Here is a 63,404-nt window from a genome sequence, read left to right as displayed (position 1 = left end):
CTCAGGACTCTGGGATGCATCTTGTCAGGTCCCATGGACTTCTGTACGTTTAGGTTCCTCAGGAGGTCCCGAACCTGGTCTTCACTTGCAGCTGGAGGGATTTTACCCTCCTGGTCTCCTTCATGCCATCCATCAACTCGGGAGGGGTGAGAAGAGAGGTTGCCAGTGAAGACTGAGGCAAAAAAGTTGTTGGGTACTGCAGCTTTCTCCTCATCTGCTGTTACCAGTTTGCCGGTCTCGCTCATGAGCGGGGGTACGCTTTCTTTGACCATCTTTTTCCGGCTGACATACCTGTAGAAGCCCTTCTTGTTATTTTTCACATCCCTTGCCAAGTTCAGCTCCAGCTGTGCCTTGGCCTTCCTGACCCCATCCCTACACAACCGGGCAGCTTCCCTATACTCTTCCCAGGAAGCCAATCCCTGCTTCCACTGCCTGTGCAGTTCCCTCTTCTTCCTTAGTTTGACCAGCATCTCTTTCCTCAGCCATGCCGGTCTCTTCCCTTCTCTGCCCGACTTCTTACACTTGGGGATCAAGAGCTCTTGCTCTCTGTGGAATACATCCTTAAAGACCTGCCAGCTCTGTTCTGTTCCCTTGTCCCTGAGGACCGTTTCCCAGGGAGTCCTTCTGACTATCTCCTTGAAGAGCTGGAAATTTGCACTCCTAAAATTTAGGGTCCTGACTATGCTCTTCATTATTCCCATTTCCCTCAATAGTGTTAGTTCCACCAGCGCGTGGTCACTGCAGCCCAGGCTACCTCCGATCTTGACATCCCCAATGAGCTCACTCGCATTGGTGACCACCAGGTCTAATATCGCATCCCCTCGGGTAGGGGTGCTTATTACCTGGCTTAAGAAGTTGTCCTCAATGCATTCTAGGAACCTGCTGGATTGCCTACAGCTTGCCGTGTTGCTTTTCCAGCAGATGTTGGGGTGGTTGAAGTACCCCAGTAGGATGAGAGCCTGCGAGCGCGAAGCCTCCTGGAGTTGGAGGAAGAACGCTTCGTCTATCAGCTCCTCTTGATCTGGCGGCCTGTAGTAGACACCAACCACTAGGTTCCCTTTGTTGCCTCTCTCTCCGATTCTTACCCATAAGCTTTCGACCTGCTCGTGGCTATTCTTCAGGGACAGCTCCTCACTCTGTAGTGTTTTCTTGATGTAAAGGGCAACGCCCCCGCCCCTCCTTCCTCGCCTGTCCCTTCTGAACAGCCTGTAGCCATCAAGAGCCACATTCCAGTCGTGGGATTCATCCCACCAAGTTTCCGTGATGGCAGTCAGGTCGTAGCTTTCCAGCAGCACGACTGCTTCCAACTCCTGTTTGTTTCCCATGCTGCGTGTGTTTGTATAGAGGCATTTCATCTGAGCTGTCAGCCTCGTTACCTTCAAAGCAGAGCACCCCTTTTTTCCCTTGGGGTGCTTCATGGGTATTTTCTTGTTGGCACCTGATACCTCAGGCGCCTCCAGCTCCCTTCCACAAGACTTCCACATTGCTGCAGTGTCCCTCGCATGCTGCTGGGCAACGGGTTGAGGGCTTCTACTAGCCCCCCATCCCTCTAACCATTGTGTATCCTCCCCTAGCCTGTCGCTGGCAAGCCTGATATGTTCCCCTTCCCCCTTCACCTCTAGTTTAAAGCCCTGTCAATGAGCCCTGCCAGCTCCTGGGCAAAGATCCTCTTCCCCCCTTGAGAGAGCTGGTTCCCATTGATGCCAGCAAGCTTGGTGCTGTGTATGTCATCCCATGGTCAAAGAACCCAAATGAGAAACCCAGATTCCCCATGAGAATACAGAGCCCTAAGATTAAAGGTGCTGCTCTTCTGTGCTGTGGAAATCTGAAGGTCGTAGCCACAAGTTGTGTACTGCTGGTAGCAAGGTCACCATGCTAAGGCAATGGGCAGCTACATGGGTCTCTGGCCCCAGGAGGTTTGATCAGCTGGAAGGGTGATTCCAGGGGAGACAAGGCTGTGTTTGCTTGTTCTCCTCCGATGCAACTTGCAAAAGTTTCCCTTTGCAGGCTGCATCTGATCAACGTCTCTCAAAATCTCAGAATCAGGGATGGAACATGAACTGCAAAACTCTCTGTTTGCCTTGGGGAGCTTAGGTTGGCAGGAGGAACACTGCCCTGCTTGTGGCAAGCTCAGGTTTGGTCTGCAGTTTGATCTGTGGTCATCTTGACGGTAGAAATTTGATTACTGCAAAGTGCATTTTATTAAATTTCTCTAAAGAAGATTGGCAGAAGATGCTGTACTTTTGTCAAAGCAGCTTTCTAACATGCATTGCTGAAATGATGGACAGATGTTCAGCTATGCTTATTATTTGCTTTACCTGAAAACTGTAGAATATTGAGGTGAAATTGTAAAAGCAGTCTGAGAATGTCATCATTTTTATTGCAGAGTTTCAGTGCTTCTAGCAGGAAATGTACAGCGTGTGACAATTCAGCCTGGTAACAGCTTTGTAAGTAGATCAATAGAGCAGATTACTTCAGTTTTTACGGAAGTTGCAAGTACTATAGAGAGATAGTGGGATCATGGTTTATAAACCTTAAACCACACTTTCCTGCACAACAATCTACAAAGAGATTCTTTTCGTAAAGCAGGTATGTGATTTTCAGCTGCAAGGAACTTCCTCTTTCTTCACAAGGACTAAATAAATGTTGTTTCTGAGAACGTGCATCCCGCTGTTGCCTTCTAGTTTGCGCTTGAGTGATCAAGTGTTTTGTTAAGTGAAGGGGTTGTCATGAGCCATTTTGTGAGTCTTCGTGTTTTCAATGTCAAACTTCAGCCAACAGAGATGGAGACCCTGGATCTGCTGAGGAATTGTTTGGTGTGCAAATGGGACCTGCGGAGGAGAGACCCCAGAATGCTACCTTGCCTTCATTCCTTCTGTAAGGACTGTCTGCCGGATCTGATCCAAGGATATAGCTGTATTCCCACTGAGTATGAAGTTCTATACGAAGGTAATACTTCAGAATCTATGGCTTGTACTCTTTGCATCACAGTATTATAAAAAAAGATGTATTGAGAAGTGCTTTTTGTAACCTATTCCTTTACAGCACTGCTTTGAAAGAATAAACTCAAGATTTGTATGAGCAGAGGGTGGGTTGGGAACAAGCCTCCTTCATTATGTTTTTCATCCAACAGCAATGTTTTGAAGAGAAATGACACAGTCAGGCAACAATTAACATTTTCAAGAATGGGTGAAGTTTCAGTTACTAAGTGTGACATTACGAATATTTCATTTGTTTAGCTTAATAAATGAATAAATGCTGCAAGGTAGTTTCTAGGCTACATCTTTATCCAATCTTTTGGGCATGTTGGACCTTTCTGTGGCACCGGTTGTGGTGATAGTTTTTGTCTTCCTTCTCTCCCCCTTCCGCCTCCCCGCACCCCCCCGCCCCCAACACCAACAGAAAAACATCCATTTCTGTGTTACTAACAGAGGTCATAATAATTGTTATCAGAATATATGTATTGTGGTTGTTATTAGAATATGTGTATTGTGTACCAAAACTCTTCCTTTTATCTCATTGTAAATGTGGTATCTCTGTATTTGAACCCATCTGACTGCAGGATATACTGTAACTCACCTAACGAGCGGAGTAAACTAACAAGGACAAGAAGCATTTTGTGACTGTGGCTTTTGAAATCCTGAAGTTATTTGTACAGTTTTTGGTAGTGATGTTAATAGAAAATACGTAACTTTTTTTGAATCAGACAGAATTAGATCTTAGATCACAGAATACAGTCATTTTAACTGAATGAGTCTTAATTTCCATGGGGAAGCATTCCAGGCTCATTACTAATTTATAAGAAGAGCAAAGGCATGTAGATTACTTGTATTTTCACAGGCTTTGAACTTTAGATGAATGAGAGTCATCGTTTATTATCTCTTCCATAGCAGATTTTAGAAACACGTAGGAAGAGAAGATGCTTTCCCTGAAGTGGTGGTAATCTGAATTGATGAGAGAACGCAAACTAAGCAAGTTCAGGTTTGAGAACAAGTGGAAATAGTGTTAGGAGATCACTGTTGAAAGGCTAGCAAAACACAAAAGATGAAGGGAATAACTTAATGGCAAAGGAGAAGGGCTGTTTGTGTGTAGGGTACAGACAGGAGAAGACAGAAAGGTAGGAGAAGGCAAAGAAAGCAAAGCAGTCATTTCAAGTAAATGTCTTCTACAATTTTTAATGCCCAATCATAGTGAGCTTAAAGTCTGAGGAACCTTCTTTATAATAAAATGCCTTTGAAAACAACCACTTTGTTAGTCTTTGCGTATCCTCATCTGACATCATCTAAGCCATTCCTCTCTCCTCCTTGTTTCTGTTTGCCAAGTGGAAAAGTGAAGTTACACCATTTGGTGGTCTTTGATGAAGTGCAGCTAGAGACGTTCTCATGAGTTGTTAAAATAGTAGATAGTTCTTCAAGCTCCCGAGTGGATCAGGAATTATTTGTCTATAGCAAATTGGAACAACTACTAGTTTATTTCTGTATTCTTTAAGTTTCTCTGTTTACTTCCACATTCTTTTGTAGATAGAGAATTATTTCCCATAGATTGCTATGGGAAAGAGCAAGATTAGAGAAAAGAAATAATGAACTGTGATGACCTATTAAATGAAGTGAGACACCAGGTGCAGAGACTTAGTTAATACATGAGCAAGGAGAGCAGCAAAACCAAAACATCTGTGTCTCTTATTTAAGTCAATGACTGAAACTGCAACTACCATAGGTCAGCCAGGCTAAATTTGTGAAATCTTCTGATAACACGATGATAGACATTGCTTGTCTTGTCTGCACCGATTGCGAAGTTAGGGGCAGTACAATACCAGCTCAATTTTCAGTCTTGTCTTTAAGTATGATCATTTATCAGTGCCAATGATAAACTGTAAATACAAGTGCTAAACCATTTTAGCTGAGTAAATATGAAATATTGCCTGTAAGAAGAACGTGTTCCTTACTCACTGTGAATTCTTTAAGTAAAATATAAGAATGGAAAAAGTGAATAGATTTCCAAGTGAAGTCAATCTGACATATGCTACAAAAGCATACTTGAATTTGTGCATTTTGGTAAGCTTTACTATAAATAGTGCTATACTAACATAAAGCTTTTTTCTAGTTTATTGTTATTGTATTAAGATCACTGAGAAGATGGAGGTAGGTGGTCCTGATATTTGGTGGGGGTTGATGTTGAAAACTTACTTTTTGTACCTGTATGTGTTTAAGATGACTCATGAATGAAAGCTCTGAGATAGCCAGAGCTCTTGTGGAAAAGCTGCACACACATTCGAATTTATTCAGAGCTCTGAGAACTGAGAGTTTGGAAGTAATTTGAGTGGAAAAAAGAAAATTATCTGTGTGAGTTTGGGTACTACATAGGCTGCTTATATGAAGGGGACTTTAAGATTCTGAGCCTGTCTTTTCTTTTTCTGCAGTCCAGTGTCACTTTCCTTTTTTTATTCCCTCTCTTCATGTAACAGAATCCACATGCTTCTCTGCAGATCTGCATGTTGTGTGCTTCCAGTCTGTTTAGTGCATGGGAAGGAATAATTTTAATGAGAGGGATTGGGTAAGAAAAAGAGAAAATACTTTCATCTCCTGAGATGGAAATTTCTCAGATGAGGACTTTCCCAGGCTCCTACCTCTGTGAATTGCTACTCGCAGTACAACATGAAAACATACAAAATTGGTTCTTGCATGCTACCTTGGCTTCTTGGGTCTGGCTCTTTCCTCACTAAGTTCTGAATACATTCAAAAACAGATTCATCCAAGTTCCTGTGCTTTCTGAATTGGAGATCAGTGCAAAAATAAATTACCGTTCATCTGCAAATCTTCCACTCCATAAGATCTTCAATGATTTAAATTGTTTTAGTGCTTTAGATATGGCCAACATATGAATTTCAAAAGTAGCTAAATGAGGACCAGCGGAGGTGCATTCTTGTGAGAAAAGTTCATGTTTTTGCAAGAGTGTCTCAGTGAAGATTGTTTAGGGTTTTTTTCCTTAAAAAAAAAAAATCACAGGAAATCGCTGCTCAGTCACAGTTTAGACCCCTGAGAACACGGCAGATCAGAAAAGATGTACTGGAACACCTTGCAGATTTCTGCTAGCTGATATCAAGCCCTGGTATTATTTACATTTTGTGACTGAATTGGATAATTTGTCTAACCTATTAATTACATTTTATGTTTGTAAAATGCTATTAGTAGTGGCCCAGCTCTGTAAATTGCTCTGGGAAGTGATAGATTTAGTTCTAGCATGCTTTTGTATTGAACTTGTATGTTGAGCTATTTTTTTCTAGTTTAAAAATGTGCTTTGCGCTTTTGTGCTTTTCTAGGTTGGATAACAAAAATCATGGAAAATGACTGCATAATTGCTATCCACATCCTGTGCTAAAGTCAAAAACTGTCCACACTTGCATTAGGTTAGCTTCCCACATGCAAGAGCCGGTCTGAGATCCCCACTTAAATGCCGAGAAATGTAACAGGGTTATGTATTGGAGAAATGCAAGCTGTTTGGATAAAACTGAGAAAACAGGCTATTAAAGAGAACAAATGTGACTTCAACTGTTGACAGATGTCCACTTGCTGCATTTTAGTATTTCCAGCTGAAAATGTACAGTTTTCCTCAGCTTGTAAGGTAGGTGCTATATATCACCATGGATCCCTAATTGCAAATGCTTGTTAGTGAGAGACATTCAAAACTTGGCCACGCGTTGGTCACACTTGCATTTAATGTGTTCAGAGATATCTTCAAGGGGGTTTATTTCAAGGAGAAGATTGAGCTCTATGACTTCTTTGGCTTTAGGTTCATTTTCAGTATGGTGTTTTGGCATAAGAAGTATGGTGTACTGCCTTAAGGAGACTCCAGGTGTCAACACGCAGTCTATATGTGAAAAAAAGCACATCTACAAAGTTCTTTAAACCATGTTTAGGCTTACAGTGGAGTACAGTTTGGCCTCTTTGGTGTTACAGCTGTTATATCTCTAGGACCCACATAACCTTGTTTTGATGCAGTCATAGAAGGCAAGTGATGCAATGCATCACATCTATGAATTCTGAAGGAGAATACCTGTTTGCTTTAGTTAGATCCACTTCACACCAAATACATGTTGTATTTCTAAAATGGGAAGTAGAAAGGTAATTCCAAAGAGGGAAACTGTTTGTAATGTGTATGTTTAAACATCTTAAAATGGATTTAAAGTTACTCAGCCCTTCTCACTGTTGTTCAGCTGCCAGATCCAAAAGACAAGTGAAACAATGGGAGGTTTTGTTATATAAATATGAAGCTGAAGAGTGGGAGGTTGTGTTCAAAACTGTTTCCTATAACCTATAATTGGGTCTCCAAGGAAGTGTGAATTATGCTTGCAGCTTGAGCTGTAGCTAATTCTCTCTGAGAATAATTTTTCTGATGGTTGGTGGAGGAAAAAAAGCAAAGGAATAGGTGCAACATGTGGACAGCAGTTATGAATGTGGTGTGTATGACAGCTCCACTGTTTGTTTCTTTATGCTAATCAATTCTCATGATAATAATAGGTTAACTATCTGCATTGATTTATTTCCAAGACAACCAGCTTGAGGGTTCTTCCTATTTAAACCTGGCCAGACTGGAAGACCTTGAAACAAAACTGCGAGCTGTGGTTTTTGATGTTTACCCATACAGGGTGGAGAGGTGACGGGTTGCACTTTCAGAGATGATTGCTGTAAATTATCCACAGCTCTGTCACTTACAAATTAGGTTACTACAATATAGGTGGAGTAAAAACTTGAGAGCACTCAGAAATTTTAGTTCTGTCTTTATCTGTGCTTCTACGAAGGAATGCTCTGTATGAGGGTCACTACTTTGATGTCCGATGCAATGTGGCAACTTTCATTAAGAGAAATGAAAGAGCTGTTGAGATGTGAGAGAGATCTGACCTGTGGGGAACTAGGGCTTGAACAGCATATGGCAGAACCTTGTTGTTTTCCTGAAAGGTGATTCTGGATGTCCCAGATGTGGAGTTGAAGTGTCCAGACTGAGTATCTCTGTCTGACTACTGGATCCGCTACCTTTGAATGCCATTTTCCCCAACCCACTGTCTAGTTACTGTTGCTGATGGGAGTGTGAGAGCGGAAATAAACACCTGGCTTAAGAAAAAGGGCTGCAAACCAATTCAGCAAAGTAAACATCTGCTGCTGATGCTTTTCAGGGCTCGGAGATGTGTGTATATATACATAACACACACACACAGATGTCTGTACGCATGTCGCTTTCTAGTGCTGGTGGCTTTTGTGGTGGTGTTCAGAGGAATTACCCTACTGTGGATGGTAGTTAAAGGAGTAGTGGAGCCCTGGAAGGATGTAGGTGTAGGACTATTCCTCCACATCCCTCATGTGATGAAACTTTGTGGGAGTCTGTTCAGTGCAATGTGGTTGTCGGTGGTTGTTCAGTACTAGCTGATAACTCAGATATGCCAAGAATAGCTTATATGTAGTTTATCCTGCACATAATTCTGAAACAGGGTTTTATTCTGCATATCACAATGAAATGAGGCTCAAATCAAACATTAGGATCCTTGCTAGCCTTTCTAAATTCATAGTCATTTCTAGCACTGAAATGTGTTGTAATAAGTAATGATTTCAAATGATAAACAGCAGGAGGTAATGAGGTATTTATTTCTAAAAAATAATTTATGCAAATGTTCCTACCTCCTTCCTACCAATATAATTTCCATGTAAAAATAGAGTGTGTCAACAGCTCTCTTAGCTTTTTGCTACTTCTAGAGATTTTGGTAACAATAATGGACTTCATTTGGGCGTCATGATTGCACCATAGCTGAACTTGGCCCCTGATCTCTTAATGTGTAAACTGTTGTTTCAATCCTGTAATTCCATGTTGAGTTGCTGTTTAGATCCAGAAATTGCATCATTCTCATATGTACAAACAGTGAGTCTCTAGGGTTTCTGGCTACTCTTCCCTTCACCCACAGTGCTGTAATAATGATATATTTAAATGAGCTGTCTGCAAAGTACAGGTTCTTAAAACAGATTAACAATGTTGTTTAGAGGAAGGGGTGAGGTAGGAAGGCAAGAAAAATGTTTAGGGAATGGTCTGCAGAGTGTACCGTGGGAATGAATGTTGTCGTAAGACCTGCTGCTACCTGGATCTAGAAAAGCTCTGCTCCCTCCTTCTGCATGCTTGCTCCAGGCTACTCTGAGGACTGAGAGAAGACCCAGGCAAGAAGGGAAGTAGAATGCTGCTATTCATTCTCACTATGGGATTTTTATTTCACTACTTCAGGAAAAATACAACCAAGGCAAGTTAACAGAGGCCTGAATGAATCTCAGAGAGGCAAGGGCAAGACAGAAGGCAAGAGGAAGAAAAATATGCACCTTGTAGTGGCTCAGTGCATCTTTCTGCCCTGCTGATTTGACAGCATTTCTGGCTGAAGAAGGGAGAGCGGCCCCAGACAGTCCGTGAAAGGTGTAGCGACGTCCGTCTGCAGTACGGCAAAGCCTGATCCCAGGGAGCGCACTGTGTGTGCAGTTCTGCTTAATAACCACCCACTCCCCAACAAGTGACTTTGTGTATAGCTCTCTAAGTGACTGTTTATCCAGAGGGCAGGTAAGGAGTTTCTAGGAAATTGTACTTCACTGGTGATTTGCACTCTGAGCATGAGCACAGCATAGTGTGCTCGCTTTGTATTGTTGAAGCAGCTGCTGCTTGTGGCTATTTGTAAATATGTATGTAGGGTTTGCTTAATTTCAGAGTAATTGCTTCACAAACCGTTCTGTAGTTATTATGCTAAGCTGTCCTTAGATTTTTTGGGGAATTTATATGGAAAAATGTTCGGCATTTCCAGGGAGCACAGGTTTTTGTTAAATGGAAGAGGAATCAAATAAGAAGCCCGACTAGCTGAACAAGTATGATCTCCAAAGCTACCACATTTAGAGAATCCCTCTTCTCACAAGATGCAAATACATCTCCTGTGCTTTTAATAAAGTCTTAAATACTGACTTTGGTATTGGGACAGAGGAGAAAGTGCTTACTGATTAGTCCTCCTATGAGTAGGAGACTACTTCCAATATAGAATTGCTGTGGTGTCCCCATTATTTTTCCTGTTAACTGTAAAGCTCTTTGTTCTGATTTTTTTACTAAGCTGATGGCTATACGTGTCTTATGTTCATCTCAAAGGAGTTTTAGATTTTAAATCATTATAATTCACAGTTACTTGGGTATTTAAGACACACCTTGACATTTACACAACCAAAGCCGTACTTGCTGGTCTGTGGTAGTGAGTCTAACACAAAGCTCCGATCCGTGTTTCTGCGACTCATTCCATGTGTATCTCTGGAGTGATGCTGATTTCAGTAGCATAACTTGGATCTAAAACCTGGGGAAAAAAATTGTCCTATGGCACCCAGGGCATTGCTTTCAGATATCCCTTAACATTAATCAGCAGTCATGTCATCTACCTCCAAAATCCTGACTGTTCCATATTTCTTAATACTACTGCATTTATATATGTAAGGAGACTTTTGTGCAGAACTGGAATCCATGTATGATGTAGGTTTTCTTAGGGTGAAAATTATTGAAGTTTTCTTTAATTACATTTAAAAACCTTAAAAAGATGGTCTTGCCCATTGTCAAATTAATGCATTCTTTATACAATATATTTTATACTTCACTGGTTTGTAACAAATTAGCAGAATTTGAAGTTCACAGGAACACACCTGAGGCCACGAGCAGTCCATTAAATATCGTTCAGTTGGTGTAGTTTGATTTAACATTCTGCACTATATGAATAGTGTTGGAAGGTAATAAAATAGTAACCTCAGTATTAACTTTTTTCACCTTATGGGGTGTGTAGGCAGAAGTTGTCCTTGCTATGACAAAGTCCTGAACGCTGCTTTTGTTTCCCACTAAAGAGCTGTTTCCGGATATGTTTGTGTTAAGACTGTGTGCTCACCCGTATGGCATGTGGATGAAGGAATAACTGTGACAGCCGTGCATGTCTTACTTCTGAAAGTAACCTGTTGATAATTTCCCCTTTGGTCAATTTGTGGCATATTACGTAGTCTCAGTGTGGAGGTTTTCTCTCTGTATTAGCCAGACCAAGAACTGGCACTACTTGGGCAATGCTGTTATGGGAGTAAGAAACTGGTTCAAAGTCTCAAAGGGCTGGAGGCAATTCCCTGTAAGTCAGTAGATGGTTTCCTATTGACTGCACCAAGAATTAGAGCATGTCCTGTGAGGCTTATTTGAGAAACTGCTTGCAAAGTAGGTATTTTGCTTCCTAGCTTATCAATCAAAATGTATCTGTGTCTCTATTTCTGCTGCTGTTATAACTGTGTCACTTTATAAGGTGCTCACAGGGAAACTTAAAAATCTCTTTCACTTTGTAGGAATTAGCTGTACAATTCACTGATGCTTGTAGCATGCACCACTTACAAGGAGTGGGAGGGCCTGTCTGTATAAAACATCTTGTCTCAGGTATTGCAGTGCTCCTGCTGTTTTACATTTCTCTAGAGTACCGAGCTGTTAACGGATATCTAAAAGACACACATAAGCATCATTTGGGAAAGCAGGGAGAGGTTTCAGTGTGACTAGCATAAAAGCTCTCTGTTGTCCTAGGGTGTAACTTGTGAAGGTGATTAGCTACAAATACTGTAGGTAAGTAAGATGCCTTTTCAGCTGCACTCCTTTTGTTAAGGATGCAAAGTAGAGGAAGAGTTTAAAAGACTTCTATATCTTTCTGCCATTGTGGGCATCTTTGTCAAATGAGTTTTTAGCCTCTTTGTGAACTCCTGTCACCAGAACACATTTAAACAAGACTCAAGTTACATGCTCAGCAGACAAGCAAAGCATTGGCAATTGCTTGTGTTGCCCTGTTCCCCGGGGTGACTTGTCGCTGAGTAGCACAGGCACCTGTGGATACCGCCTGTTCCTTCTTGCATCCACATGAACACTCAGTGTTGTATGAAATGTGCAGTTAAACAACTGTGAGGTAGACCCTGCCACTTGCGCCCCCAAATTACAGTTCTGTTGTAAATGCAACCTTGGAAAATAGTAAAAAATACACTTGTGCTTTTATAACAAGATTTGGGCTAAAAAAGACCTAAACCTGCTGTTAAAATAACAGTAGCCCAGTTCTGAAAAAGGTAGACATTCAGAGTTAGAATTGTGCACCTGGCCAGGGACGGCAGGAGCCAGGTCCTAAGGGCAGGTAATACTAAGCATCAGGAAAACATGAAAGTCTCTGATAACTGTCGAATGCAAAGAAGAATAGACAACTGAAGATTTAATTGATCTACAGGCCACTCTCCTTACTCAAAAATAATTTCAGTTAAGGAAAAGAGCACATTGAACACTGTCAGTCCAGTAGAAAGTTGTCATTGATCTTGCTTTTAAAAGCTTGCTTAAAGTGAGGTTTGCATCGTTTAGTCATGGAAAATACTGCTGTTAGTTATCATAAACAGATCACTTGGCAAGGTGGGCACAGCGCTGAAATTCTGTTCTCAACAGAATGGAAAAACTTCGATAAAAAAAAGGCTTGACAAGATAAGGTAAAAATAGACTGAGACACCACCATTGTCTCAAAAGGACTGGATTCACATCTGCAGTAGTTTACAGAAATGTGGTCAGAAACATGCACACTCTTTAAAAAAAAATAAAAGCACTAGACCATCTAGAAAAATGTAACTCCTAGCCCAAGAAGTCTAGGAATGAAGCAGAGGTGCAATAATGCAGGTAAACAGTATGGACACCTTCTTGAACCGTTAGTTCTCAGCCCAGGCAAACAGTAAGATTCATCCCAGCTGCGTTCAGTAGCTAATGAAGGTGGAGCCAGGTTTTGCTGCTCGCTTTGGTTTGCTTTGCTTTAGGGGTGATCGTGTTTGGCCACCTGTGGATTTGTTCTAATAGATGGCTTGTAATTCTTTTATTTAGGACGCTTTATTTTATCCTTTACCTTTATTCTGACTTGTTGCTTCTGCTAGCAACATGTTACTCCTCTTTCACATCACTTGGATAGCATGCTGCACTGTAAAACTGGTGTTAGGCAATGTGTGTTTTATGCTTTGATATACCTTTGGTAATGTAAAGCTGGTCTAGAAGAACTGTAGCAAGTATCAGAAAGCGCAAGCAGGTCTCTAACAAGGGAATACAGTTTAAAGTGCAGCTGTAAGCCCTAATGGATTCATGGGAATTTGGACATGCAGATTTCATTGATAAATACTGAAATAAGTCAACTGATCTATAGTGTATTTCTAGGGGTTTTGTTGCTTTGTTTTTCTTTCCTATGTATTGGACGAGATCTAGCCATAAGTAACTTATGGCTTGAAGAATGCCTTAGTTTCCTGGAACAAAGTGTGTCCATGTGATGTAAAAAAGCCAGCAGTACTGAAGGGTGGCTTATATAATTTCCTGGTTCACAAGGTTGGTGTGCATTGTTTTATTTGTGGTGCTTTTGTTTTTTTTAAAATTCAGGTATCCTTTCCTGCCGTGTGTGCAAACAGACCTGCTTTGCAAGAAATGTAGTTGAAAATTTCCTTCTCAAGGACTTCCCCACTGGTAGTTCAGCTATGGCAAAGGTAAGTGAAAACCACTAAGCTGGGTGCCTTGTGAGTTGTTGAAGCACTGCCAAATGAACTCTGTTTGAAAACAGAGCAGAGTTTGCACTGAACAACAGACTCTCTTAGAGTTTGCTTATGCAGCAGTGATTACTTCACTCCTAGAGATGGACTGCCTTCATAGTACTTCTTTATTTGAAGAATGAGTTTGACTTTATATACTTAAAAGAGAGTTGATGATTAAAAAATATTGATACTAGTGGTGTAGGACTGGATCTGTGACAATCAATATATTAGGAAGATACTGAATCTCTTGGATGCCTCTTTGTCCTCTTTCTGCTCTCAACACAAAGATAACAGAAACAGACTATTGGCTGAATGGTTACACCAAATTACCCATTAGATCCTGTGGGCAATTATCATTTTCTGAATATCTGTTTTAATGATAAAAAAGGTCACATCATATTTCAGTTTCTCTTTGGGGGATGGATGCAAAGGATGATTGGAAGGCATAGGATTACTACCTTGGCCTTGTATTGACACTGTACGCAGAGGGATTTAATTTCTGTTAAATACGCAGTTAACAGGCATGACTATTCTCACAATTTTTTAGTTACTATGTGTTGTGAGGAGGAACAGAGAAAGGTGTGCATTTCTGCTCCCTCTGTTACAAAACAGTATTCTAGTATTTGCATGAGTAAGACACATTTCACAACAATACAGGTAGTATTACCTGTAGCTGGGAGTTAAAATAGGTGAAATCTTATCAAAACTATTCTGTAATCTGCTGACTTCTGTATCCAAAGTGTGATCCAAAATAAAGGAAGAGTAACAAAGAAGCAGGGATACTGGACTTCAACCTTCTGAACCAGCTGCTGGACCTCACTCTTGTCTTTTTTGCATTTTTAATTCCTAAGTAAACTGGATAGCTGCATTGGATATTCAGTTTCAGGGCCTTTGGGTGGAGGGGAACACTTTTTCCATAATGTAGGACAGAAGTTACATCTTTCCACTTCTCGTAACTCCTGTAGGGACAGCAACAATTTGTAAGTCAGTTGTGTCCCATGCAGAAGGCTTGAGACCGCTTTAAATTGTGCAAGTGACTTGCCCAGTGAGATCATTGCAAAAAAACTGTAGAGGGGGTGTACTTCTTCCCTATGAGTCATTTCTGTGCTTCATTTTCTCCACTGTTAAAAAGCAAAGAATGTGTAAGCTAATCCATGGAGTGTTCTGGGGAAATTAGAAAATTAGTGCAAGCCAAGTGTGTTGACATCTTCAGGTGTAAGGTGCTTGAAGAGTGCAACATAACTTTATCTGAAACAGGAAGAGGTCTATTCACGTGTACTCTTCAAAGAGAAGAAGAAAATTCATGAGATATTGCTGAATGTTTAGAACACACTGATCATACTGGGATTTCTTAATTGCCATGACTCACATCATTTACCTTTCAATGAGAATTTCTGTAGAAAGAAAATCAGATGAGAATATCTAATGTCTTCAAAAGCACTAGATTATTTTTTCAAACCATCTTTAAAAGAAGATTTTTCTTTTCTGTAATCCCTCAGGAGTCCTAAGAGCAGTTCAGTAAAGTAGATCTCTCACTGGAGCCATTGGAGTACCCTAGAGGGACTTGCAAACCTTCCTCATATTTTTTTGCTTACTTCCTTTTTATTAACAGTCAAGTCATGTATCAGTGAAGATTGCTTACTGTCTTTTAACCACTATTTCTCCCCCCCCCCAAACTAAAGCCATAGTTTCACCATCAGTGATATCAAAAGGAGAAGCATCAGCTCATCCAACTGAGACACAGCTGAACTGCCACCATTTTCTCAAACTTACAGAATATTTTCAAATGGGAATCTGTCAAGGCCTGTTACAAAGTGTTTGCAAGCAAGATGTTTCTCAGAGTGTGAGATGATGAAGCTTAAATGATGGAATGCAGTATATGCCACTATATCCTCCTCTTCATGTTTCCCATCAGAATAGCTGGGATGCAATTGTAACTGAACTGAATTGAAGATGAGCTGATGCCCAACAGAAAGGACACCATAGGAAGTAATTTTGCCCTCTGTTATTAGTTGCCTGAGTAGCCCTGAGTAGTAGCAATATTCAGGAATTATTAGTAAGTACAGTAGATATATTGTAGTCTCGTGCGAAATGTTTGAGTTTGGTAAGATGGTGGCAAAGGTTTTATGATTTGATGATGGTAAAATTACATCACTATGTTCATTCTGCCCTTTAGTACCTATCTGTGGCTATGATAAGTCAAAAACATTAGTATTAGGAGTTTTCAAAAAAGGGATTTTATATCTAGTGCAAGTTTTTTTTTAAAAGAAGTATCATTACAGCTATCTTGAATTAACTCTGGAGTTCATTCTGGACACCAAAGATCACATTACCCACTTCATTAAGGTCCTGCTTTATTCATTTCCTCTTTAGTGACACTTCCAGGCAGCATGGCCTATATAACAAAGGGCATTTCCAAAACTGTTGAACCAGTAGAGATGATAGTTAATTAAGATTTCCAGTTCTTCTCGTGTTTCCATGTCTTATGTTTCCAGTTCACCACATGTGATATCAATATACAAATTGAGCTAATTTCTGGTCAGCTCTTTAGAGAACAGGAACTAAGTTTTTCAGTAATAGTAAGTGGATGTCGTATTGTTTTTTAAATTGACTTACCATTGGTGTGTTTCATTTATTTTTATGACAGTTGCACTATATCACAGAGTAGTTCATACAATGCTAAAGCAAACAGAGTAAGCTCCAATTTTAAATAAAGCAATGTAGGTGTAGAGTAGCTCTGCTGAAGTAGCTCTGATTTATGGTCAAATATATGAAAACAGAAGCGTATTCTAGCCTATAGGTTTTTTTAGATTGTTAATAAATAATTAGTAACAGACAGGAATTAATGAATGACAGTGAAATTATATGGTAAAATGTTTCTGCATAATGTTGTGATTAGAAAGGAAATAGTAGCTGGATTAAAAAAACTTTTTGATGGGCTATATTTGACTGTAACATTTCACATATTTACTTGGCAACCTAGACTATCTTTTCTGAGGTAAAAATATCTATATGTATCTATCTAAATATATATACATATATATGTAAAAGTAAGGTGTACATTCATTTGATGTGTTAAAGCCATCAGTAATTAGTACAACACTAATAGAAAGTGATTACAAAGCACACCACTCATTTTCAAAAGTATCTTTTAACCTAACCCCCCTTAAACTGAAATCAGACAAATCTTATTTCATAGTTTCATGGCTTTTTCGGTTCACAAGAAACAAGTTGTTGTTATTTCTTCCAAACTCACATGTAACATGGACCCTAGAATTTTGCTGAATAATTCTTGCATCATGTCACAGTTATGCTTGATTGTGCTAGAGCACAGAAAGACAGCCAATTTGATTTAAGAGCTTCAAATCTTCTGTGCCCCTTTACAGCAACAACCAGACTCTTAAAATCACTTGAATTGCATTAGTCTGAGGAAGCAAAATATTAAGCCTACCAATCTGAATCATAGGCTATTAAAGATAACAGTTTGTATGGCTAATTTATTTTCTTGTATGTAATTGCACTTTTTGTTCTTAGAGCTGCTCCACATGTAAAGAGAAGAGACCTGCTCACAGTCTCTGTACAAGTTGCAATAAGTGGTTGTGCAGCTCATGTACAGAGGAGCACAAACATGGCAAGGAAACTGGAGACCGCTTCCTGTCTGTGTCCCTGAAGGGCTGCACAGGTACTCAAGATGCACTTTAACATTTTAGTTTTTCTCATATCTGTTATTCAGTTGAACAAGGAGCAGTTGCAGGCTCTGTGCCACAGACACCATGCTCTGTGTATGAATATGACTCAGAAGGATATGTACGTGTCAACGAGAGATTATGTGCTTTTTCTATAACTTTGGGGCCATTGCCACAATCAGCATTCCACACTATGAAAAATTTTGGATATTTGTGTTTCACAGTGACTGTCTTTTCCACGTGATTTCTCAGTCTGTGGAGTGATAGGCTTTGGTAGTGGAGTGATGGAGTTTGGTCGGCTATGACAGCAACAGGCCTTGCCCTTTCAGTATTTTGTCCTCTTTGGATAATTTCCTTCAGGAGACTACCATCAAGCAATGCCTGTGCTCATGGACAAGGTGTGGGAGAGAGAGTCACAGACAGCAAAAGGCTGTGATCACTATAGGATGTTCCTTTTCTAAGCCTGGAGTGAAAAACGTTGCTCCCGAGTGTCAGTACTATACTGCCATCAGCAAGCACAAATGAAGCCCCCTGGCAAATATGTCTCATCCCTATACAATGATGATACACAGAAAGGATCATCATCTCCTATTACTGCTCATTATTTTCCTTACCTGAAATCTGCTGAGCGGTACGCTAATCTAAACTTACATAAGTAATTTATAACCTAAAATAGGAGTTTTGCAAATTTATACAATGGTTTAAGTTTACACTTTGCTCACATATGAAGTTATTTGTGCTAGAGAGTTTCTGCTGCACAATTCTTCTTCATAAGGAAGATGAAGGATAGAACAAGGAATAAACATAGCTGTGGCCCACTGAATATGCTTTTTTTCTTTTTTTTTGGCTTTAGGATTTTGCTTGTAAAAGCCTGTACTTTATGCTTGCCACAGATGGAGTTCTTTTAAGTCCATTCTGTGATTCTGTGATTCACATCAGAGTTTGAGGCACTGGAGATATGATATGCCATTGACAAATAGAGTGTAAACAAAAAAAATAAAGTCTGTAAGAACAGTAATAAGAAAAAAGCACAGATGACATTTAAGTGTTTTCTGGATCTTTTCTAGAGAATAATATAAACTGAAGTCCCCAAAGTCCCCCCTTAAATGACCTAACTGGATGGACAATATGTTTTTCTTCTTGAGGTGATAGCAACATAAGGACTGTGGTTTTGAGGCTCCAACTGTTTATAATTTCATTTCACTTTGAGTAAGATTACCAGCTTATATTGTTGACAAATAATGGTGAGAAAATATATCTGTGGCTTAGCTGTGGTTTTATGTGTGCTGTATAAATTAAAAGACACACACACATGAACTAAAATGCTTTCTCATCTTTTTAGTCCTAAATTCTGTGTGCTGAAAAAAAATTGAAAGAGGTTGATGGTGTACATATAGGGTAGTCAATCTAAAAATTGCTTGGGGGTGTAATCTGTGCTTTTAAAATTATTATTATTTATGTATATATTATTTATTCAGGACATAGATATCCCCTCAGGATATGTCAAACAAAGAAAATACTAGGATAACTAGAACTCAGGCTGATTTTTTTGTTTGTTTATTTTGTTTTGTTTTCTGGAAATAAAACATCTTCTGCTTTCAGATTCGGTAGCTACATTCAGTCTGTGTATGGTGCTTCTGAACAACAGCCACCATCTTTGTAGGCCCTTGCAACCATTGAGAGACTCTCTGTCCCATTGATCTTGCACCTTTAAACTGTTCTGTCTTTGCCATTTGCTTTACAAGGGTCAGACTTTCTTTTGTTGTCTGAAAACTGCAAGATTCCCTGGGTCTGAAATGAAGTAAAGTAGAAAAAAGAAATGACACCAAACACATTGAATCCTGCCTATTCCTATTCGTTTTGATAAACAGTTTCTTTCTTGAGTGGCAGAACTAAAGGAGCCTGGCTTCCCTGCGAAACCTTGCTTTCGGCTTCTTCCTTCCTGATGCCCGTGCTCTGTGTAACACACCTGATCACCCCGTGCCACGCAGAACCTGCAGCGCTCTGTCACAGTTCACCATCCGCTTACACTGCTCATCCTCTGGCTTCCTTCCTGGGCCATCGGCTGCCTGCTGAATGGCTGAGCTGGCTGCCAGGCAGCACCTTTAGCCTGGTGACTCCTGAGGTCATGCTGCAGATGTGCCAAGTTCATGGGATTTTTGAGAACTTCACCCTTCATTCAAATTCGTACTTAGAAGTTAAGGGCATGGGGAGGAGCAGGATTAGGCTGGGGCAGAAAAATGCCGTGTTGTGTAAAAGAAAACAATTTTAAAGTAGCCTGATTTTTTTTGCTACTGACTTAGCCGTTGTGAATCTGAAGTAAAGACCCACAAAATGAATGCTGCTGGTAGGAGATTCCCTGTGAGGGCTTCTTGGTATTGAAAGCAGGTCCATTCTTGTTTGGAAAATTTTATTTTATTATTTGCCTCCATAGCATTCTGCAACATCTGGTAACTTTCCCTTTCTTTCAGTCTCCCAAAGTTGAGTAAGAACCTATAAAATCAAAGTTTGAGGCATTGCATAATTATAAGAGTTGAGGGAGGACTCTATTAGCCAAGATGAGATTGCTTTTCCAAAGTTGACATCAACTGGTCAGAAGAACAGAGATTTATAACTTTCTGTTAATTATTCAAGAGATCACAGAATCACAGAATGGTAGGGGTTGGAAGGGACCTCTGTGGGTCATCTAGTCCAACCCCCCTGCTGAAGCAGGGTCACCTACAGTAGGCTGTAGAGGAACTTGTCCAGGCGGGTCTTGAAGATCTCCAGAGAAGGAGACTCCACAGCCTCCCTGGGCAGCCTGTGCCAGGGCTCCGTCACCCTCAGAGGGAAGAAATTCTTCCTCAGGTTCAGACAGAACAGATCCTCTTAAGAACAGGTTTTAATGCCTAATATTAATATCCTCTAGCTGCTGAAGTTTATGTACTGCATCTACGACAACTACAAATTTGAAAAACAGTTCCCCATGTGACTTTTTAAGATCAAAGGATTTCCTTGCTTCTGCTGTGACTTCAGGTGTATTTAATATATTTGCTTTTCTACATTTTACAATACAGTTTTGCTGACTGGTTTGCCAGACCAGGGCATTCAAAGTCATGAGGCAGGTGCCCAAAATCATGACAGATATTTAAAATTTATCAGAATTTAGCAGACAACATGAATTTGGTTTGATGACTTGTTTCTAATGTGCTCCTTTGATGTGCTCAGTTTGAGAATGTATAATGCCACGAAAATAATATAAACAAACCCTGCTCCATATAATCGGATGGTTCCAGGGTCTGGGTCTTCTCAAAATAACATCAAGACTTTCAATAACACTGTGTGAGTTTGGCAACTCTTTTTCTGAACTGTAATAGCAATCCTTGTCAGTGACACCATTGCTTTTTATTCCTCAGCAACTGGAGATGAAGCAAACAAGTTTTCCATGTTTTGTCCAGCGCACACTCAAGAGCCACTCAAGCTGTTTTGTGAGACCTGTGATACCCTTACGTGCCGCAGCTGCCTTCTGACAGAGCATAAGGAACACAGGTACCACACACTGATCGCTTAATCATAACCCTGTCTAAATCTGTAGCTGGTTGAGATTTAAAACTGTTCATTTGCATTTCCAGTCAGATGAAATTGCAGGCTAGTCCAAACTTAAAAGCCGCAGCAAACTCGGTTCAGTTGCCTTATACGCCCAAGCAGTGTAACACGTGGGTTACTGCCCTCACAGAATCACTTGGTGCTCTCAGCAGTGTGTACCTTCCCAATCACAATGTCTGCCCAGATACTATGTATCCGTGCATATAGCACCTCGTGATTGTGCTTAAAGGCACAAGTTGAACTCTACTTAGTGTGGTTCAAATTCTTCTGCTTGTCTTTATCAAAGACGTCATGACTGTACAAGACTAGAGTTACCAACACTTAAGCATGCTGCTTGCCTGTGGAAGTGTGTGAGCCATTTGAGGAATTAACTATAGAGAGTGACAGAGAGACTTTTTGTGAGATGAGCCTGCCTGTGTGAGGGGTGATAAAGTTTAGCTGTTGCAGAGATCATTTGTAGTAGGAAAGAAGCAGAGGACCGTGTCCAGACAGGCATTAAGGCAGCTAGTCACCTAAACTTACCAATTGACAAGTTGATTGCTTATCAACAGAAAAAAACACAATGTGAGAATTTTACCCCTTCTTTCACAGGTTCAGACATCTTGAGGAAGCTCTGCAAAGTCAGAGAGTGATCCTGGAAAATGTCATAACTAAAGTGGAAGAGAAAAAAAATGGGATTCAGGTTTCAGCTAAACAGATTGAAGACAGGTAATTGTTATGCATTTTTTTTCCATGAAAGTGGGTGATCGGTAAAAAGATTACTTTCACTAAAAGTAGGTTAACAGAAGTAATTGGAGATGCTTTTTTTTTTTTTTTTTGGAGGAAGGAAATAATAGGAAGATTAAAAATATCAAATTCATGTCTAAGTGGCACTGACAAGTCATGGCATTGTAATCCATGGTTTGGAATACATGATTTTTAATACATGGTTTATAAGGCATGTGACAACTGACTGCAGAGTTAAGATTTCTTTGTATAATCTGCTGTTTCTGAACTAGAATTTGAACAGATTAGAAATAAAGACTAGTTTCAAAATACCTTATTTCTTCAAGAAACCTCAAAACAAGCTGCAATTCCAATCAAGACTAGTATAAAAATGAAAATATTTAATTATGTGAACTGGATTTTGGCTACTGATTATGTGTTTGTTAGCTGTTGGATCTCTCCTGCATTACTAAAACCATTTCAAAGACATTGAAAGAGTATAGATCTATTTATACTCTAGTATAAAGTGAAAGTTGTTTGGACATGGTTTCTGTGTGTGTTTGTTGACAAACAACGTAAGACTGTTCTTGGCATGATGTTTGAGAGACATAATCATCATTAGCATGCTTGAAGAGAAGTGTGGGAGAACTTACGGAAAATGGTACAACTTTCATTGGAGTTCTCTGTCTGTAGCTAGGTCGGTTCTTGAAACAAACAACTACTAAGTTCTGAATAAATGGCATACCAGTTGTCTCATCCAGGGATGTGTATCTCTTACCCACAGGTTGCTTGAAGTAAAACATTTATACAAAAAGGTAGAAAATCAAATAAAAATGGCCAAGATGGTTTTGATGAATGAAATCAATAAACGAACAAACATCCTTCTTGAACAACTTGAAGTAAGTAAGGCTAGTTTCTTTTATGCCTTGGGAAATTAAACTAAATTAAATTTAATCCCAGTGCCAAAGGAAAGAATATAGACTGTTTGTCCCTTTGCTTATGTTTTCAAATATTTCTTTTTTTTTCTGAAGAGTTTTAAGTGGAATCAATGGTTGACAAAGTTTTAGGATGAAGTGGTAAGTGTTTACTTATCATGAGTTAACCACATTTTCTAATGCAGTTACAAAGAATACGTGTGCACATTGTGAGTACAAACAAAACAAACCAGCTTCTGGTTTTAATGTTTAATTTGTAGAAGATCACTAGCAGCACATTTAATATCCTGTTTTGAAAATGATCCTCTGGTCTACTTCCTGTAGTAGAGCCTGCAGTTCTGACTCTTCAGTTTTTAGATGTCCAGTTGAAGTATGTATGATTTTATTTTGAAATGTGCTAAGCACAAAAAAATGCTGTCAGATCTGATCAGAATTTCCAGTTCTTACTTATTCTTGGGTAATTTTAGCCGGTTTTGGAAAAACAGGGCACTCGGCATGTTCTGGTTATCTTTGAACTTGTGTATTTGACTCAAATATGGCTACTCAGCTAAATAGCTTTACAAAAAAGAGAAATTTATGTTCTCATTTCAGTATTATTAAACATTAAGTGAATTCAGCATTCATATGTGTTGACAACATTTCAGAGTTTGAGTTACCGATAACCACAACTGAACTGTGCATACACTTGAGGTATATGCACGGTGCTCTGTTCAAGTGTATGCAGGGGACATCAGATGAAATCGAGAGGTGCCGGATTCAAATCAAACAAGGCAGATAGCTCTTCACATAAATGGTAAATAAATGTGGAACTCCTTGCTGCAAGATATTGTGCAGGGGTTCCAAATTAATGAGACAAATTAATAGAAAAATACACTGAGGGTGATAATGTAGCCTCTGTCTTTGTGGTCCCTAAATCATGAATTGCTGGAGACTGGAAGGCCATTCTGAGGAAATGTTGCATGCTTCCCCTCTTTCTATATCTTTTTTTTCTTGGGTCTGTTCTGTTGTGTATTGTAAGAGACAAAGTGGTCCAGCTGCAAATTCGATCCAACTTCTAGAGCTTTCTTGGGTTACATTATTCTGTTAAACCAAGGCCAGAATGATGTAGGTTGTTTGAGCTTGGAGAAGTCATTGTTCTTCCTGAATTCAGACATCTGTTGAATAGGATTTGCTTTCTTTTTATGATTGGTGGTTTAAAGAGATTTTAAATAATAGTGTCCCTGTAAATAATGCATAATGCAGTGCCAATGATTGTATGCATTATGTGTGTCTAAAGAATGACACCTATCTTCTACTGATTCACACTATCAACAGAAAATCACCAGTGAAAGGAAGCAGAAATTGGAGCAACAGCTTCAAGGTGTTGTGATGTTAAGCAGACAGGTAGAACATGTGCAGAACTTCGTCAGCTGGGCAGTGTGCAGTAAAAACAGCATCCCATTTCTCTTCAGTAAAGAACTGGTAAGAGCAATACTTTTTTTCTCAGTAAATTGAAATTGTGCAGGAAATGTGAGAACTATTTTAAGGAAATGTTTCTCAGATAAAACACTTTTCATGATCTTATAATCATGAATAAAATCATCGTCCTTTTATTTATTACCAGATTGTATTTCAGATCCAGCGTTTGTTAGAGACCAACTGTAACACAGACCTAGGCCCTCCTCTGAAGATCAGATTTACTTGGGATCCCTCCTACTGGACTAAACAACTGTCCAGTCTGGGTAAGAAAAATATGTTATTGTTTATTAAGCAAGTGTCCAAAGCTAGACAAGACACATATACACAATATAATATTTTCCTTAAAGTGCTCTCCTTTTTTTTTTTGACTTCCGGTATTGTACCTCTTGTCACGTCCTGAAGAAAAGCTAGTGTGGCTGAACTGTCCTGTTTTTCCCTGCAGTTATATCAATTCATCTATTAAAAGACATCGTTTTATATAAATATTACCTTATAAATATTCAAAAAATACACTCGATAAATACAGTCTTTAATGGTCTTATAAAATCACTGTGTAAGAGCACAACTACTAGCTTAGTGGAAACGCTGTGCAGGACTAAACAAATAATTTTTAACTGAAATTACTTAAAATGTAGCATCATTGGCTATAAAACAGCCTTGACTTTGCCCAGTGTACTTGAAATTCAGTTCCGTCCCAGCAAGCAATAGCTCTGTAACGACAATCCTGTTATTCTGCCAGTCATGTAAGGAGTACCCTGGGTGAAATGGAGCATCTGCAGTGGGCCTTGTGCTCTCTCCTCTGCCTTATCCAGGAGCAGCTGGGCTCAGTTGTGCCCGTGCTCCTCAGATCCTTTAGTATCTTAGCGGCCAAGGGACCTGAGCAGTGCTTGAGGCACTTACAATTAACAGACACAAAGATGGCTTTAAGACATTGACTGCATGATGATTACAGTGTTATTTATATATGAATGTGCATACAGTGACGTTGTTTCCCATCAGCTGTAAATTTCCCAAATGCAGTGGGTTTTTACAGTAAATTGAGTTTGGTGGGCTGATCAATGATCTAAAAGATTGGTTTTCTTCCAATTTTAAGATATTTAATACTAGATGGGGTAAAACACTATCAGAAGTATTATAGGGAATAATCTTCTCTTGACTAAAAGCATGGACAAGATCAGTTCATAGGTAACTTCTATTTCTAGCTTCTATGATTCTCACCTGGATAATATCAATCTTCTTTATTTTGTCACTTTCAGCCTCAAAGCAGTCTTTTGTACCTGTGCTTATGGATAAGAAGATATGCTCATACTTTAGTAAAAAGTGAAAGTATAAGCCACATCCATCAGTTAAAATAAGTTAAGGTCAATTTTTCAAAGCATTTACTGGTAACTCAACAATGAGTTCCACTGACATCAGTGGGAATTTAGTGTGATTTTAAATCACTGATAAATATTGAAAAATTTGTCTTCAAGGTATTATGAAGGACTGTTTGGATGGGATATTTGAATATCTTTTATATTTGAAATGAAGACAAGGAAATGGCCATCATTCACAGTTTTTGTTGTGTAAATTTGTCAAGCTCGTAGGAGGGAGTAAATTTGCTGTTTTTTCCAGGATGTTTCACTATGGAAGGTGGACACATTCCTCACTCAGATGTGCTACTCTGTGGAAATGTGCAAGGATTACAGACCTCCTTGTATCATGGGCACCGTTCACCAGCATCACAGCTGGAGCCTGTGAATAGCCAGCCACATCAGTTTCCACCTGCAGTTCCGTGCCCTGCGTCTGCTTGTTGCTCGTACTGTCTCAGTGTACCTCACCCACACAAAGCTCAGCCTTCTCACCAAGACATAAACTGCCATCAGAATTTTCGACAGCCTCCAGAAGTGCATCAGCAGCACTTTGCTCTGCAGTACAGCGTGCCACAACATGACATTGAGAAAGGTCATGACAAAGAGCAAAGGGGTGCCCCCCAGCCTATGAAGCTAACACAGTCTGAGCTGCAACAGCAGTCACAGTCAGAGACAGAGAATGTGTCCAGAAGGATGGGAAAGCACTTACCATCCCAGCAGACTGCACCCCTGGGTTATGCTGTTGTATCTCATGAGGCTCAGCAAGTTCACACGAGCCATCCACAGCCATTCCACACACAGGCTTCTTTGAAGACATCAACTGTGCAAGTGCAACTTGGTCATCTCCAGAAGGTAAAATCTAACCACCTGCAGCAGCCACCACAGCAGCAGCAGCTGCCACCAGCGTCGCCACCATCAAGTCAGACTGAGAACACCCACAAACAAGTCATCCAGCAGAGCTTGGACATAATGCACCACCAGTTTGAACTGGAGGAGATGAAAAAGGACCTGGAGCTTCTTCTGCAGGCCCAAGGACAGTCCAGTTTGCAACTGAATCAAACCAAGCCACCTCAGCATGTTCAACAGACCATAGTTGGTCAAATCAACTACATAGTGAGGCAGCCAGCCCCAGTTCAGCAACAAATCCAAGATGAAACACAAGTAAGTTCTCTAAAAGTTCTTTCCTGTTGTGTTTAGTCAGTGTAAGCTCAGAAATGGGAGACACTTTTGAGATTTCATGTAGTTGATTGAACTTTCTATTGTTGTCTTGTCAATGTTTGTGTTCAGCAGAGGCTTCATGCCTCATGCAGATTGGGCCAAAATTTTCTATATCATGCTGTATAAACAACCTGGATCATGAAGATCTGAATCTCTAAATAGAGAAGGTAAGCAGCAGGTGGGAGAATAAAAGCACCATTATTTCTCCTTTGTGAAGAGTTAACTGGAGGACTGCAGTAGTCTCACTCTCCATTTCAACTCCTTTTTACTGGAAACATTAAGCTCTAAGTCCTTAAAAATGATTCCTGTTTGAATCTGAATGATTAGTGAAAAGAGAGTGAAGCACACTTTTTTCGGTTTGAGAGTTATTTCCCATTTTACTAGTAACTGCTCTTGCTACTGCACCATGTCCTTTGAGATTTTCATCAGCATTCATCCATGCTGTTCTGTTAGTCAGCAGGGCTAATATCTTCCCTTTTCCTCTATTGGTAAGAATCCTGCTTCTGAAAATGGGACAGTGTTTGGTGGTGAGCATCCAATCCACAAGGCAGATAAGGTGCACAATAAAGTGGATTTGAAACTCATTCAGAACAGTGGGGGTTGCAGTGGAAAGGTGGCTGGAACTTCCCATTGTGTAAATTCTGTGGAGTTACCACCATGAATAGCTCTGAGTGGCTTACTTGTTGGGGCAGGCTGCAAGCTTTTGGAATAGCTGTACATTTCAGCAGCTTTATTGATTTTTTTTTTTTTTTCAAATTCATTAATGTTTGAGAGAAATCTTTCTGTATTCATTTACCTCTCTACTTAGGGTTACTTTGAACATCTTTTTTCCTTTAGAGTCTTTACCAGTCTTGTCATGTTGTGTATGCTGTGAATTGATGTGAATTTGTTACCATTATTCTTTCTGAGATTTTGAAAACACAAATTCTTAATTGTGATTTGTAGGTCTGTGAGAGTTCCACTGAACTGGATGCCCAGAAGCTTGTAATTCCTCTTGACAAAAGCAATAGTCCCTCCCTGTCACAGTCACTAGATGAAGAAGCCAGTGTCAGCAGTCACTCCCCTGAGAGTACGTTGCAACAATCAGCTTTCCATCCAGTCAGAAAGGTATAAAGAACTTTTAAAAAAATAATTAAAGGGAAAATGTGATTTGATAATACTGAATATAATATGGCATTGGAATTTGCAATCAGGTTGAAAAAATTAAAATACAGTAAAAATCAACAAAATGGCTTGTAAAGCTTGGAAGACAGTCATAGCCTAAGCTAGTGCACCTCTCTCAGTAAGATGCCTACACACTGTGCTGTAGCCGGGATCAGCATCTCTTCTGTAAGCTGGTAGTGCTTAGATCTGACTGGCATGATTGTTCAGCATGAAGAGGTAAATAAATAGAAGATCTGTTTCTTTGCTGAGTAAGTTCTACCCAGTCCCTATCTCTAGGGATTTAACTATCGGGAATTGCTAACTACCATACTAGCAGCAGTTAATTTGGAAAAAAAAAAAGTCAGAGATTCTGATGAAATCAGGCCTGAGAAACAACCTTCAAAACAGTTGCCCAGGAAATAACAACACTAATTATTACTGAAGATGGGGTGTCTGAAAGGGATATAATTCTGGTATACTCCTTCGCCTTGTTTGATTATAAGCAGAAAAATCATAATTTCCTTCTATCTAGAATATTTCAGCACATAATAGAGCCATGCTTTGATCCTTCTACCAACTGGGAGGCCTTAACTATTGAAGAAGCTCATCTTTATCAGTAGATCCCCGCTGGCTCTGAGTATCACGTGTGCATTTGAGGGACAGAAGCTGACTTTTACCTCTCTGTACTGTTTGTTTAAAACACTTCAAACAGCACTTCATATTCTGGTTGCTCAAATCTGTTTGGTACTTATGTGCATGACTCGCATTGTGTACCATGTAGAAGTCTTTCATGGATAATTTTTCTTGCAATCTGTGTGTAGAATATTGTGGAAGAATTTGTCCTTCCTTGCTATCCCCAAAAAGGAAGCTATTTTACTTTCTTTAGTATGTAGTAACTTTGTTGACCCAACATATTTATGATGCAAAACCCATTCAGAGAGTTTTTGGAGATGCTTCTGGGAATCGTAGAGACAGAGAAAGGTAATGAATACTGAGGGTCTAGAAGCAGCATGCAAATCAGATTTGGAAGCTACAAAGAAATCTGCAAGTGATGTCTTAATCCTGTACATGTGATGGAATTTCTGGATCAGGCTGATGGTATCACAACATTCTGAGGTGATGCTCTTTGGCTCTGAACTTTCACGTGTGGAAGCAGATCCTCCTTAACGTCTGATGACAGAGCACAGGACTGAGGAAAGCTATGCAAATTTTCTAGAATAGGGCTACCTTTACCTTAGGATATGACTGTAAAAATTAAAGGTGTGTATTTAAGGCCTGAGCACCACCATGAGCCTGAGCACATACTTTTCTTGTAATGCAGACACACCCTCAAAGTTACTTATGAAAATGAATGGTGATGCTAACCAACCAGCTTTCAGAGGCTTTTTCTACATGCATGTTGAAGAAGCTGTCCGTTGTCTTCTGGATATGCAAAGGAAGTTACTCCCAACAGCTTAAACATGAAAAGCAGAAAAAGGGAAGAAAAAGAAAACAGATGTGCAAGAGACTAGTGTAGTCTGATGGCGAAAGGAGGACGAAAAAAAGGAAGAAGTGCTCATTCATTGCTGTACAAGTTGAGAAGGCGGCCAGAGGAGGATACTCCTAGAAAAAAAAAATGGATATTTTTCTAATGATGCTGAGAAGTGCATGCTCTTGTGCAGAAAGCTCAGGGTGTGTCTTTTTTTTTTTTTTCACTAGTTTCCTGGTACCTCTGCAAGAAATGAGGACATTCAACAGCTGCAGTACCCCATCTTTGCTTGTATTTGTCTATTGTAATGAGCTGTTTGGGACAAAGCCATAATGTACTGACAACTGTGGCAATGGCTAGTTAGAAGTGATGAAGGGAAACAGCACAGTAAGGAAACCGTTGAAATAAGTCTCACTGCTTTTGCTGACAATCAGATTAAATCTAGGTTTAAATGGGAGATCAGTTCCTATTTAGGAACAAGGGGATGTGTCTATTCTTTCTGATCTCTGTTTCACCTGATTAAATATTTTCATGCTCATCTCCAGACAAAAATCTCTATATAGGTGTTTGTCCATTTATTTTCGTATGGCCTGTATTCAGAACATTTCGTCTCTCTCAAGTTCTTGGAGGATGTGGAAAAAGTGAATGTGGAGAAGTCTAAAATAATGCACTTGAAAAATGTGGTAGAGAAAATGACTGGAGAAACCTTTTGCTACCTGGAGAAGAACTGTATTTTACCTTTTGGAGAATAATTAGTATTGTACTTCTTGGCCTTGTGTTACAGTTCTGAACTCTGAAAGCCTTCATTGTGTGCAGCATTCCTAGTGGAGTAGGTAATTCTCTTACTGCAGAGATTCTTTCACTAAAGGGAAAGCAGTGTGAACCAGGATGTAGCAAAACCCAGAATTAACCATTTAGTGATATGTCTGCCAAGATCTGTCAAAAAATGAAAGCTTCCATTAGCCCAGTGGTTTCCTTTCCTTTGGAGGGGGGCAAGGCTTGATTGCTCATGTAATTAAACATCTCTGCATTAATTTTGAAACATGTTTATGGCATGCATTTGATCCTGTTGACTGATAACTGGATGAATTGTCTGCATACAGGATCATCTTCATGCATGAAGCAATGTAGAGCAGATGCTATTAATAGTTTGGGATCACAACATTACTCGTAAATGGGGAAACCACAAGTACGTTATTCAGATCATCCCAGACAAGTGCTAGTGCAGCCGTTAGACAACGGTGTGAGGCACTCGTATGCCATGTGAGTGCTGTTGAGTTCAAAGACCGCCTGTTCACGTTATTCTGATGAGGACTGTTTTCTGCCCCTCATGTTTAAAGCTGGTTATTGATAAGCAGAAGTAGAGAAGAAAGAATGAAAGACTTCACACACTTGTAAAATGTCCTCATGTGTTACACTTCACCATCTATCAGGACAAAAATTAAATCTAGCTTCCCTGAGCAGACAGAATTTTGGCTTTCCAGTCATATAAAATAGGGTTTTCTAGCTGGTGTCGATCAGAAACATTGGCATCATGATTAATGCTGTCTTAAAGTTTGGAGTAATTCCTGCCTGTAGCCACTTGCTCTTGCGTGCATGTGTATAATATAGTCTCTAAACATGTAACTTCAGTTATGTGTGGGCTTGTTTTAATTTGTTTCACTGTTTTTGGAACATTAATGGTGATATTTTGTCAGCCTTTCTGTCTTCCTGTGTATTCCTCCAACTGTTTTTTCTCTGTGCATTTTTTGTGCGGAATAAATGTTTCTATACTTAGACCATTGACTGATTGATATAAGTCAAGTACTGCACTTAGCATAATTTTGGGCTTGATTAGCACCTTTTAAGAATGCAACACTAGAAATGGAAGCTTTCTGTCTATGTGCAGAATAGATATAATTTTCTCTTCACGCTTCTCTGTCAGTATACTTCACTCATGTAGCCAGGAACTCTGTTTTGGATTGTGGAGTTCCTTTTGTCTCCACGCCTGTCAAATACCCAGCCTCTCCAGTAAGAATGCCAGCAAGACAGAGGACAAATCTCAGAATAACTTTTGTGATACCTGCACTTTTGTTCTGTGGAATTGTGCCAAACTCTAGCAAACAGATTTTATACAAGCTATTGAATTGCTAACTTGCAGTGTGAAGGAATGAGTGCTCAATTAGGTTAACAATTTTGCAGAAAGGGTTACCAGCCTTCTGCAAGGATATGGTCCTCCTGTTGCTTTTAAACAGTCTGATATTGAGTTATTAATTTGTGAACAGGACTAGAGAGGTCATCTATTCTGGAGCAGAGGTGAGAATAACAAGATGGTTTTGGCCTAATTGTATTTTCAGGAGTAATAAAGGGCATACAATCCCTGTTTTGCTTACATGTACTTAATTGTCATTTGTGGCTGTGACGAGCAAGAGGTCTAAAGGCTGTACCTAGCATTTGAAGAAATGTCATAATTACTGTACATCTACAGCACAAATTTGTAGTTTGAGCTTCAGGTACTGCTGTAACAGACATTGGTGTTGTTGCAGGGCCAGCTGAACATCTCTCCTCAGACTCCATAAGTGGACCCCTTTCTCTGCCTAGGAGCAGGGCCTTTATTTCTGGGAGGGAGGATTCCTTGTGTTGTCCAGCTGTTGGGTTGGGTCCTGGCCAGTGGAACACTCTGTAGCATCTGCACTCATCCCAAAAACCTAACTGGCTGGGGCACTCGTGGTTCTGCCTTCTGGGACACTGATCAGTTGTGAGTAGATTAGACAGCGTTTGCCAAACTCAGGTTTGGTTATGTTCCTTAGCAACCTTTAAGGATTTCTCCCCTTGAGTTATTATTTCACCTTCTGCTTAAAATAAATGTCTGAATATGTCATGCACTATATTAGTAAATTATTACTGAACAGCTGTATCTGTTCATTTATAGTTCGAGCCAATAGCAGATGCTTAGGAAAGGGGATAAGAAACAGACAAACACAAGCTGATCCTTTCATGATACACTATCCCATCTCCTGAAAAGCAGCACTTTAGAGACCTTCCAAACTGAAGGTTGTACCCAGACAACTGTGTTATGCACCTCTTCATGGACCCCTCCTCTGTGAACGTGTCTAATCCATTTTTTAGTCCATTTTAATACTATTGGTCTCATCTGCGTTCTGCAGCAACTGAATTTTGCATTGCATAAGTTCCTCTGTTTGCTTGCTTTAAGTCTGCTGCCTGATAATTCAGTAGGATGCCTTCTGGTTCTTGTGTTAGGAAGACCAGTGAATAATCACTCTGTATTCACCACCTTTGCAATGCCCGTATTTTACAGGTCTATATTGAATTTCCTCTCAAATGTTTCTTTCTGAAGCTGAGAAGTGATTGCTAGTCTCTCTAGTAGCTTTTTTGCTTTTTTCTCATGGAAGCCATTCTATACTTTGGTCCTTTATGTCTTTGGCCGTTTTCCCCATATTTTGTGGTTTTGATAAATCCTTTTTGAGACAGGGTGACCAGAAGTCTTAATCGAGGTGCAAGTACGTGGAAATTTTGTATGGTGCTATAATGCTGATTTTTGTATGGTTCTTTTTGATTCACAATAAGTTCCAGCTTCTTAGTTCAAGAGCCCTGTTTGTCTTGAGCACATTGAAGTATCTGAAAAGGGGAAATCCTAGAAAACACTCCATGCCATCCAAGAAGCACTCTCGAGAGTGCTCAGAGAGAGGCTTCTGTTTTATTCCAATTATATGCAATGGTGGCATTTCATGCAAAACTAATGTAGTGACATGGTGGAACCTCTCAGCCTCTCCTGGGACTTGATGCATGTGAACTTCTAGGCTCTGACATGCCAATGCTGCTGTTACTACAGGATTAGCAGATTATCAGAGAGAACAGCTGATCTCCGTTTTCTGTAGGTGGCATCCTTGGGTATTTTGCCCCAACACATTTGTCCTAAGCTTTATTAATGACAACTCTTCCATCTCGGTGGCAAGTGCTTAACTAATGGGTTGGGTTTTTTTTTTCTTTAGAGGCATGTGAAATTTGTGGGAGAAGTGTTGGCGGGCACAGGAGAGGTTTTATTTTTGTTAGTGTTGCACTGAGCAAGTTGTGAATATTTAGTGACTGAAAGTAATAATGATTTAATACCCGACCCTAGGACTTTGAATATGAGCTAGAGACCGGGGTGGGTTTGTTGTTGCTGGGTTTTTTTTCTAATTACTATTAATTTTAGGGGGATTAGAGGTGAAGGAGATAATGAAAACAGTCTGGAATTTAGGGTCCTGCAAATTCCTAAAATAATAAAAGAATTGAAAATTAAAGAATTGAGCTGCTTACAGCACAAATGCATTCATGCTTAATGCAATTAGGTACATTTCCCAGAACGTTAATTTAACAAAATCTTTTCCTTCAACCCGGAAAAAAAGCATAAACAAAACATGATGCTGCTTGCTCCATACAATCCTTCCTCCTTCTGCTTTAAGCCAGCTCCAGTTTATTCAGACAAAATGTTAAGGAAGATTTGGATTCTGTTTCTCATAAAATGGGAAAGGAAATCCTTTGGATTCTACTCTGAAATTGGGAAATAGGAACAGGAAGCATGTGTAGACTGTGTTATCAGTGCTGCTGTGTGCGGTGAGTTAAACAACTGGATTGGAGTAGTACATTTGTTTAACCTCCTAGCATAATGAGCTGCCAGGGGGATTGCTCCACTTAATAGAAGCCGTTCATTACTCTGCAACCATTTGCAGCATGTTATTTCTCTTATAGCAAAGAGAATTGGCGGTTCCTAGTTGTAGCTTTCTGTATCTGTGACACTTATGTCAACAGCCTTGAGACTTTGCCAAAACAATCCTAACAAATCCTAATCCCAGTGTTTCAAGGTAAGTATTTGCTTCTCAGAATTCTTCTGTATTAGTGCTGCATGTTTACACTGGACCTTTTTAAATGCAACAGTGATCAAAGAAATATTTGAACTGAACAGTATGTTTATTTTTTGTTCTCTGAAGGCACTTTGCATGTTCTTTCTTCTAACCTTTCACTGCCATAGCTATGAAATTTGTGGTAGAAGGAATTTTGGGGTGGTGATGCTGCTGCCATAATATTGTAAGGATCATCAGACCAAAATTAATTATGAAACAATAAGAATTCCATTTATAATGACACAGATGTAGTTTGATGTGCCAGTCTGTACATTAAAATGTCAAAAGTTTCAAAATTAACCTGCAGCTGAAGCCAGCCTCTACCCAACAGCATAATTAATGCTTGTTGTTGTTCAAAAGGTGCAATGTAAAAGCAGTAGAGCTTTTATGAAACAGAGATCAATTCTTTAAAGGCATCCCATTTGCAAAAACTAGCTGAACTGTCAAGGGAAAAGAGAAATTTTTGCTAATGGCAAAAGAAATGATTATTTTAGGGAGTGAATTAATAGGCTATTAATGAGCCTTGTTCCCAGTGCATTGTTCACTTCACACTTGACAGCAGCTCCATGGATCAGAATGGAATGTGTCTGTTCTTAACTGTGAGTTTTAATATTTTGCACTGAAAGATCATAATGTTGCTTCATCATTAAAATAACCACAAAATTAACTTTTGCCCCAAGGGAAAGACAGATGGCAGTTTGATGGCCTCATTATTCTTTTTTCTTTTTAACAAGAGCGAGGTTTTATATCGGCTTATATAATCTAAAAAGATCTCTGAAGAAACTGATGCTAGCTAGAAGAGTAAAAAAGATATAGCCATAACATGCAATTAAATTTCACCTTTCTCAAAATTTTAGTTATAACAAAGTCTTACGAGTGTGTCTATTTCTTTTTTTTTCTACAGTAGGAGTTGTCCCAGCGACTACTCCCAGTAAGTAAACTTGTTGCACTGAAGCCAGGAGTAATCCTACCATTGTCTTAGTAGGGCTAACATTTCGCCTGCAGTGTATACGGTTACACATAGACGGGTCTTCACAGGATCAGGTCTCAATACATAACAGATGATGGCACGCTCTTGTAACGTAAGTAAAGGATGATGTGTGTAGTGATTAGAAGAAGGGAAGAGCCACGAGGTCTCCAGTTAACATGCTATGCAGCTTTGGGTGGTGTGCCTACCACGTGTGTGCCTCAGCATGCCCATTTCCAATGGAGCACAGCATTACGTAGTTCCTATTGACTCAAGAATTTGTGGATGCTTTGTGCTTTTAAGAATCACGCTAAAAACGATCTCACAGGGACTTAATTAATGCTCACGATGGACTTGGAAATAGGGGGGACAAGGCAAGGCTGTTTACAGTCCATCTGTTCAGTTCAAGCACAAATTCTGCTTATATGTTTTATTTTCAGTAAGTAATATGAGATCAATTCACATGTTTATTTTGTCACCTGAAAAAGTTTTGTAATAAAAAGAATGATGGAAGGAAAAGGAAGATGTGTACTCAATAGGCCACATTTGTCACTGTATGTGCAGGAACATGTCACAAAGAAATTATGACAGCAAATTAACATTTTTGATCTTTGTGGACTTCTTTAGGATATGTGACCATGAAAGCTGGATTCCTTTCTGACCTACATATTCCTTTGGTTTGAAACCTGAGCATTCTTAGGAATGCTGTGTCAGACAGACTGTATGGAAAACTGTGCCTCTACCAATGCGTTTCCTCATTTGCTGTGTTCTAGTTTTCAGCTCAAATGTAAGGTAGGAAGAATGTGTTTGACTAGTTCCAGCTGGTTCTAAGAAGTTATTATAGCCCAGACAGCTTAGATTCAGAGTAACCTAGGTATATCCTTTTTCAGTTTTAATAGTGAAAACTCTAAAGCTTTTGGAAGTAGTGTGAGATTACAATAGACACTTTCAAGCCCTCATGACACCACTGGTTGATTTACATATGGCTGAAGCAGAGCATCTGATTTTGCTGCTGAAAAGCTTATTAATGTATTGGGTTTTTTATCTTTTTTTCTTTTCCCAGCATTCAGCATCCTTAAGCATTGTGGGCTTTTCAGACGGTTTAGAAATGGAATTACCTTCAACAAGATCGTCTAGCTCGGCCGATCCACAGATGCAAGGTGCAGCTGCTGTAACACTTGGCCCATCCGCGGATGCTCTTTGTGACCGTGATACTCCACCAGAGTCGGTGACCAGCTACAGTTTGGTGTTGGGCAGAGCTCCAGGTGACCTCAGCCCTGGGGCTGCTGCTGGCCTCGCCCCAGGTGACACACTCCAGGGCAGCACTAAGTGCAAGGTAGGAATCACTCAAACTCCTCTAGCGAAAGGGAATCTACTTTCATTGATAGCATACGTTATTGTTAGTCAGTCAATCAAAGGCAGCTATTTCAGTAAGTGAAGTTTTCCTCATCTGGTATTTGAAGACTTGTTTCAATTTATTTTCTTAAGGTGGAAAGAAAACTAATAATAAAATTTGATATTTCTTTTTTTTTTCCCCTCCTCGAAGCTGGAAAATGAAGACTTCAATACAGTAGATTATCCTCTAGAAAACAGCTTGGCTACTGCTGGGCAAGATGTAGTTAATGAATTAACTATATCTATGCAAAAGGTGCTTGAAGAGCCTATTAATCTTTCAATCAAAAAATCTCAACATTGCACTTCTCCTTCTGAACTACTCAGCAACACTTCTTTCCTGCCTGTGAGTGCCAGAAAGAGACAACTTAGAAACAAAGAAGGTACCAGGCTTATTATTATTTCATTTAGATTTTGGGTCTGTCTGTCTTTCTAAGCACTGTGCATTGCAAGCATTACAAAGCAGTATACTTATAAATGTACTTACATATAAATGTGTTTTTCCAGCAAGCTTCAAATATTATTATTAGAGTACTTAATCCAATGGAAAAGTGTGTTTGATCTCATTTGTGGAGGAAAAATATAGAAAGAATATGCCTCGAATTTGTAACATCCTTCATCGATGAACCAGAAACGAGTGTGTCTGTGTGAAGTACCTGGAGTATTAGTTCTCTTAGAAGCACTCCTGTTAATGAGAGCTGCAGTTATGACTCTTGAAGAGTCCAAATTCAATTCAAAATAAAAATTACTTCCGAAATGTAATGTGCCTTCTGCTAAGTCCTTCACATCAGTAGCATAGCAAATTTTTGTTAGGTTAATATATTGCATAGTATGTGCTTTTGCTTGGCTCTGTCTACTGTGGAACATTCTCTTCAGCCAAGGCCTATTTCTTCAGCCTTAATAGAGAATTAGACCTTACTTAACTCTTTTCATGGGCAAATTGCCAGCATCCTTGTGCTACACTGTAAAGCCTCATTTCTGCAAACTCAGAAAGTCAATGGGACTATTCATGCAAGCAAAGGATTGCAGGATCAAGCTGTTATCCTGTGACTTATGCCAATATTTGGCTGCTTTTCCCTGTAAAAGAAGAATTAATATTTTTATCCCTGTGCTGTATTTTTATTCAGAGAATTCTAATTAGTACAAAGGAGGCCTAGCTCAGTGAGCCAGGGAAATATATTTGTCTTCTCTTAAATGTACTATGCCAAACTGTGACAATTATGCCACAGTGATTTTTGTGAGTTGTAAGAATCAGACACGCCCCTAGAAAGCTGTGCCTCTGTCAGGCTAAAGTGTCTCTGAGAGACGCACCTTTGTAGTATCTGGTTTAGGTCGTGTGACACTGCACACAGAAAGCGTCCCCAACATACAGAATCTCACTATCTATGACAGATGGTACAGATTTGCTCTGTGCAAAGCACAGGTCTTGTTGTGCAAGACCATGGAAAGGTTAGAGCACTGAATTCAATGCTGCTCCTTTTTCACAAGCAAGGCTCAGGAGTGCGCAATTCCCATCCTGCCCTCGCTGTTTAAAGGTGTGCAGCGAGGGGAGAACGGAGGAGCTACAGTCGCCGTACGCAGCGTGCACCAGTGAGAGAAACTAACTCTGTTGCAAAGGCACCGTTACCTTTGCTAGTGGGTGTCAGTAGGACTTACTGGCTTCAGCAGTCCTGCGCTGCCAAACCCCGCTGCTTCTGGTACATATCTCCAATGACTCATCCTTTCCTGATATCAAATCTAAACATTTCAGCCTAATTTACAACAAAATACTTCTTATCCTAGCTCCGAGGGATGTGGTAAAACTTGTACATAATTTCATCATTTTCCTTCTTACAGCCCCTTTTCTTCTTATCGTGACTTGTGTAAACACCCTCCTCTCCCCTGCTCTTCCCTAGACTAAACAAATCTGATGGTTTCAGCCTCTCCTCATGGGTCAGGGTTGTGATTTGTTTTAAAACTACCTCGTTCCTGCTGTGCTATTCTCGGTTCTCTGCAGTTAAGGAGTGCTGCCCACAGCCAAACGCAGTGCGGCAGCTGAGCTCTCTGGGGTGCCATGCAGAGCCAGGGATCAGCTTCTTGTGTGTTACATTCCTCACTGCTGGTAATACACTGCAGGATGGCGTTTGCCTTTTTTGCAGCAGCCGAATTATGTGGTTGACTCGCATGTAGTGAATAGTCCACATTAACACTTAGTTCCTTCTACACAACAGTTCCCTAGTCAGTTATTTTCCTTTATGATTACATTCATATGATCCTTCATAAGCATAATACTTACAGTTACCTCAATTCAGTCTTACTGATTTAGGAGATTTTTTTTCTCTGATCTATTAAGGTCATTTTTCAATTGTAAACATTCTCCACTGTGTTTGCAACTCCTCTACTTTGGTGTTTTCCACAAATTTTATAGGTACTATTTTTTCATGAGCTAAGTTGCTGATGGAAATGTTGATTAGTATGAGGAACCCAGCACCACTGGAACGTCCTCTGGTTTGACAGCGTGCAACAAGAGCTGCTCCGTCAGCTCTCGTTTTCAGTCAGCCTTTAGTAATTCTGTCCAGAGCCATGACTACCACTCTTCACCTGAGCAACAATCACAAGTGAATAACACTTTAGACGTGATGTAAAACACACCTTTCCTTGTCAGCCTTGATTGTATTGTGTTTCCTGTGGCTGGGAACAACAGAGTGTCTTAGAGGCATGTTGCTTTCAAACCATGGGCTAGGTACCATTGACCTGAGCTAGATTTTCTTTAAAAAAGCATGTTTTCCTGGCACTCACTTATCTCCAGATCACCATGCTACTTCGTTTGTTTTCTTGCTAGTATTATCTATGTCACACTAATTCCTCACAGAAGGAGGAGTTACTATGAAATTTGTCAGTGGACTGGTATTTCTGAGAGCATCCACTGGCGCATCCATCTCTACCCCATCCCATCTCTCCAAAGTAGTTCTGTTACTCATGTCTAGTATCAGTCAAAAGCTAGTTACTTGCATGCTTATGTAATGGATAGTTTTGAATTCATATGTTTGTGTGTTACATACATTGGAGGATAGAAAGGAATCATACAGTGTAGCTTTTATCCCTCAGTGGCAGATGCGAGACACCATTTCCTCCGGCTTTCAAGTAACTAGAATTATCCAAAAGCTTCTTAGCATGCATGGAACAGAAGACTGCAGAGACTTGCTGAGCCTCAGGGGCTCAGACCTCAGTAGGTCTGTTTTTTTCAAGTGAAGGCTGTATAGCAAAGAGGATTACTTATGTTGTTCCATGTATATGGATGAATGTGGCATGGCTGTGTACATATATAATTCCCTGGGCATGTAACCATTTTGATAAAATATTCTGGAAAGGGTCCTCGTATTCAGTACAGAAGCTGTGGTTAAAAGCAAAGAGAAAGACAATGACTGTATCCCAGAATAGAAAATAGGATACACGTTTTCTATACATATGGATGAAATGATTCCATAATTCACTTATGATATCATATTAAACACCAGTCAGAAGTACATGAATATTGAAGTACTTTCTACCCTAATCTGAGTCTGATATTATAAATATTTTATTCATTTTCTTATCTTCTGTTCCAGATTCCAATAACTATGAAAAGGAACATTTTGAAATGGATATGAAAAGCAATCACAATGTCAGGTAACGCAGTCTTTTTTTATACAAAAACACTGGCCATGAATTTTTATGCACGTATTTAGAAAATGTGTCATAATGATAACGGAGAACTTAAAAAGCATGCAAGATTCTTTATAGATAATAATTATGAAAATTGTAAATTATTCTCTTAAACTTCAAAACAACAATTTTAAAAGAGTGATGAGTTCATGTATTTCTGTTATTCTGTGTAATTTTCCAGAATGAATAAATATGTACTAACTTATCTCACTTGAACAATTAGAAACTGTTTAGCCCCAATTAAACCTAAAAAATATAATAGGAACAGGATTAATGTTATCTCAACATTTTTATAAAATTTTGTTTTCAGCTACTGCTGTGATAATAATTTAAAGTAAAGTTAATGATGTGCTGTGTTCCCACTTGAAGCCAGACACACTGAAAGTATCAAGTATGGCTTAAATTGGAATAATTAAAACAACAATATATAGAGCAGGGCAAAGTTTTAGCACAGAAGTTAGTAATGCATTTACACATACAATTAAAGTTATGGCATTCACATTTCTTAAAGAATTGGCATGTGAAAAAAAGCCCAGATTTTCAGTGTTTAGCCAGCAGAGTCATAGTTACAAAGGAAAAGGAGCACCAGCAATAGTGCATGAAAAAAGTTGAAACTGAGTAGGGAGGAGAATTTTGTGGAAGATGACTGATTTTAACCATGTATCATTTTGTTGTAGAGCTGGCCCTAAGGAGCAGAAGGTCCCCTATGTGCGACTGGAACGTCTCAAAATATGTACATCAGAAATGGGTGAGCTCCCAGTGTTTAAGCTCCAGCCACAGGACAATGAGCAGGAGGGCAATTTCCTCCTGATAATTGAATGTGGGACCCAGTCTTCAAGCATGTTTATAAAGGTGAGTGGAATTTCCTGGAGGCTTTACCTGCTTTCTCCTCTTTACCCCACTGGCTTGTACCCACATTTTCTGAAAGTTACACACTAAACAAGTCTGTTGATTCATTTCAACCCTTCTGTGGTGGGTTGAAGTAATAGAGAGTGGAGCTTTTAGTTTGCTGTGTAGCTCCCTGGTGCTTCCATTTCTGAGAAGACTGTCTCTGGGATTGGATAGCTGTAGGGGTTTTGTATCCTAGCAAACAACCTGGCTCGTCTGTTTAGTTACAAATGTAGAATAAATAGCTTAAAAGTAACACAAATGCATAGTTGAGTGATAGGAACCTATTCCAGAAATCACAGTGTAATCGTTTTTTAAAAGCTTTGTATTCTATTGCTTCATTGGAGTTTTGAGTGTGAACTTCTTTCCACAGAATGAAATAGGAATTTCTGATGGGAACAAAAAAACCACTTTTTTTTTTTTGAGCTGTTTACTGAAAAACTTGCAAATAAGATTGTAAAGTATCCTGTTTCTATCATCTGTGATATGAAATCTGTGCAGCTCTCTCACAGTGCTATTGCATTGTGGTATGTGGAACAAATGACTTGACCAAGGTGATCTGCCAGCCAGTGGCAGACGTTGAGCTAAGCAAGGGCCTGCTGAACCCCAGTACCCTCTCCAGTAGAGTTCACTGCAGAGAAACCATTTTGTCTGCAGATAACCACTGCTGTTATATGCTTATATATTAAAATGATGATTGTGTGATCCCAGATTTTTCTTCCTTCAAGATAAATAAAGATCGCCCACCTGAAGGACTGAAATCCAAAGAGGACAATTCAGAGGAATTTCTCATATCCCAGGCTGCAGGACAGACACAATCTCCGCCTGTGGATACTCCATCTGTTGATCAGAAGCTCAGCAATGGCATGTCTATCATGAAAAAATCTCCAGTTACTCAGGAAGTCAACCCAATTGAAAATGAGGATTTCTGTGCTGTGTGTCTTAATGGAGGAGAACTGTTGTGCTGTGATCACTGCCCCAAGGTCTTCCATCTCTCCTGCCATGTTCCAGCCCTGCTCAGCTTTCCAGTGTGAGTATGTATGACATTTCGTTAATGTGCTCAGTTTCTGCTCACTGCCTTATGGCAGAATATATCCTCAGGGATGTATATGTCAGCCTTACACAAGGGCAAGGACTGCATCTCTCGCTTGCCTTTTTTTTGTTACTTTTCTTGCAAAGAGAAGAATTATTTTACATGCTAGGAACTAGATGAATTGTTAACAAGAACTGTTTCAAGCCATGTATGCCCTTTCTGCAGTTAGCTGGCCAGTACAACAAAGGAGGTGGCAGATCTGAGCTTTGAAAACACTCTTACCACTTACCAGAGAAAAATAAAATCCTAACTCTCATGTAACATCTGTGGTGTAGATGTCAGCTCTTCTCTGCAAGAACAGTGACTAGCACAATGAAAGGGCAATCGGTGAGTTCCTAGTCAGTTTTCTAGCCAGTTTTATGGGAAATTTAGGATTTTGGGGGCTTTTGTGGAAATGTTGAGGACTTTGGTTTCCCTAAGACATACGTTCTCTAGCAATTTGCCACAGATGAATTGTATGTGACAAAGAGCCAGAATTAGGTACACGTCAAATACAGTGATTCCTGAGGCTTGTTATTTGACAAGCTTGCTGACAAAATTTGACACAAGCTTTTGGTTTCTTGTTTCACAGAGGAGAATGGGTGTGCACGCTTTGCCGCAATCCAGTGAAGCCGGAGGTGGAATATGACTGTGAAAACACACGCTACAGCCGCAGCTGTAATGCACAATATGGCCTTACTGACTATGACCAGAAGGTGGGAATAACTATATATTGTACTATTTAGAAAAGGACATATTATCTCAGCATGAGGCTTTTCTTCATTGGAAAGATGACTGTTTTGACTTGATTGCTACTTAGAATGTTTCAGAGAGTAGTAACTACCACAGAAGCATTGTTAGTGTTCAGTTATATCATTCTCTTCTATCTAGACATTGCTGTTTAATTTGAAAATGAATGACGTGTTATAGAAAGATGAAACGGGCGGATCTGGAATTCCTTTCTCCTTTGAACAGGGAAGTCGCACTCGGCAGCAGAGCAAACTTCACTGAGTCAACTTTGCCTGGTTTTCTGCCACTGAATCTTTTTCCTTTAAGATGTGATACCTTCTCAGACATCTACTTAGGCCAGTTGCAATGACATTTTTGTATTGTAGACACTTTTTGACTCTCAGTTGGATTGAAATCATCATATGGTTTTCATAGGTACCATTAATCCCCTCGAAGATGACATATAGGCCTAGATGAAAGCTTATCTCTTTACATCCCCATTACCAGTTTCCTCTACCAAATCTCCCATGAAAAAATGCCTTTTCTTAAAGTCCACTTGGCACTAGGAAGCCACAAGTTCCAAATAAATGTACACCAATGTGTGTATTGACAGCTGCACAGGGAGGCTAAGTCCACACAGCAGAGTGCAGGTGCTGGGCTGGCCAAGCACAGATGAAACGGAGAATAAGGCACTGGTCTAGTCTGGGCACCATGCATAAAGTCAACAGCAATGGTTCTTAGAGCACTGGGGCCCCTTGGCAAGACCTATGAGCATAGCCACAGCACTGCTCAAATTCAGCCTTGCTGTTTTCAGACCTGAGCTACTCTGTTCATAAAGAGCTGGTCATAACTTCTCAACATTGATATGATCCCTGTTTCAATCAGATTGGGTACAACTGGCCAGAAATAGTTGGGATCTGGGTCTTGATTAGTGACGTTCTATTTAGAAAATGGAGTTGATTAGAAATTGCATTGCTTGTGAGCAAACATGGCTTTTAATGTTTCTCTAGTGCTTTTTTTTTGCATCAGTGAAAAAATCAAAGACTAGTATAAGTATTTTACAAGTTAACAAGGAGTAAATGGAACCGTTTTCATACATTACTACCAACTACATAGCTTACATCTATTTGTATGAATGGATATGAGCAGTGTGAAACATTTCCATTTAACTGTTTCCACACTTGCTATTTTAGTCAAGAGCCAAGGATTAGATCTGGAGTCCAGAAAGGAAATAGTGATAGCGATGAATTCCCAAGAGTTTCCAGGAAAGATAAATGCATACAAAAATTCTTACAAAATGTTTCTAATCTTGCATTTCTTGACTATCCTCACTTTCAAAACTAAAAATGCTATGAGGCAAAACATTCCCCAGGTTAGAGTGATTTGTGCCATTTTGCATCAGAAATGCAGAGAATACAAGAAAACTCCCCTTGTTGTTAGTATGATTGATTAACTAAAGGCAAGAGTGAAACTCACATATTTTTAATTAAAATGTATTTCAAATTTGGCTTCTGCAGAAGTGTGAAAAGCTGGTGCTTTCCCTGTTCTGCAGTAGTATGAGCCTCCCATTCCACGAACCTGTCAGCCCCCTGGTAAGTACTGCACACGTATGTGTCAGAGTGCATGCAAAGAATACTCTGGCACACCTTGTGTCTCCTTTGTCTTCTTGAAAGATACTAATTCACTTTGTTTCTGAACAGTATTGCTTCCTAGGGAAGGGTAGGTGTTTTCCTTTCACAAGTGCTTTCAGGGTGCCAGGTCAGAGGCAGGTAAATGCTGGCCAATGTTCTCAGGCCAGGTTTGGATGCCAATTTAAGGTACTGGTAGAATACTAAAAGTGTATTGGGGGGGTTCCAGCAATTAAGAAGTTTGACTTGCTGCATATATGGAGAATTTTGCACTGCCATAAGAGAGGTCTGCTATAGAAATAACCCTGGACTCCCTCTTTTCTGGTGTTTTGTATAAAGGTGGTAATGTGACTTCAGGGGAAGATGTAGAGATTGCTGTTTCATGTATGTACTCAACATCTGCAGTGTTAACTGGCTATTTTAAGGAAGATGTAGATTCACGCTATTGTAATAATGGAACACAATGTGAAACAAGTTGGAGGAGGGAAACGAGAGAAAAAAAAAAGTTTTTATCTGAAGGAATAGTCCAAATAACACTATAAAAAACATTCCACCTAATAACGTTTGCAATGAACTTGTGGAACACGTTACTGAACAAGAAGGTTTTGACCCGGAAGGATTTAAAGAGTGGGATATCCTGGTAGCTGGTGCCCATTGAAAAAGACTTTTGCTGAACTTTAAAAAGAGTGCATAGTAGCATATTTTTAGTCACTCTTGGCAGACTACTTCCTGCAATATTCAGCTGCCAGTTTCCCAGCACATTATTTTTATAACTGCCTGGGAGAAATGTTAGCTAATTGTCAACGTTAAATATATTATTTATTACAGTTAAATAATGACATTTATATCTGGGGATAAACTTTAGAAAGTCCAATAGCAGAGTAGTCACTGAAGTGTGCTATTTTCAAGATCAGTCTTCCAAGCAAATATGGTTTTAATGAAACCAAAAAGCAGCCAGGAAGATGATGCACAAGTGTAGGCACCAAAGGACTAGACCTCTCCTCAATGTAAGGAAACCTCTGCAGTGACTTCTGTGCAAACTTGGATAGAAGTCACAGGAGAGGAAATGTTTTCATTTAACATGTTACATACCTGTGTTTTATTCTTATTTCAGGCTCGGCATTATTATCAGATCATCAAAAGACCAATGGATTTGTCAATCATACGAAAAAAGCTGCAAAAAAAGGAGAAGTCCCACTATTCTGCACCTGAGGAACTTGTGACTGACGTGCGTCTCATGTTTTGGAACTGTGCAAAGTTCAATTATGTAGGTTTCTAATATGCATGGGTGGGAGGATACAAAGCAGAGGGTTGCTCTTTCAAGCTGTCATGCTGGTGTAACTATTGGTTCCATTGATGTTAGATATAGGATGGGATAAACAGAAGTATTAATCAATCTTACTCGTTGGAAATGATATATTTTTTTTTTTTATGACAGAATTGGAGATATCTATGTATCTGAGAACTTGAGATACATATGGATCTAAAATTAAAGAGGGAAGTCTTAGCACACAGCTTTTTGGAATGATGCTGAGCTTGCTGTAAGAAGCCAGTCGTAGCCAGCAAAATAGCTAGGGAAAATTCAGGTGCATAGAAATTCCAAAGCAATGATGACTGCTCTTCTTCCTAGTTCACTGCACATCTCTCTGTCTTAGAGGTGCAGAAACGTGTTCCTTAATAGCAGCATCTGGTTTTTATTTGCATTGTAAATGCAGAGGGACTAATGGGCTGTAGAAAGTACACAGGAGATTAAAGGAGATGTAGAACTAAGGCGAGACATTAGGGTAGGGTAGACATTTGGTTTTGATCCTTGATGATTGCAGTGTGCGGTAACACTGACTGGTTATTTATGCTCTTACAGCCAGATTCAGAGGTTGCTGAGGCTGGACGATGCCTAGATGTGTTCTTTGAAAGCAAACTGAAGGAGATTTATCCGGATAGGCATTTTCCTTCAATGCAACAAGACGACTCTGATTCTGAAGAGGTGGAGAGTCAGCATAGCAAAATGCCGCCCCAAGATTTTCACTGGCCACCAAACGGACAAGAGTGCTCTCAGCCTAAAAGGAGACGGCGTCAAGCTGTAAGATTGCAAAAGCAAAAGCATTTGGTTGCTAAGTGGCCACCCTGCTAATTCTGTTTACAGCTACTGATGGGAAGTTTTGACAGGGCTGTGTGGGAAAACTGTCAAGCTTCTATCACAGAGATGTGATCAGTTCTACATTTTTATGTCAAGATCCTCTGAGTGGAATAAAGTGTCAGTTGTGTATAAATGTGTGAGCATGAACAAAATGAAGTCTCTCAGGCCACACAGTTATCTTCCTAGCAGAAAACTCGGTCAAGACTTTTAAAGAGACTAAGCCCTCTAGCTATTCGCTGTTTGTTTCCTTGGTACACAGGAAAGTGAAAAAAATAAGAGAATGATGATTCAGCCAACTAACAGCCTTCCTCAGGTATGACCTCCTCAGAATATGAGATTTGCTATGAGGAATCCAGCAGCATAACTGACTGAGTTAAGGTGTGTGGGAGGAAAGCAAAACACTGGGCTGTTTATTTAAACTCTCCTTATCTGCTGACCATATGCCTTAATTCTAGATCTTGTGGGTAGATAACAGATCCAAAGTGTTTGAAACTGTCAATAATCAATCTGTTAAATCGTGTATATGTTTTGCAGCATCTACACTGAAATACTAATGTTTTGGTGATAGGTAATGATGATTAATAATGAAAGTAACATGCTAATAGTATCTAATACTGCAGTACCATTTAATAATCTCTTCAACATGGCATCTCTATTTTATAGAGCACAGGTAACCATGTAATAATCTTGCAACCTAAGTGTGAATGTTGGCCATACTTTGTGATAAATACAATGTGTAGTCGCGAAAGACATAATCCTGTTGTCTTATTCAGTGATTTTTCTGGGAGCTTGACTGCTCAAGGTCTATGAGATAGAGTCTAATGTGATTGTCTGATTAGCTGTTTCTTTTGAAGCAGATCATTTTCATTAAATCACGAAAGAACAAGTGCTAATAGTGCTAATACTAGGCTCTGTGTGAGCTGTTTCTGAGTGCATACTGGATGCTCTGTTTGCAAGGAATGATTCTTCTGATATCTAATTCATGCTCTGTAAAGCAATGTTGGATTTCTTGGGTCTCAAAGGTAGCGTTTTTATACAACCCAAGACAGTTGTTTTTCTTTAATGCAGATATTGGAATTCAGTAAATTAGCTATGAAGCAAATTACATGGTTACAGGAGTGCCTGTAAAATAATGTCATATATCCCTGATTTTCTCTTTGCTTATTTCTTGTAGTTGTGATTACCAACAGTGCTAGAAGATCATGATTATCTGTATATGTAGAAGCTCAAACAGAATGAAAGAATGTCTAAGCCTTTTTTTATTATTATTTTTTTTTATTTTTTGCTAAATTCCATAATGTATTGGCAGAACACCACCAAGGGCCAGAAGAGCAATTTTAGAGTTCACTTGAACAAAGGGTAGCATGTAATTGTAAAGCTGGAAGGGTGGGATAGGTAACAAGACATGATACCTGATCAGAGAGTGATAGCTTGTAAGCTGCTTCCCGCCTCTTCCAGTAGCAGGTGAGCCAGATCTTTGCATGGCCAATGCTTTCTTCATGTGTGTGTGAGAAGCATTTTCCTCCTTAGAGCTCTGCCCAGCAGCATAAAGCTGGGCTGTGGCCTGACTCTCAGAGAGAAGGATTGTTGCAGATCTCAAACACAGTTAAAGTTCATTTTAATTAGTTTCTTGTAAATAAAGATGATATTTTCAGCATAGTTTATATGGGCTATTTGGTCTCTTAACCATGTATGTTATTTTAGATAACACTTTAAAGTAAAGGTTTATATATGAAATAATGTGTGAATGTTATGTTCTACTATCTCTGACTTACTGTTTGCCATTAACTTGGTAGTGAGCTAATGTTTTCTTTTCTTTGAAGAAATGAAAATCTGGATATTATAAGCTGACTGGAAAACTGTGGGATGAAGGGATAGCCTTTACATTTTCTATATGTGAATTCCTATGTGTTTGCTTTCTGTCAAACTCCTGTTCTCAAAACAGTAAGTGTCTTGGCACAGGGAAATGAGTGCAGGTTTTGTAACTGAATTAATCACCCTTATCTCTGCTGCAGGTATCACCTTTTCTCAGTTGGTAACTAATTCCTGCACCAAAGACCTATCTTTTACCATTAATAGTGCAAAAATTATATGCTGTATAGCCTTAATCTAGGGGCAAAGGTAGGAACGGGAGAGACTATTGATGAATTCCTCTTTTCCTGGGACAGCAGTATCTGCAGGAGCCTGCCTCTATTTCTTACAGGCTGTAAGTTTGTTAACTGTAGCATTAGTTTGGGAAAACATCTATTTTACTAAAAGTTATCCAGGGTATATTATACTTTTAATAAAACAGAAATGTGCCAGTTTGTCATCATTATATAATATACCCCCTGGATATGTGCTGGCAGGACTCTATGGCCTAAGGACTCTTAAGGCTAACTTTGTTGTGATTACTTCTCTAAGACATAGTAATAGTTTAAAAAAAAAAAAGCTTGTAAACTTCATGTCATGTTGGTAAGCAGAACAAAATCTGCTCGTACATATGATTTCACATACTTTCAAACACAAATCTGTGGGTCAGCAGCTTCACAATACATTGCATGTCGTGAGAACAACATTATCTGTCTCAGATGTTGCTTTAAATTTGCTGGCTTGTGATGTTCCTGCTGCTGGACACCATACCACCAGGGCCTGTAAATTCTTGGGGCATTTATTCTGTTGAAGTCCAGTTGCACACTGGTAGTGGCACTGACAGGTATGAAAGGAAGGATCTCTCTTCTAAAATCTAACAGCACGTGTGGTCCAGAAGAGAAGTGATAGCTTATGTAGCTACTTTTTCTTCTATTGCACAGCCTGTTTCACAATCTGGAATGAGTAGCAAAGGATGCAAGGAGGAGCCCCTGAACTTTTCCACTGCATATAAGTATAGCAGAAACAAATGCCAGGAATGCTGTGGAAACCCCAGCAAATGCACTAGGCTCCTGCAAATGCAACCAAGGGCACAATTTTTCATTTTGTCTTTAGTAATGGGTTACGTGTATAATGGGAAAATCCTGTTTGAGGTTGAGCAGTTGGAAAAGAGATTAATTATATTTCAGTAGTAAGTCTGTTGAAGAAGAAATGACAGCTACAAATTTGACTTTCATTCCCTTACAGACAATTTCAAAGACATACTTCTTCCAGTATCGTTATAGCAGAATGGTGTTAGAGTTAATACAAACACGTGTTTAACAATTCAGATTATTGAATGATTGCATGTTTATACGTGTAATGTGCTTTGCTGAACAATAAAGTATGTGAAATGTATTTTTGCACATCAATCTAAAGTTTTTGCTCTGACTACATCTGCTTTCAATTAATATATGGATTAAATAATATCATTTAACACTTATTAGCTAAGTTGTTGATAACCAGTGACAGCAAATCAGAATGGTTACAAAAGCAGCTATGCTAACACAGGACATCAGCTTTCTATTTGTGCTGCAGTTTTCAATACCAGTTAGATATTTTGCCTTTATATTTTTCAATCAGTGTAAGTTACTGAGAACCAAACACGCCACCAACAAGTAACAAAACATATTTGCAGTTTAAATGTATGTATACATTAAAGTGCCAAGGAACCCACTTACTAGTGAGATGAAAAAGCTGTATTAGTGTATTTAGTCATAAGGAATCATGAAAGATATTCTAAAATTGAAAATGCTAAAAGTTGAATAATTATGGAATAATTTGAAAAAACAGAAAAAAAATACTCTATTGGCAAAAAGGCAAGCAGGCACTTGAAGTGCTTTTCTATTGTTATTGGTTCCTCTCAGTTTGGTTTATGGAAGTATAAAGCTATCATCAGCAACTTTCTGACCTGGAGGCCTACTGGTTTGAGGGGTAAGGAATGCATCTTTCGGTGTTACAGCTGTGCTGCTATTCAGATATGATTAAGACAGAATTTGTAGATAGAGGTAACTTTTCTTTAATTGTATAAACAGGAAAATGCAGAAGAACGTCTTTGGCATGCAGTTCCTTCAAGTGTGAAATACAGGCAATAGAATTCAAAGCTACATACCAGCTGAGTTTCTCTGATGAGATAATCTGGGGTAAGTTAGACAGTAGTTACGGGCAAAGGAGGACACACACCTCCTGTAGCTGTCTTTGTGGATCAGGAGCAAGAATTGGGAGGTGGAGTGATTGTTTTTTGAGAAATGTTACCCCACTATCTGTTTCTGTCCGTCAGTAAATGTTTGTGAAAGTCAACTTCAGTGTGCAGTTATGCACATTTTCATGAGACCATTTAGTAGATTGGTAGCATTTAGTCTACTAAGTGGGCTTTTGTAGAAGTTTACTTTAGGATGTGTAACAGTAGGAGCATGGTACTTGCATGGCTTTGTTGTGAAAAGTGTTTACTCTGGTGGGAATACATACTGCGGAGATGAGAAATTGCAACATACAAATAATCTGTTGTCAAATTTCTAGCTCCACTTCCTTCATTTTCATTCCAAATATCTGAAAAGAGATTCTTGAAAGATATTTTCTGGTAACTTCTTCCTGCATAGGGCATAATTTGTAACAGATTCCCTGTAAATTCTATCTTGCAGTATATTTTCGCTGTAGAAAAGCCCTTTACAGGTTAAGGAGATAGGATATGTAAGTGTTTTTCTCAGAGCAAATAGGGTAGTGTCTGAAGGTCAGGGAGTACTTTACTGCTTTTGGAGAGTTTGAGATGGTTGCCAGTTTTATGGAAGTAGCAACACTGATTTATGGTTGTGCAGTGGGTGTTAGTTTGTAAGTTACTATTCCTGATCTTGATTGTAGCGCCTAGGACAATTAAGTCAGTATGGAAGTGTTCCGGAGGCAGTCTGATACTGAGGCAATTCTTATTAAATTTGTTGTGAAACTCAGTGAGGGAATCCAGGTTTCCATTACAGATGATAGAGATGTCAGTTATTTTAGGCGTGAAATAGATGCTATGTTACTAGATGGTCTGTGCTAAGATGATATATCTGTCCTTTATTCCAACATTCCTCCCTTAACTGATGTTCTGAGATGAACATCACTTGCCACACTACAATGACTTTTTGACAGTGTTTCTCATTAACAGTCGTGAGTTTGCTTTAGATGGAAAAAAAAAATCTGTTTTTATACTGACATTTGGGCAGGAAATGAAACATACTTGAATATTTTTCCTTGCTTGCTTATTAGCCTACTCTTGCTTCTGATGAGGTAAATAAGAGCAGGAGTAGATTTTACATCTCTTATAAATTCATTATTTGCTCATTATTCCATGATATCCTGCCCGAGGAAAATGTGTTGGTGTTATTTCAGTTTTTACAGTAGAATTCCCAGAGTTTCTTGATCTAGTGCAGGTATGGGACAAACAGGGAAGTCATGAGACTCCTTATGGGAAATTTACATTGAAAACATTGTAAAATATTCAAATCAAAGCTGGTGTTTGGACTGTACCTCTGAAACAGGGTAAGATTTGCTCCTGTGGATAGACGTTATAGACTTAGCTGGTTTCCAGGTCTTGCGCCAACTGCCTGCACTGAGCTGAACTTCTCTCGTGGCTGAGTGAACAAACACAGCACCCTGATGGTGTTTCAAATGTTGAATTTTGCTCGTAGAAACTCATGGAAGTTAATCTGGTTTTATCCTGGGCCTGGCAAATGTCAGCACAGAACAATAATGAAAAAGCAGCAGAACAGTGCTATCTTTAGACACTGAAAGTAATCCAGATAAACTGTGTTGTATTAGGAAAGTTAGGGTGTTGGGGTGGTGGGATATTTTGTGTAGTCATTTCTGTATCATATGATAATTTATAAGTCAGTGTGTTCATTCCATAAACAATTGCATTTTTGCTATTTAATCTACTTCTAATGTTTCTTACAACAGCATTAAAACAGACCTAAATTTAAGTCAAGGAGACAGTTTGTGCACATGTATATAGCATATAGTGTAGTCTGTGGTACGTAGTGCAACACTTCTGAATTTGCAGGTCACTGGGCCAAGCTAAGCAGTTCTCTCCTGCAGCCAAACAGCAAATAGAAAACGCCTTTAATCTCTAATAATGAGAATTAAAATAGAATGGAATGATAGCTATATAACCAGCAGACTATGCAGAAGTGTTCTGTAAATCACAGAAATTAAACAAAAACCTTATAGGATATTTCATTCGACAGTGTAACTAAAGAAACAATATAGAGCTTAGATGAAGTGAAAATAAATTAAAAATTCTTGCTTACATCCTACCCAAACTCTGTGCTGCATCTTACACATAATTGTAAATACCTCAGGCATCTGCAGTGCAGTATATTAATGCATACAGGTGGGCTTCAGTTTATGAGAAATAACACTAAAAAATTCAGTGCTTTAAGGAAACACTGGGCACTGTTTCTTTTTCATGGTCTCTGAGGGCTTTAGAAACATTGGTAAGCTGGCTCTCATCTGTGTTTGTCATGTACTTACAAATATTTCCCATCTATAACTGTGAAAAACAGCGTGATAAGCTGAAGGAACGAGTGAGCAGCAGAGATGGAAACTGAATACAGCCCTCAGACCTGGTTGTAGGATTGTCATCTAGCAGTGTTAAATGGAAGTATTGTAAGACATTTCGGGTTTGGAACACAGCTAAAACCGTTCTTTACGGAGGAGGGGATTTGGCTTTAGTAGCGAGCTGCAAATGGTGCTTGAGGTTAGCACCCCCAGTCCTGGAGCGGTGCTGAGAATCGCAGAGACCTTTTCTTACATACAGGGAAGTTTTATCCAGTGAATTGGAGTGGGGCAATGCCCAACCAACTGCTGCAGACCCACCACTGCCTGACAGCACGGGAGTGGTCTTGCAGTGGCCTGGGCAACTTGGATACTGTAATGATAATCTCTGGCTGAGTGAGGTTGTCTCGGGGCTATTACAAACAGGATGGATTTTCCAGAGAATGAACCTCAAGTCTTCCCAGAAGTAGTATTCCACACCATTTGAGAAAAATGAAAGTCCTCATCTTTGTCTTCGATCTTTTAAATACCACAAAAATCTCTGCAGGGCCAGCTCTAGTGATTGGCATGAGTCTGCTGGACAAGGAAATCACAGCAATGATCTTTTGAGGTGACAGTCTCACTGCCTGCTCTTGCATCATTTTCAAAGCTCTTTGCTAGCGTTGTGCTACGCTGCGTTGTGTTGCATCATGCCAGCCTTAGCCCCGCGCCTTGGGGCCTGTAATCCCCGGGACAGGGGAGAGGCAGCCTGCTGCGGACGTGTGCTGGAGAGGTGCGAGCAGCCTGGAGACGTTCAGCCCCTGAGCTGGGAAAAGTGTCGCTTCAGCACGCCCTTCATCTACTATCTAGATGACTCATATAGTAGAAGGATATTTAATGGAAGGAGAATATATAATTTCTCTCCTTTCACTGGTCCTAATTAGGAAATACTGTAAATATCTGAGTATATTTCTAGCCACAGAACTCAGCCTTTTACTCCTCTGGCTAGAGAAGGGAAGATACCTGCAGAATTAGTCTGATTCTGCAATTATTGGATTTTACTGCTTCCAAATACTGTGTGCTGACTTTATAAATAAATTCATGTTGGTTGCCTCACCTCTTCCCAGCTGTCAGTCCTTTAATGCCCTTCTCGTTTTGAGCTAAGTTCTCCTGCATTATTAATCCAGCAGTTTGTAATTAAATGATTAGCTGATCAAATTGTTCCCTGCGGAGTACCTGTGTAAATGCGTTGCAGCCTGGTTGATTTAACTGAAGTCACTCAGAGAGAGTTCAGCCTTCATGCTCGCCGTTATGAAGGATGAGAAACAGAGAGGGGCAGATCTCAGGGGGAAAAGCCTCTCTGGGCTGGGGGCAGGAGGACTGTGTCTTATAACCTTGTACGTGTTTTCTTGTAATTCCTGTGAAAAAAAAATGGTTCTGGAACCAGAGATCCAAAATCATATGGACTTTTGTGTTCATATTACTATACCTGTCAAACTGCTGCTCATGTTTTAAAATGCATCGCGATAATTAGCTCGTTTCTCCTTTGTTTGACACTGTCTCATCCTATGGGAGCAAAAGGAGGATTTCTTTAAAGGGATGAAAGGTGAGTAAACGGGGAAGGGCGATGCTACGGGGGTGGCACTGCAGTATTGTGATGGCTGGCTTTGTCAGAGAGGTGAAGTTCTGTGGAGAGCTGTCTCTGCTGATGTCAGCAAAACTGCCTCTGCAGCTCCCACGAGCAGATGAAACCCTCACACAGCGGTGAAGGGGTGGGAGGGGATGAAGATCACTTTTTAAAATTTGTCCCTCAGTTAGCTTTTGCAGCAAAACGGGTGCTTCCTCCGGCTCCTCAGCAGGTACCGGCCGCTCCCCGAGGCGGTGGCACAGCGGGGACAGGTGACCCCGCTCCAGCGAGCCGGCAGAGCCCACCTTCCGCCCCCGCTGCCGTCGGCCCGGGGGACGCGGCGCGGCAGTCCGCTGCTCCCCGGCGCCGGGCTGTGACCCCGCTCTCCCCGGGCCCCCGGGCGGCGCAGGGCGGCGGGCAGGGCCCCTGCTGCGGGGACGGGCAGCGGGCTCCCTCTGCCGAGCTGCGGCGCGGTTTTAGCTGGCTGAAGAGCGACGAGCGCTCGCCTCCTGTAAGTCCTTGAAGGTTCCGGGACACCAGTTGTGCCTCCTGGTTGGAAGGTGGTTTCTTTCCCTGTGAAGTAGCTGCGAAGCTCTATGTTCTCCTTTAGCTTAAAAACCGTACCGTACAGACCTTTACAAAGATTAATACAGGTATTTATCTCCGAGAATCAAACGGTAATGTGGCAGCTGAGTGTAAGCGTTTTAAGTAAGACCTCAATAAAACCTTAATTACACCCATCTGTTTCCAGCAGAAACAAATGCCAGTATCCAGCAGAAAACAGTTAGCGCTTACCTATCTCCTGATAGCTCTCTTTCAATCTGGTATTATGGGGAAAAAGGGAAATCAATTTCCCCCTTTATTTTCTCTCTAGAAAAAGATGGTGCTTAAATTCAAATATATGAAAGTGCTTGTCAAAGCAACTTTATTTGTATACGGATATTTGTATACGGATAGCATCAAAACAGCAGAGTTTTCCAAAAGTCTTTCTAACCCTTATGCACCAATTATGGATGAGACAGAACAGCTACGTTTCTAATAAAGCTGTGGCCCTATGAATAGATATTAACAATAAACAAACAGATACTAGTGCTTAAAAATATGTAGACCTGCATCAAAGCTGTTGGATATAAAAAGAGCTTTGCAAATCGCTGTAAACTGAATTCCCCTTGAGCAGATACACAAATAAGCCTTACTGTTATGGCCTGGCTCTTAGGTGATTATTTGACCAGATTCTCACCTGGAGTAAATCGGTGAACGCTTCAGCGGAGGGCTGTGATAGCCCGGTTTCCACTGTGGCAGGACTGATGCGCCGACTCTGAAACTGGTACGTTTCTATAGCCAAAAAAGGAACTGATTTGGGGTGCGGGGAGGGGGGACGGATGGATAAAATAAAAAAAGAGAGAACTTGTCTGCTTGTGGCGTTTTCATCACTTATTGGTAACCATCTGAGAGACGTTAGCGTTAGGATATTTGGTATTGCAAGAATTTGATATTCCGTGTGCAACCAAGTTACCTAAACCTAAGCTCCTCATGCCTTTTGAAATGTCCTCGTGGATTCTGGGTGACTTTTGAGCTCATTTGAAGGTACTTGAGACTTTCCGCAGCCAAATGGAGATGACGAGCCCTGTCTCTCCTGTAGGTACCTACAGGAACCTTCGATGAATGAGTCTTCCATGTGCTACACGTGCCTTTCTCACCACACGGACTGACAAGGCTGGCTGACGGACGCTCCAGTTGTCGGGGGCTGACCATCGTGACCAGGCGGCATTGTCACTTTGCAGGGGATCTCCTGGATTTGCAGCGGCAGCTTCCCGGAGCGGATCGCGTCACACCTGTGGTCCCACCTCCATTTGCCGTGGCGTGGCATGCAGTCCATGGGCTGCTGCCGGGGCATGGTGCCTGCAGATGGAGCTGAAGGATCCCCATCGCTGCAGAGACGGCAACGGAATGTCGAAGGTGCAGGCCGAGATTCTGCTGTTTTCATGTGCTGCTGATGTTTGCCCTTTGCTATGACATGTTTTCCACCCTGAACAACCTGAGAAATTAATACTTTACAAGATTTGAGAAGTCAGGTTGTCTAAAAAAATTGAGATGCACATTTACAGCAGTGTGCCTCTGTCCAGTGACACTGCAGCTCTTAAGGTCACTTTGTCACTGCCAAGGCTAGTAGTTAAAGGTACTGGTACTTGAGAAGCTTGTTATGCTCTGTACTGGGAAGGCAGTAAAAATTTCTGTGCGTCTGCATATGGGCTCTTACTAGCATCCTGCTACTGTATGGTAAAAGACATCATTTTAGATCTCGGCGAATGGTTTCCTCTGGTATTGCTAATGGGGGGGGGGGAGGCGAGGGGCAGCGCGGCTGGTGGCACTTTATCTGCTCTGTATTTAATGCCATGCACATCCGAGACAAAAATAACTTTCTGCAGGCCCTAAGGAGTGAAGCGGGTATACTCACACATCATAAGATAAATATTTAGATAAATAGCAAGCATATCTAAAGCTTTCCCATGGACCTTCCTTTACTACACGCTTATGATGGATTCTGTTCAAAGCACAGCTAAGCAGCGCCGAGGGGTGAGAGCTTGCTATAACTCCCCTTTCAGATGAAGAAGTTTCGATGTAACATGTCAAATGTAACGCGACCTCAGGGGTTTCAACCCAGTCTTTAACAGGCATTTCTCACCCTTGGAAAAACGTCTGGCTTTTGAAACAATGCCTTCTTTCAAGAACTTTGGCTTAATGTTATGGCATGAAGGTCAAGATTGTCTTGTACTGACTGAGAGGAGCACAGCAGCTTGCACACTTTCTTCATATGTGGCTCTTACTTGTACTTAACATTTTGAACTAAAAAACGGAATGTAGCGTGAGAAAGTATCATTTTCTGTGTGAGGCTTTGGTGTGTTTTGTCTTTTAGTCTCGCTATTGTTGTTGTTTTGTCGTAATACTGAATGCTTATTCTCTTCTTAACTGATGCCCTTTATTTGACAGGGCTACTTACTTTTGTTGCTCTGAAGTTTCCTGGCAAAGTACACAGACAATTTCAGCTTGAACCTTTCAGTGGAAGGAACACAGAGACAATTCACTGTGTCTCCTCTGTACAGGCTACCAATGGAATAAACAAATGATGGACCAGTACCAGACTGTGAACAAGCCAGGTCAGCTCAACCCAGACACGACGAAGGTAAATCACAGCACAGGCAGGCTCGGAGCAACCGTCAGAAAGGCTGGAAAAGGTGAAATTAAAACTCTCAGATCTGAATAAAGGGATTACTTCTGGTTATAAAAAAAAGTCTGCACGTTGTATGCATGCAATTACTTCAGAAGAGCAATCCTGCCCTAACTGACCCAAAAAGGCAGTTAGCCAGTCAGACAGCTGGCTGCAGGGCACAATGGGGCGAAAAACCCTGAAAACAGCCATGCATTCGATGAGATTACATATTTTTGTTGTCACCCACCCTATATGAAACTCTCTTGCTCTTACCCCAGTGACTTGAGGGTGGCTGTGTGAGCCAGCTCTTGGCCTGCTTTACTGGAGGTGGGTGAACACGCCAGGAATAGTGCACTTGTTTGGCAGCTGTGCCTCGGGACATGAATCCGCAGTGTAGGTGTCTTAAAGAAGTCAGAGTTGCTCTTGATTCACAAGCCACAGTGGTCAAACAAGCAATTTTTCTTCTGTAGCTGGCATGTTATGTATCACCTCTTCTACTGGAAGTGGCCTTTCTCAGATGCACCGAAGTCACTCTCTGTTGCCTCGGGCTCCACTTGCTGTGATGTATTTTTTTCTCAGACCGAAATGGAAGTAATCTGGAAAGGATGCCTGAAAGGGCAAGCGAGAGAGAGGCCTTAAGAAATATGGCTCTTCCCAAACTCTTAGGGATAGCAAACATTGAGGAATTTAAAGATATTTGTAATCCATTTCTTTTTTTTTTTTTTTAATAATGTGTTTTTGTCCAGAAGGCCTTGTTTTTCTATCAAATAAGCCTTTGAGAAAGCTCTCTTAGCATTGGTACTCCCAGTCCCAGCTAGTGGCGTCAGCAGCAACAGAACTGAAGGAGCTGTGCCCAAGTCAAAGCAAGTTTGTAACTGGAGACTCCACCCCGAGGCTCACTTCATGCAAGAAAAAATTCAACAGCCCCAAAGCAAGGACAGCACAAGTGCTCAAATTTTAGTGGGAATGCGATGAAATTGTACCCAAAGCAGGCAGAACTCCAGTTTGTCCCTAAATTGTGACAGGAGCCAATTTCACTTGCTTTCAGGTTACTCCAGGGCTGACAAATACATACACGTGTCTTTGTCTAGGAAATTAATAACCTTTCTTCAAGATAAAACAGTGACAATTACACTGGCATACAAGGAATGCATAATAATTTACCTGGAGTAATGGATTGATCTGTTAGTCCTTAAAACCGAAATTACTAAGTGGGTGGATACCTGAGATCTAATACTAAACTTTGGCAATGTGACCTATCTATATGAATAATAGTGGTTTCAAAGGCCTGTTCAATACTGTGATACCAAGAGTTGTGGAGAATGTTTTCAAGCCTGGTTTTTTATATTTCTCATCTTTAGGACCAATTCTTACTGAAGTAAATTGAGGGAGTCAATATTGGTTTTGGCAGGAGATTCCAGACTCTTAAAAAAGTACCACAAGTCCACGCTAGGGAAAAACCCCGTTGTCTTAAAGATCCTCCCTGACTCCGTTAGGTCTGACTTGCATTCAGATACCTTATGAGATCATATACCTGCTTAAGTCCGGAAGTCAACACGGTAGTATTCATTTTTTGTCCTAGCTATTCAGCATTCTCTTTACTTTGTCCCTGTATTTTTTCCTGTGTTTAGCTAAGACAGCCAAGCTTGAAAAGAGCGTACTGCCTGCGCTGAGAGGACCTCACCAAAACCAGTGTGGCACACCGCTTCGCAATGCAGAAATTATTATTTTTTTTTTCCTCCAGCAGCCTTATAACACCATGTTTGTTTGCCTGCCCTCCGAAACGCGAGCAGGGGTGCGTGCCACCTCCCCGGGTCGAGGCAGACCCTCCTCGCGTACCACAACAGGAGACGAGAGGCTGCCATGGTGAGCCACCTCCGCTCAGCACGAGCTGGAACCGCGTACCCTGTGGTACTTGAGGGAGGCTGCAGCGACTTCAGATCTGTATTTCATAAGGTAGAAACGACAAGAATAAAAGCACTTTTTAAAATGGATCGTTTTCCTTTTTTTTTTACTGGAAAATCAAGTACATTTCAGCTGGGTACTTCAGACATTTGTATCTATGAGAGTGAAATGACAATATTTTTGGCATGGAAATAATATTGAAAATTCAGAAAAGAAAATGTATACTTACTGCTGAAACATAGCTTTTAATGCTCGAATCCCCAGAGGTGCTGTCTCTTGAGCTGGGAGCTGACTGCAGACAGAAGCATTGCTATGACGTTGTGCACCCGCTGGCCTTACTGTCCCTCCAATGCCGAGTCACTTTGGGCAAACAAGTGTAATTCGTTGAAGTATGCTTGTATGTGATGTTCTTAACAAATGTTATCATTTAAGAATAGTACTTACATATATTAGAAGTACCAATATTTAAGAATATTGGTTTTCTTTCTAAGATAAACCTATTTTGGTCTGAGTTAATCTGATGCCAAGGATTAAGCTCTTTTTTAGAGGCAGGCCAGGCAGTAACTGTTACCGTTCAACTTCTTCCACAGAATTTTATGAACAGACCAGAATTTAGGAATACACAGCGCCGGGCCTGGATTCACCTGCAGGATACAGTCCATGGCTGCCAAAGAACAACCCAAAATTACAGCAAGAAACAGAACACACTGGTGGGTGAGAGCAGGTGAGCGTGCCAGCTCGTAGCATGTTGGAGAGGCAGCCAAGCCTGGTCCAGCGCTGGGCTGGGGGCCGGGACAGCCATGCTGCAGCTACTGCCTGGCACGGGGTGATGCGGCGTGGGTGGGCGGCAGCAAACCTCTGTGCAGGAGCCTTCAGGGGAGTGCTCTGAATTTCAGTATTAGGGAGGGGCAAGCAGCAGCTCCACAGGTTTAAAGAAACCTGCAATAACCGATGTAGGAACAAGTTAAATTAAAAAAACCCCGTGACGGAGTTCAGGGCACCACCAGCCATGGCACATGTGGAGGGCCACAGTGGGTGTGGGCTACTGAGCATGGGCCTGATGCTGCCGCCACAATAGCAATTTCAGTGGACAGAGCACAGCATTTTACTAATTATTGAGCAATTACTGGGCCCACCCAGGACAGCGCATATACCTGGAGCTCACAGGTGCTGCTGCACCTCCAGCAAAAGAAGAGCAGCAATGAGTCTGGTGAAGGGTCTGGAGCACAAGTCTTATGAGGAGGGGCTGAGGGAAGTGGGATTGTTTAGTCTGGAGAAAAGGAGGCTGAGGGGAGACCTTCTCGCTCTCTACAGCTACCTGAAAGGAGGGTGTAGGGAGGTGAGTGTTCATATCTTCTCCCAAGTAACCAGTGATAGGACAAGAGGCAATGGGCTAAAGTTGCATCAGGGGAGATTCAGGTTGGATATTAGGAAAAATTCTTTACTGAAAGAGTGGTCAGGCATTGGAACAGGCTGCCTAGGGAGGTGGTGGAGTTCCCATCCCTGGAGGTGTTCAAAAAAACATGTAGATATGGCACTTCAGGACATGGTTTAGCAGGCATGGTGGTGTTGGGTTGGTGGTTGGACTTGATGATCTTAGAGGTCTTTTCCAACCATAATGATTCTATGATTCTGAAAGCCTGTGGCACAAGGGGTCCCTGAGGGCAGCTTGGGGCAGAGGTGGCCACTCCTCGGCCCCGTGTGGTGGGAGAGGGTTTGGTAAGGTGGCTGCTGGGCATAGGGTGGCTGAGCCAGAGCTTAGGGTTGTACTTAGAGGATGGTGCGTGCCCAGGGAAATGACTGGGGTTAAAAAGCACTGCGAGAGTTATTGTTTGATTGGTTTTTTTTGCCTCAAATTAACTGCATCATCCCTTAAATAATGCAAGGAAGAGAGTGTTTTAGTCCTGCTTGTCCAGGTGAGACCTCCTTCACCTTGTCCTCGCACATGCCCCCCTGCTGCAGGAGTGCATGGAGCCACATGGGCAGCAGAGCATGAGGACTCAACTCCCTGGCTGACAGTGACCTCAGAGGAGCCCAGACCCACCCTGTGCCACCGAACCATGGTCTGTGAGTGCCGAGGAGCCATCCGAAGGAGGTGGTGGGCTGAAGAAGGGTGTCCTCCGCGAGGGAGGAACACCCGGGCCCCAGCTCTGCTGCCTGTGCGCGGGGAGAGGCTGCGCGGGGCCCTTGCTGCCATTTGTTCCCTCCCTGATTGGGCAGTCCCCTCGCTCCCACCAGCCCCTTCTGCAGGGTCCTGCGTTTATTTACATGTCAAATGCGACTCACATGTCATGCAATGTATTTCCAATGAGTTGAAAAACACAAAGATATTTTACCTTAAAATGAGTGAATTTTAACTATCTAGATCTTTTCTGGCTTAGTAGCTGAAGACTTTGTTATCCTTTCATATTCAACAGTATGTCTGTTTTCATTATGAACTGAATTTGCGATAAAGTACAGGGTTTAATTTTGATATTAAAAGTGTTCTTGGGTAACATGTATTGCTAACTTCATCTGTTTGCCCATAATAATCCAGTTTATCCACGGATTACAGAAAAGGTCATCTAAGAGTTGCTTTACTAAAATACAGCACATTGGTGATGTGAAATGCCAATTTACTAAATCAAGCCATAAATACGTCCTTCAACGTTACTGCTACTTTCTTCTGCTTTCCCAATAATGTTGCTATGTCCTGAATACATTGCAGTACAAACATTCAAATTCTTTGATCAAATCTAGTTCATAATTGTGTAGACCCTGATCCTATAAAGCCCTTCCATTCCTCACACAGAAGCTTTGTTTTGTTTTGTGTTATTCACTTAAACATGGAAGTAATGCTTTGCAGTCTGTTTATTTTGATATTCTAAACACAGTAAACAGCATCCTTGTCAGGGCTGAGGCACAAAGGTTAGCTGCAGAGTCTTGCTTCTGTTGCCATAGCTGTTTTGTGGTTAAGATATTTATTTCATTTTCCAGAACTCTGGTGTTATGCATACTTCTAGAGAGAAAAAAAAAATTCAGTCAATTAAAAGAAAAGATTTTGGTTTATGTACTAATGTCATGCAAAAGACATACAATGAAAAGGGAGGATTGCATTTGAATGTTTTCCAGCATTGGAAATGTGGCAGAAACACAGTTCCTCAAGAGTAAGATACTCTTCCTAAAATACGTTATTTTCCAGAGACATGGAAGATGTGGACTTCTCTTGGTATGACAGGGATTTTAAACCTCCGTCTAACTCCCCTAGACCCTAGCAGCCATTAACTGATTTCATGTTCAGCTCAAGGTGTTTAAAATATTAGGTGATTTAAAAAGAACGAGGTAAAAGAAAATATTAGGTATAGGTAGAATTACAGTACAAAGGTTTTGAGTGAGTGCTTTCCAGGAGGACACACAAGCTCAGACTTGTCTGATCTGTTTCCGCCCATGTTTCTTCAGAGTCTTTTTTTCTGATTCTTGTGGGAAGCTTCCTTATCTGTTCATTGCTCAGTAAGGGATATGCCAAATGCATAATATTTTAAATTTGAGGATTCATCCATCTACTATCTTAGATGAGTATGGCTTTCCTGCAGGAATTTGTTAAATTGTATAAATTTAATTCTCATATCCCTTCTGGAATATTGAACAAAACTTGCGCTATGACTGCAGGGTTTTAAAGCAGACGGGGCAGTAAACTAATATAATTAATCACTGTGTCATTGCTACAGAATAATGGACTAATTCTCTCCCTAATT

The 63,404-nt window shown here is 40.4% G+C and overlaps 1 protein-coding gene across 1 annotated transcript; it reads left to right on the top strand.

The window, feature by feature from the left end:
• The first annotated feature begins 2,729 nt into the window (after positions 1–2,729).
• Positions 2,730–46,847, top strand: TRIM66 (tripartite motif containing 66). The gene is made up of 20 exons (XM_009935255.2): positions 2,730–2,949; positions 13,450–13,553; positions 17,133–17,280; positions 20,680–20,812; positions 21,461–21,577; positions 22,359–22,473; positions 23,824–23,970; positions 24,113–24,230; positions 25,582–26,480; positions 27,483–27,644; positions 36,062–36,334; positions 36,545–36,773; positions 39,978–40,038; positions 40,752–40,926; positions 41,691–41,992; positions 42,627–42,750; positions 44,281–44,355; positions 45,506–45,658; positions 46,253–46,471; positions 46,788–46,847. The coding sequence occupies exons 1-20, from the start codon at positions 2,730–2,732 to the stop codon at positions 46,845–46,847; spliced, it is 3,834 nt and encodes a 1,277-aa protein (XP_009933557.1).
• Positions 46,848–63,404: the final 16,557 nt, after the last annotated feature.

Source organism: Opisthocomus hoazin, chromosome 7 (assembly GCF_030867145.1).
Source record: "Opisthocomus hoazin isolate bOpiHoa1 chromosome 7, bOpiHoa1.hap1, whole genome shotgun sequence".
Taxonomy (NCBI): domain Eukaryota; kingdom Metazoa; phylum Chordata; class Aves; order Opisthocomiformes; family Opisthocomidae; genus Opisthocomus; species Opisthocomus hoazin.
This window is presented reverse-complemented; position numbering and strand designations above follow the sequence as displayed.

Bases quoted from the DNA above. Each gene is read 5' to 3' on its own strand.
- TRIM66 (XM_009935255.2), top strand. From the start codon at position 2,730: ATGAGCCATTTTGTGAGTCTTCGTGTTTTCAATGTCAAACTTCAGCCA. The intron at 44,356-45,505 runs GTAAGTACTGCA...TTCTTATTTCAG, and splicing joins ACGAACCTGTCAGCCCCCTG to GCTCGGCATTATTATCAGAT. The intron at 46,472-46,787 runs GTAAGATTGCAA...CTTGGTACACAG, and splicing joins AAAGGAGACGGCGTCAAGCT to GAAAGTGAAAAAAATAAGAG.